Source organism: Panicum virgatum, chromosome 5N (genome assembly GCF_016808335.1).
Source record: "Panicum virgatum strain AP13 chromosome 5N, P.virgatum_v5, whole genome shotgun sequence".
Taxonomy (NCBI): Eukaryota; Viridiplantae; Streptophyta; class Magnoliopsida; order Poales; family Poaceae; genus Panicum; species Panicum virgatum.
Window position 1 is genome coordinate 36,858,291 of NC_053149.1, and position 60,948 is coordinate 36,919,238.

Genomic DNA, 60,948 nt, shown 5'->3' on the forward strand with positions numbered 1-60,948 from the left:
TTCCTAGTGGGCTGCCGTCGACCGTAATGCCTGTCAAAGCAAGGTAGTAATCCGAGCCATTGGTGAACATCGGGGTGAAGTCCAGACCACCCTCGTCGTAGGCACCCACTTGTATGTAACCGACGGAGGTCGCCGAAGGCAGGTAGTATGAAAAGGCCTTGTACTGACGAGTTCTTTCCAGGACCTGGGAGAAAAAAGATAGCTGCCCAGTTGCGAAGCCGAAGATACCCGAGTACCTTCCGAACACGCCGGCGTAGCGCTGGCTGCAGCCGAACACGAAGCCCGGCAGGTCCTGTCCACAGAAGGTGAGCATGTCCGTTCCGACGCGCCCGGTGGAGGCCGAGCTGTCCATGTACTCGATGTAGTACACGCAGGTGCTCTCCTGCACGGCGCAGAGGCCGGGGATGTTGCCGTTCCCGCTGGCAGACACGCAGGACGCCGACGAGCAAGGCAGCCGGCGGTATGTGCTCGACGTGCCGGGGTCGAAGAGTGGGCCGTCGTGGTCGAAGCAGCCCTCCTTCTCGGTGCAGGAAACGCACTGCACCCACGCGAACGCGGCGGCGCTGTCGACCAGCACCGTCTGCCTCGTGGGCGGGGTGCCGCGGGCAACCTGCGTCACGAAGCCGTAGAGCGGGCTGGCGCTGGTGGTGACAGGGCCCGAGATGTTCGTCGGCGGCGCGAGGCGGCGGCGGAATAAGAGGCGGGCGGCGAGCTGGTGCTCCCGCTCCAGCGTCGTGGAACGGTGCCGTGAAAATGGGAGGTCCGCCGGGTTCCGGACAGGCGAGCAAGCATGCTGGTGGTGCAACACCGTCAAGCGGATTGCACCGCTGGTGTTGCTGATCAGCTGGTGCTTGCTATCTGTGGGGCAGCAAGATTCATTTGCAGGAAACAAATCAAACCCGAGAAGACGTAATGATAACGTTGTAACAGACAAGAAAAACAGGGTACGGTGCTGATGTTGCAAAAATTCCGGTACAGACATTGCCACAAATTCGCAGCATCTAGCTGATGCATTCGTTCAAAAAGACTACATACTTGCATCGCTGGTTTATTGTTTACGTACCATTCCAGACGGAGGAGCAATCTAAGGCAGCTTCAATCGCGGGCCAGAGGAGAGCCACGGCAATGACTATCACCCCCATACTCTGTTCCATCAGATCAATTAATAGAACAGCTTCCGTCAAATAGTGAAATCTTTTCTTTCGTGAAGAACCAGCTGGAGAGAAGTAGTTGGGGAAGAACATTTGTGAGCTCTCATTCAACGGTTCAAATCATATGGCAGGTGCCGGAATCAGTATTTAGAACATAAGTTACGTATGATTGGATCAGCTTAACCTCCATACTAACCTAGTTCATCAGGTCATAGGATTGGCATGGGAGCCTATCTTCTGGAAATGCAATAACTCTTTATGCTTTTGCTCAGAAATATCTGTTCTTTAGAATTATACGGATAGGTCCAGTCCGTTAGTAACTTAGCATTGCAGTCAGGAACAAAACTTTCAGTATTTACAGCACATAGTCCAGATAAGCTATGTGTTGCCAGAACAGATTCATGACATGACACTGGTCACCGAAACAAACCAAAACAAGAAACAGGGCTCCACGGAGAAAGGTTCAACAGATACTTCCGCAGTTCTGAGAACTTAATTAAACTGGTCTACAAGATTTACAACACAACTCCACCACTGCTACAAGATACGTTGTTTCAGTTCACGCCACTGCACCAGGATTCATTGCATTTCCAAGTGTGAGTACCAGATCATCCATCAGGTACCAGTTACAAGTTAGAGAGATCAGCTCAGCCCTTTTGGATCACAGCAATTATTTTTATTTAGAGTTTTATTCTCAGATTCTATCTGACGGGTTTGCGATTGTTGTCTGGTTTTCAACCAAGGAGTTTAAATTTTTGATGTTCAGCTGACTGCAAATTGGACATAGCTTTTGGGAAAGGAGAAACCTAGGATATCCATATTTTAGCTCTAAAAGGCTAAATCCGCTAATAACCAGCTATATCTCGTTATAGCCGCTAAATTATGAGTTATTTAGCTAGCTAAGTCATATAATTAGTATTTATTTATTGTTAGTTTAGTATTGAACTTCTTCATTTACAAAATTTAGTATTTTATCAACGATGTGAGGGAATAAAACCCAAGACGTACATAGTACATGATTTTTTAAACATTCATGTTTCTGTACTATAAAAGTCGAAACAATTGAAATCCTTTCTCACAAAGATTAGGTCCATCGTACTCCTCATGGAGGTCCATTTGTCAGGCCAAAATGTTTCACAAAAGGGGTGGAGACCCATTTTTTTGATAGAAGGAAAATGTTTCTATCGAAATGCTAATAATTTTTACACCAACAATTATCTATACCCACCTTTTGTACCCACGTATTACTTTCCTTTGGCTCACGCTTTACTTTTTTGCACATGCATTCACCCAAAATTCACATCATTATTTGTTTTGGAAGGGTAATAATTGACAACATTGTTTTATGGAAGGAAAAGAAAGATGTGTATTATTTTTGGAAAAAAATAAATAACATCGTTGCCTTTTTTCGCGACCGTGCCTTAGCACGTTTTTCATTAAGAGAGAGGTTCCGTACAAAGAGTTAGTCCTATTACATGTTTATCATTTGGCGACCGTGAAAACTACAAACAGCAGCTACAAACACATTGAGGTGCCTAAAGCGAGCTAGAAGCCATGAGATCGCTTCCTCCTCCAGACTTGCCAAGAGCTCCGGGACAGTCTTGGACTTGGAATCAAACGTTCTTCTATTGCGCTCGTTCCAGAGCATCCAAGAGGTGAGGATAACCAAGGAGTCGAAACGCATCCGCTCAGCTTTAGCTATACTCTTGCGAGCCGTCGTCCACCAGTCGGCGAGATCAAGACATTGACCATTTGGAGCAAGTTCGTGCCAGTTCAGCATAAGTAGCGTCCTATACCAGATTTCTCTAGCGAAACAGCAATTAAGTAGCAAATGTGTGATTGTTTCCGACTCCTAGGCGCAAAGTGCACACGAGTGATCATCTTGTAGATTGTGCCTCTTCCGGCCGTCCAACAACGATCATGCAAAACGAGCCAAATGAAGAATTTGCATTTCCCTGGCGCACGTGTTTTCCTTAGACACCGGGCTCCATAGATTTCCGTTTGCCCAATGAAGAAAGCCCGGTATGCAGAAGCAGTAGAAAAACAGTGATCAGCCGTCCATTTCCAAATGAACTTGTCAGGCGTATCTGACTGTAGGTGCACATTTCTAGTTGCCTCCCATATCATGAGGAAATCCAAAATAACCTGCACAGTTAGGGCCCCGGAGATATCCTGTACCCAGGCGTCATTAGCGAGCCCTTGAGCGACCGTTCTCCCTTTCCTGATTCTAGGTCCAATCGAACTGAACAAACAAGGAGCTAGATCTTGAATACCTTTGCCCTGCAACCACTTGTCCAGCCAGAATAGCGCCTTCTGCCCATTGCCAATTTCCACAGACACTGAGGCACTGAACATGTCCATGACCACGCTCTATAGAAGAAAAATTAAATATGTGCCTGTGGCACATACATCTCCACTGTATATGCAAAATTACTCATAGATTTATACATGATGTTGAAGTAGAAATATTATGAGAAGTTTCTAGAACATTAAAGAGTATGCCCCTTTTTGACTTCCTTGCTTGAAGCAAGCAATGTGTTCCGCTACTGCAGGCTTAGTCTTTCTCCCTCTCCCCCTCCCCTCTCTTTTGTCTTGTGTGCTACTCTGGACATGCTAGTATTTCCGTTATGCTAATGGAAATGGGGTGATGGCCTCGTACCAAAAAATAGATTCATGGTGTGACATTCAACAATACAGAAGAAGATATCCGAACATTACAATAAAGATAAGTGGGAATGCAGAATGCCCAGCACAAGTTTGCACCGGCACACATGGGGCTCGGCCCAGCGGCCCATCATGGCAGACTATCTAGGTACTGCTCCACAGTCATACAGTTCATGTCTGGGTACAGTTCCGTCGCCTCCACCCCCTTAGAAGAGGATGCGCCGTTGGTGGTGGTCTTCGCAGTCAGCTTTGCTTCCCCGGCCACGAGCGTCGCGTGTACCACGGCCAGTTGAAAATTAAGAGGGAATTGGGACTCTGCACACACCAGAAATTCTTTGTGACTACATCGATTTTTGATTTGGAGGAGTATGGAGGATTCAGTTTTTCTTAAGGCAACACTACTTGTGATTCATTGAGGGCGGCCCTTATCGTGGTGCCGTCATCGAGTTCTAGTTCATAGTTACAATTTGCTTATTGCTATAATGGTATGAAAGAGAAATCCTCTTATTGAGACCTAAGAAACGTGATGAGTTTGAGTTGTGCGATAACCAAAGGTACTGTATCAAGGTGTCAGATTGAATCTTAACCTCGGCTCATACCTAATCATATATTCGTACATGTGGCATATTTTATCGTAAGGAGGATGTTTTTTTTGCTTTTGTGCCGGATGCAAACCCCCTTTGGTCCCAGTTTTGGAACCTGAACTACGAGTCCGGGATCAAAGATCCGGATCATTAGTCCCGGTTCTCACACCTGGGGCTAAAGGGCGAGGTGCAATGCAAAACATTTACTTCGCACCTAGCAGGACTCAATCCTCTTGCTTCACGTATAGCTTCTTTACCACCCCAACTGCATAGCACATGTAACACTACCTAGGCTGCTTTCCTTTTAAAACAACTCGTGGCACCTCCTTTATTCCATGTTTGTATAGTTCCGGTTGGAGCCTCCAATCAGAACTAAATGATGACTTTTTAGTCCTGGCTGGTATTACCAATCAGGAGTAAAAGTTTTGGACCTTTAATATTGGATTGTAACACCAACCAGGACTAAAGATGAACCTTTAGTTCCAGTTGGAGGCTCTAATCAGGGCTAAAGAGCCATGTCGTCCCTTAACCGTCGGAACCGGGACTAATGTTCGTATTTGTCGTCCCGGGCCAATACTGGCCGGGATAAATGTAATTATTTCGTTCTAATTAACCAACATTTCACGGGTAAAAAATTATATTTGTTCTACTGCAGCACTTAATTTTCTATACAATTTCTAGAGATGTGTCGAGTGGCACACTCTAGCCATAGTATAATAAAGATGTATACATTCTAGAGTTGAATTCTTCCTTTGTAGCATATACGATCGAGTAGATGTGTCTGTGTATACCTTGTACTTTCTTCACGAGCTCTTCTTCTCGAATATAGGTTTTCTTAAGGGTCTTGCCAATTTTATTCTCCCAAAGTGAGACAAGCTTGTCCAGAGAACATAGATTCTCCTGAGACCGCAAATGTAGTATCTTGTTAACAATGTTAAGTGTGCGTGGGTCTTCCACGGCTCTCATGGCCACCGCGGCCATATCCTTCTCGTTTACAAAGAACACTGGCGATTGGACACATATATATAAGGTGTGATGAAGTATAATGAAACAAACTAAATAATTCTGTAACATACCTCATAATGAATGGCCTACCTTGTAGTTTTCCGTCACCGAAGATCGTCACACTGTTGTCCGGAGGACCGTTTGCTTCCGGGTTTCCGGCCCTTGGCAGCAAGAACCCTTGACTCCAGTTGCTAGAGATGATGGTATGAGGGATCCCTGCAGCTCTGACAGCTTCACGAACTCGAAGTTTAGCCCCTAAAATGCTCCTTGCAGGCTCCAGCATCTGCTTCGCTAGCTCCACGTCACAGCCATATTCCGACGGTAGAAACCGCTGCATGTTTTTATCCATAATTATTTACTTCTGTCATACGGGACACATAGTAGTCTTGTAATATGAGGGGCGCCGTATAACTTCAATGCCGCCAGAGAGCATACAGTTGTGAAGGTTTTCCCAACAATTGTCAGCACTCAGCAGTGTCATCACAACGTTAAGCGAAAACTCTCATCACCTCACGAACGTCAGGCAGTACTGTCACAACGTACCTATACCTGAACTCCGCCAGCTTCTTGTATAGCAGCGACAATCTTGAGCTGGCTCTCCACCTCTTCCGGCGAGGAGTGACCGACGGCGGAGATCACCACATCTGCTTGCTTGATTGCGGCCACCAATCCTTCGTGCTCATTGATGTCCCCCTGCAAGCAGTGTACACATGCATATAGTAATAAAGTACGCGCGCGGCAACTGATGACAATATCAAGCTAGCTGACGTAAATCTGTTGGAGAGACTTACATAGACAAGGCTGGCGCCACAGCTTTCGAAAGCCTCCATGAGCTTTGCCTTGTCGGCGTCGGCGTCGGCGGTTGCCGGCCGGACGAGAATGGCCGTTGGGTGGCCGGCGTCAAGGCTCGCCGTCACGAGGTGCTGCCCGATCATCCCCGTCCCGCCAATCACCAGTATGCTACTCAACATCTTCGCTGAGTGTGTTCTGCTCCGATCCTTCCCTCTTGGACGACTAGTGTTCTCTCCTTCCCTTTTGGATGACTAGTGTTCCGGACATGAGGATGGGCAATGCACATGGTTGGTTAGGGGTAGCCCAACCATATAACATACATACAAGTTGGCCAGACAATCACATCTTTGCCTCCTTCGTAAAGCCAAATGCCTCGCGCTCCTGTCCTGGTCCCCGGCGCATACCTACCTAGTATTACTTTCTATACAGTATTACTAGCATAGTGCCCGTGCGTTGCTACAGTTAATAGATCTATATAATATTACCAACAGAATAATATTACCAACCTTGTGCTCGTTCTCCGTGTGCAGGTCATGTTGTGATCATGTGAGACTTTGATTGTCTGGGATTCCGATCAGGGTTCACAATATCGCTCGAAATTTCGCGGTATACCCGATATTTCGGTTTTATCGGCGGGGTCCAATATTTTTTTTACCGGCCGAAATTGATTTTTTGAATATTTGTTCCACTAAAAAATAAATTAAAAAAGTAAACATAAAAAATAAAAAATAAAAATAAAAATAAAAAATCCCGATATTCCCGATATTTCGGTTTTATCGGTGAGGACCGATTTTTTTTCCCTACCGGAATTAAAAACCCTGATTCCGATTGATTTATCCGGGTTCCGATTATGATTGATTTGTCCAGGTTTCAATTAGGATTCTGATTGACGAAAGGCTAGTCCGACTTGCATATGGATGGACTAAGGTCCACATGTCAATGACACAAGACAGACCAAACCAAAAATTTAGGTGAAAATCTTACTCGCTTTAGTAATACATATAGTATTATATAGTATGTAGATGTTTCAGAACCATGAACCCAACTTGTAGAATCAAAGATGAAAATTAAAAACGACGTATGCATCAATTAGAAAATTAAAAACTTGTAGAATATAGCTATTCTACTCTCTCCGTTCATTTTGGCTTTTCTATATACATAGCATTTGCTATACATCTAACATAGTGTATATGTAGATACATGCATCTAAAAAGGTTAAAATGTACGAGTCATTATTTAATTAAAACGAGGGAATGTGCTACTTTAGCGGGTTAGAATATATATGACGGTATAAATAAATTAGGTGCGGTGTCTGTGAAACTGTATTCTTTATTAAGATTTAGCAATTTTAGTATTTGATTTGAGAAAACCATCTCATCCTACTATCCTTGTACATTCTATATATTTTGACGGGATGACCTATTTCTCATGCTTATATACTAATTAACAAATTCCATTTCACAAACCAACTAAAAAAGTGAGGAGTGAAGGGCCACTCATTCCTCAAAGCAAACGCCCCATTAAAGAGAAAAAAGTTTTTAGGAAGAAATAAGCATTAGATGTTTGAGGATAAATTTAGCGGCAATTGATAACAGAAAAGAGGCCACGAGGACATGGTAAGTACGCATCCATGCCATTTCGTTTCTTTGCAAAACAAAGAGGATTCCATGTTCTTCCTCTTCACGGCCGGCGATGGAAGACGGCGCACTACTAGAAAACAAGCCTTAGGTCTACTCCAACATAGTTACCGGTTCATCTCCATACCAATACTTTTGGGGTGGATAGAATTTATAAATGAGCCTTAGGTACCGGTTGGTAATATCAACCGGTACCTAAGGCTCTCCATAGGTACCGGGTAGTAATTTTTACATTAGTACCGGGTGGTGCCACCAACCGGTACCTATAGACGAGCCTTAGGTACCGGTTGATGTTACCAACCGGTGTCTTAGGACCGGTACCTTAGGCTCATCCATGGGTTACTTAAAAAGGAAAATATCTCCTTCTCAATCAAAACTGCTGCGTAGATGAGATGGTAAAGGAGAAACGCACGAGGCTAGAGATCGCGGGTTCAATTCCCAGCCAAAGGATATTTTGCATGAATATTTTGGTATAAGGAGCCCTTAGGTACCGGTTATTTTACCCGGTACTTCCGGGGTACCGGTTACAATAACCAGTACCAAAGGCCAATTTGAACTGCTACCTTAGCTGTTTAATTTGAACTGCTACCTTAGCTGTTTTTCTAGTAGTGGCGTTTCCACGCTCATCATGGCTGTGGTAATCGCTTCCATGGATTTCATTTCTTCACTGCAACGACAACCGCCGGCAATGCCGGCCCTCAGGCTCGACACCCAGGCAGCCATGGACAAGCCTCCGTGCATCCAAGTTTCAACCTAGGAACCATGGCTGCACGGTGGGGAGCACCGCCGTTCCACAATGATAATGGCACAATAGCACCCTCGGCATCCGTACATCCGCCATCGGTGGCGGCAATGGCATGGCCGCCCTCGGTGCTACTCCCAGTGCAAATGTTTCTAAAATAATCTTATCACATATCATCATTTTATTAATATATTTCAATTTGGCAATTACAATTCTACATGAGTAGAATATTTATGCAAAATGAAATAAAGGTATGTAAAAATGAATTTTGAATAACACAAGGTGATGCGACCTAGGTGCTAGCTGTGATAAGTTCTTTTCTAAGAATTTATTTACCCTGAGCCGTGATTTTAGGCTGAAATTACTTGCTGGTCACTTAAAGGTCTGCATCTTATTATGACTATCTTCAAAAGTGTATATCCAAAATTCACATAAATGGACAATTTTGAATATGACTATCAAGTTAAGTCATCTATTCCTTCAGGAATAAATCTATATTTTAAAGTAGTTGCACTGCTCTTTGTCCCGGACCTTATCAAGATCACCTTGATTTCAAAATTTTGCATATTTATGAGACAATATATTAATTTATATCAGTAAGTTAATCCTACACATAATGCTTCATTTAGGAAATTAATTTTTAAGCAAAAGGTTTTATTAATGCAATTAATTAACCTGATCCAGGAGCTCCTATTTCAGAAGCAGCCAAGTTTACGAGGCACCATTTTCATTCTGATCTTAAGAATGAGGGGCTGTTTGGCAGGGCTCCGGCTCCTCTAAAAACGGCTCCAGCTCCGGCTTCTCTGGTGGAGCGGCTTCTCTGGTGGAGTTGGAGCCGTTTCAGAAAACGTTTGGTAAAACAGCTTCATTTGTTGCATTGAGATTGTAAAATGTCTATATTGCCCTTTCTTTTTTTTCTTTTTTCTCACCCTTTTCTTTATTTTTTTCCTCCACTCATCCTTATCTACTCGCCACCCACGCCTCCTGCAAGCCGCCGCCAGATCCTCCCGCCGGTCGACGCCGCGCGTTCCGGCCGGCCCTGCACCCGCGGCCCCGCCGGCCTCCACTGGCGCCTCCTCCTCCTGCCGTCCTCGCCTCCTCCGACCGGCCACCGCCGCGAGCTTCGGCCGGCCACCGGCCCTCCTCCCTTCCGGCGGCCCGCCCACCTCCCCTTCATCGACGCCTCCACCCGCGCCTCCAATTCCTGCCGTCTGCACCTCCTCCGACCGGCCCCTGTGGCGAGCTCCGACCGGCCCCTGTGGCGAGCTCCGGCCGGCCCCGTCGGCCGCTGGCCCTCCTCCCTTCCGACGACGGGCGGCCCGCCCACCTCCCCTTTGTCGACGACGAGCTCGCGACTCCTCCTCCTACGTCCACGCCTCCGCCGACCGGCCCCCGCGACAAGCTCGCGCCGGCCGCCCTCCTCGTCTGCGATCTCACCAAGGGCAGGCCTATAAGAAGGTGCTCTGGAGCTCCACGGAGCCGGGTGAAGCCACGATTCTGTGGCTCCTCCATCACCAAAGTGCTCAAGTGAACGCATTTTGCGGAGCTCCGGAGCCGGAGCCAACGATGTTGACCCTATTTGGCAAGGCTCCGGCCGGAGCCGGCCTTGGAGCCGCTCGCGGAGCCCTGCCAAACAGGGCCTGAATATAGGATGGAAGAATAAGATCGTAGAAATCTTTGGGTTTCACTCAAAGAGCGCTGTAATCAGAAGCAAACTATAATTAGTGGTCTATGCTCTGGCTTGTGGACTTCAAAATTGTTGCAAAATATAATTATGCAGTGCACAAGATTTGTTCCATTCTTCAATTCTGCAATAAACCTTTTGGATAATGCAAAGAAGATTGAAAAGACTTTGTCTACATTTCTCCCAGCAAACAGATTATTGCAATAGCAATATCGTCGCCACAAATACACCAAATATTCTTATTTAATATATGATTTACTCCAAGCTTAGAAATATGATGAACCCTTAATAAAAAAATCATCAGATGCATCTCGTGTGCGCATCACCTATGCTTGAAGTTCATTTCAATGTTTAGAATAATAATAAGCTTTGGTGGAAATAAATTCAAAAAGAATTTAAGGGGAAATAAATCAAGAGCAGATAAAATTACATGGCAAACAAAAGGTGACAACAAAGGGGAAATAACTCAAAAAGACAACTCTCAAATTTGTCAAAGGTGTGGTTGTCATGACCAAAACACCATGAGGTGACGCATTCCCAGACACTTGGTTGAACTATACCAGAAGCCTATTACTAAACAAGTTCAAGGGGACAAGGTTGAAACTCACTTCACTACTCAACATACTAATGCTAATTGCTTCAAAGATGTTCCTACATAACACAATGAAGATGTTCTCACAGTACATGATAATGAGAAGATCCCATCTCAGCTGGATAACTTACTCAGCAACCGGAATTTAAATCCAACATCATATTTGGAGAAATGAACTTGTCTCATTGGTCCCCAAAGATTTAATTTTATTAGCCATATTCCTGATTATTCTATTAAGTTGTAAATAATTGGTGTCAAATTTATTGTAATATATATGATGCTTGATCAATGAAGTAAGTATATATATAATCTATAAGTTAAATCTTTCATATTATTATGATTTACTCACTACAGATTATATTACGCGAATAATCCTAATGGAAGAAGAAATTTGTTCAGTGGATAGTTGCACGACCAATACAATACTCAAGGAAATTAAATATTTCCAAATTCTCACTAAGAGTAAAGAAAATTTCACAATCAGCGCTGGTCGCGATGCCGTGGTTATGGGTTCAAATCGAGCCACATTAATTCTCTCTATGGGTACTCAACTAGTAATCGAGGATGCACTCATGTATCCTGGTTCACCTCATACCCTAATGAGTAATGAAGATATCCATCGTAATGGTTTTCATATTGAAATATATAACGACAACAAGGATGAATATTTATTTATCACTAAAAATGACGGATATAACAAGCAAGTGCTTGAGAAAATTCCTTCATTTTCATCAAGCTTGTATTACATTACATCACATCAAACCCGTACAACATGTTGCATATAAGATAGTTTTTCAAAATCTTGATATCTTCAATACTTAACATGATCTCCTAGGTCATCCCGAAATGGGGGATGCAAAACATTATCGGCAAATTTATTAGACATCACATGGATACTTCAAAATTTCCCAAACCACTAACATTCCTTCAACGCATTCAAGGTGATATTTTGCTCCTATTCATCCATTAACTAGGCCATTTAGGTACTTCATGGTAGTTAATGATGCTTCAACTAGATGATCTCATATGTGTTTATTGTCCACAAGGAACCGTGCATTCGTAAGGTTCATTTCTCAAATTATCGAATTAAGAGCAAATTATCTGGAACATCTAATAAAATCCAACAAGATGGATAACGCCGGTGAGTTTTCCTGAAAGTGCATCTAGGCCCCTAGTGTGTTTTGGTGGATTGATTGACACCACGATTAAAGGACTAACCATTTTGTTGAGTATATGAGCAGGAATTGATTATCATATTTGTTATATATGTGATGTAATGTATCAATGTTCAAGACAAGGTTCATATGACAAGATGAATGCTATGACATGTTCTAGTATGAGAATATTAACAAGCAACGATTATCATGTAAATTGGGATATGAATCAACGATGAAGAATTTATTCGTATATCCAAATGAAGCTTGTTGATGTATGTGGTACTCAAAGTGACAAGTCAAGGTATTCACTACTACAGCCACCCCTATCACCGCCGGTTCTAAAAGTACATCACCAACGGTTTTGGGTACCATTGGATTTAAGTCGTTGGTGATAGCAGGGCCATCACCGCTGGTCCAGAACCGTTGGTGATGTGCACCCATCACCGCCGGTTCGTATCTGGAACCGTTGGTGATGGAGACATCAACACCGCCGGTTGAAGACACGAACCGGCGGTGAAGACATTTTTCCCATCAAAAAAAATATTTCCATATAATAATATTGCATCATTTGTACAACATATATAATATATAATTATAGCAGCAGAATTCAACCATATGAGCTCATACATCGAGATTAAACAAAAGAGTCCATACAATCACCTCTCAGCCTTCTCTCAGCCTAAGTAGAAATAATTATATTTCAGTGACACAGAAAGTTACTCCATTAATAGAGTTATTCATACATATGCATTGGGTCTTGTAGCATGAAGCAAAAGGATCGCTCACTGCAGCATGAGGCACATCATATCTAAGTATCTAACATATTATTTGTATGATGTTGATGTGCAATACAAAAGAAGCAAATGGCCGTTCAAAGCACAAATCTATTTTACAGGCTACAAAGCACAAATCTATTTTACAGGCTACAAATGGATGTTTTTAAATGACAATCAAATCTATGTGACTACTAAGTTCACTAGTAAGTATGCCCGTGCTAACGCCATGGGTAAATTTAAAATGTAAACAATTTCAAATGGGTAAATTTCAAACGTAAACAAGTTTATTTGTTTATCATAAAATGTTGATGATTTGATTTGATGTCATAGAAGTCTTCCCTGCTTGGTCTTCTTCTACCTCTAATGCTTGAATACCCACAATTGAAACTTCCATCCTCACTGCAAGCACAGATGTTCACAAGGAAAACAATTAAGAGAGCTACTGATGAACAAATAGACTCCCTCAATCCCACACGTGATAGCTCATTAGTGGAAGGGGAACCATACAACACACAATCACACACCCCCATCATTCAAATATTGCATTTGCAGCTGTCGTGCATTTGAGGTGATACAATTTATATGGTACGTGAGTGGATGAGCACAGCATCTCCATGCAATTAAGACGGCGCGCATATGGTACAAGCTACATGACCTTGATAAATCATAAGCTTCAAGCCCTATCAGTATAACACAAGAGAACTACTTCAATTAAGTTTCAGAAGAACCCAAGCGCCACATATGAAAAGGTCTCCATTCTCAATCATAGTGGCCATCTACCCCCTAAATTTAACTAAAACAAACATCTACCCCCTAAATTTAACTTAATCATGTGTGCTTTTGCGCTGATTAACAAAAAATGAGCAACTTCAGTCGGAGAAGCTTACATGAGAACTACAATTAGCTGGTTGAAATTAAACATTGGATTAGCCTTTTAGCCATCAGCAAGCACGCATGACATAGTGGCCATCTAAGAAACCGTAACGTATGAACTGATCATATTGCAATTGAACAGAAAATGTCGCTGAAAATGTTCAACAGAAATCACTATGCTCTCTATGGCATGGAGTAGAATATATCTATTAAGGATGTTCGGTTGAGTATAGATAATTTCAGCTCACCCTTTAGAATGGAGCTTCTCAAGAATTGATATGCTCTCTACGGCAATGCAGGCATCCATATTCGCAGACATCCTGTTCAAGATGTTGAGTCATTTAGTCTGCAAACCGAAACATGAGGGCAAAAGAGTAGCATGAAAAAAGAATGGAAGACACTTACGCCTACCCCATTGAATTCCACACGTCCCAAAGGCTGGGACCAAGCATTACAAAGCCTGTGCATTTCTTTGCACAAAACTGCCCTAATATCAGCACTAATATTTTTCAAGTTTCGCTCATCACCTCAAACTGACTTGATGACTGAGCTTCTGTAGAAGGTACTTTTCGATAGATGAAGTGGGTACATTTCCATCTCTGTGGTAGTACAATTACTCAATTAGCACATCAGACTTAATGAGAAATATAATAGTATCTCAAATCACAAAAAAAACAACACATGTAATATTTATGTGTAATAATAATATACACTAAATAAAACAAAATGGTACATTTGAGCAACAAGGTCAATGCAAGCTAACGATTCAACAAGGTAAATAAAACTAAATATTAATGAACGAACACAAAAGCTGAATATTCAAAACTCTTGAAGATTTAAGCTAATGCCGGTAACACCCTGAACGCAGCAAGAGCATTTCAGCTAGCAACTTCTAATGTTTTACCAGATAGGATAGTTGTCAACCATAGCGTACCTTCTCGTGTCAATATGCTACCAAACATGTGCCGACACACATTTCCCTCTCTTGATACCTTGATGCAGTATGTGTTATATGATAAGATGTCAACATTGTCAGATAGTATGTGTTATATGCCGTTAATTTGCAGGTTTCATCCCATGATCTATTTCTATACTCTTGCATCATGTCCTGTTAAAAAGTGAGCATTAAGCATAAAGAACGACAAGATTAGAGATCATGTCTTGCATCATTTCAATACTCTTGCACCAATTCTATAATCTTGCATCATGTCCTGCGCGTGAGAAAGACATGTATGCATACCTTCATAAGCCCTCTCCCATCTATGTCCTGTAACTTTCCAAACCACAAATTGCGCAGACCTTGCAGCTTGTGGCCGTCAATTAGCTTAAATAAATGAGCAGGAATTAAATGGCAAGTGCAAAGAGAGGATTCAAACCGAATTGGCCCAGCTGCTGCTGTCGACCTGCTCCTGCTCGCACTGCGGCACCGCCGGCCTGGCCGCAGCACCCCCAAGCTGCTGGCCGCCTTGGGCTGAGTGCCATTGCTGGCCCAGGCCTGCTGCGGCGCTGCGTGCTCAGCCGCGAGCACGCAGCGTGCACGCCTGTTCCCCGCGTTGGGCGCCGCGACTGGCCGCCCGCTCGCCTGGCCGCGCTCGAGCGCCGCGAGCGTTGGCCGTTGGGCGAGCGCGTGCGCTGGCCCCGCCGTCTCGGCACCAGAGGGAGCCGTGCGCTGACTCCGCACCAACACGCCACCGGCGGCCGACGGCTTCCCCCTCCGGCGGTGGCAGCATGGCCGGCCAAGAGGCCAGCAAGGCCGCCACTAAAATGGGGCGGAGGCAGCCGTGCACCAGAGGGGGAGGGGAGCAGCCAGGAAGCCGATGGAGCACTGCCGGTAAGGAAGGCCGACGGAGCACCAGAACATGACTGGCTGCCGGCGACCGCACACCGGTGAGGAAGGCCGGCTCCCCGGCGACGCCAGCCGAGAGAGGAGCGCCCCGACCAGATCCGACAAGGGGGGGGGGCGGATCCGGCAAAGGGGCGACCGGATTCGGCCGTTGTCCCGGCCCAGAGGGCAGCCGCCCACGGCGCACGGCGGCCGGGCAGGACGCCGGGTGCGGAGGCCTTTGGCTGGCCCTGAGGTCCGCTGCTCCCTGAGGGTTGAGGTCCCCGGTAGCGGCAGATCTGCCATGCCCTGCACGGATCCGGCCGCCATGGCCGCCGCGCAGGCCTCCGCCACCGCCGCCGCTACGGGAGGGGGCGGGAGGAGGGTGGCGGGAGGAGGAGGGGGCGGAGGCCGGGCGCTGCCGCCATGGGTGGGCGTGGGAGGAGGGAGGATTAGGCAGAGGTCCAGCCGCCGCTGCCATGGGAGGGCGCGGGACGAGGAAGGAGGACAGGGCGGAGGGCCGGCGCCGCCGCCATGGGAGGGCGCGGGAGGAGGAAGGGGAATGGGGAGGACGGCGGCGCCACGAGGGAGGGAGGGCTGTGGGCGGACGCCAGGGGGAGGAGGAAAAAAATACCGGAGAGAGAGGGGGAGGGGAGAATGAAAAAAAATAGGTGGAGAACAAATCACCGCCGGGTCATATTATAACCCGGCGGTGATGTTAATATATCACCTCCGGTTCGTAATACGACCCGGCGGTGATGCTCTAGAGAGCATCACCACCGGGTCGTATTATGAAGTAGAGCATCACCGCCGGGTCGTATTACGAACCGGCGGTGATATGTTAGCATCACCGCCGGGTCCATTTGGAACCGGCGGTGATAGACTATCACCGCCGGTTCGAAACAAACCGGCGGTGATGGGGCGTTTGCGATGATGTATTCTGTAGTAGTGATTGTGAATGAGACAAAGGTGTATGCTTAAGCATAGTCTCACATTTGGAGAAACTTGTCACAAGAAATACATGAGATAGTTGATGATCAAGCAAGCATGAAAGAAATGGTTTTCATTATAATGGCAAAATCAATGTGAGTTCAAGAGGGCTCTTGAGAATAAATGGATGGGATCGAAAGGCGAGTTTCTAGAGACTACGTAAGCAAAGGCTTGGCGTGAGCAAGGAAATCGATAATGATCAAGTCCAAGAATTCTAAGAGAGAAGGAGAATTTCACATTGAGAAGCATCATTCATTAGAGAAGAAAAATAGCTTGAGAATCAAAATGGATTTCATTGTTGAGGTTAATGTGATACAAGCGTATATGAAGCTATATATAATGCAAGGATGAAGAGTTGGAATTCGGAAATGGGTTTCTAGGTACTAACCTTGGAGAAGGGCAATTGTGGTTGTGCCGAGGAACCAATGCTAGGGTGACGAAATAGTCTTTGGATTTAACTTAAAGAATCTTGGTCATGTATGGTGTTCATGTTGGCAAGTATCAATCTTTCTAGAATCTTATTTTGAAGAAAGTGACTTGAACTAGAAGTGGATTTCATTCAAGGATAAGGGTTCAATGTCACTAGCTCAAGGAAGATGTGCTCAAAGTAAAGAAGCCAAGTTGGATGCAATCCCCAAATTGTGATTGATCAACGCACGGCATAAAATGAAAATGAGAAGCTCAAGAAGTTGGAATATAATTTATCTTTGATCTTGAGTTTAGGTATGCCGTACTATCAAGAGGGATGCATCACAATGGTCTTTGGTTTAGTCTCAGTGCTCAAGTAATCCAAGTGAGTTGAGAGAGACACAAAAAGCCTCAAGTGCACATTTGTGTATTCTGCCAGGGCAAATCCGGAAGTTTTGGATTTGGAATTCGGAAGTTCCGGATTTGGCACCTATAGCACTAACAGCTAGTAAGTTTGAAATCCCGGAAGTTCCGGGTTATAGGATCCGGAAGTTCCGGGTTCTAACTGTCACATAACGGCTAGTTTTGTTGGGACCGGCTATTTATACCCTTTAGCCCCCTCCTTGGTGGTCTGCTGTTCCAGGCACTATTCTATTCATTGCTGGCCATCCCAAGAAGCTTGGTAGCCATAGTTGAGCTCTACCCAACCTCTCTTTGTGAGATTGTGTGATTAGAGAATATCTTTGAGTTGGGTTGAGAGAGTGAATGCTTGAGAGCACAGCAAACCTTGAGCACTTGAGCTTAGCCGAGATTTGTGTGATTCGCATTTGTTACTCTTGGAGGTGAAGCCTCCTAGACGGCTAGGCGTCACTGGCTAGCTCCCAAGGATTATGGTGAGCAGCAGCAAGTTTGTTGCAGCACCAATCTTGTGCCACGAGGGCGCATGGTCATATAGTGGAAGGAGGAGATAGCTTGACCTTGGGGTCGATATAAGCTTCCTCAACGAAGACTAGGATTCACACGTGGATGCACGGGGTGAATCTGAACTTTGGTAAAAACAAATCCTTGTGTTCATTGCATTTACATTTGTTTTGTGGATTTGAGGAGCTCTCCATTAGACACTTGTGTCTTGGAGAGTTTGTTGTTTTATGCGTGCAGGATCTGTGTGAATCTGCATAAGGAACTTCACTGAGCAGACTCAACAATTAGGGTTTAAATTTATATTCATTTACTAGCACTAATTTTATTGTATTCACGTTGTTCTGAGTGAACTCAGAAGTTCCGGATTGACAAACCTGGAAGTTCCGAGTTCACCTACTATCTAGCCCAAATCTGAAAGTTCCGGATTTGAAACCCAGAAGTTCTGGGTTTGGCAGATGTTGACGGTCCTTAAGTCAGAAATAAAGACGTCAACTACTGCAGTTTTTCCTATCATTCGAACACCAGACTTAGTTATAGGGCTTATTGCTAACCATTTCCACGAGTTTTGGTGAATCTTGGATGGCAGGCACCCATACGCGGAATAAGGCAAAAACATACAAAAGACGCAACACGAATGCACAGAATATCCAATCTTGCATCACACTTACAAAGAAGGCCCACAAGATAGAGCAAACCGACGAACGAAGCCTCGGCACCGACATATACTGAAGAGGGCCCACCTACCAGTGACCCTGCAAAGGACGGTGGCCAAAGGTGGCAGTGGGGGGTCGGCTGAACCCCAGGTTCGGCCGAACCTTGACAGGCTCCCGGCCCCCTCAGCTTTGGAAGGAAAGTCTCCACCGCCATCCCAACATCGGTTACCAGCGTTCCCGCCCTTTTTTCACCCAGGAACCGACCTCTCCAAGCTATAAAAGGGCCTCCACTCACCCCTCTCAAGTCATTCCCATTCCATTCTCATACACTTCAAGGAGGCGAAGTAGTAGTAGTGTTGCACTTGTATCTTTAGAGTAGGGAGTGTGCGAGGAGGAAGATCGGAGAAGAGCCGGACTTGTCGGCCTCTCTTCGTCTTGTACCTCGACGGGTACGAATCACTTGAGTAAGTATCTGGAGTTCATCTTCTCTTAAGTTCGTGGTTCAGTATTCTTAAGTTATTTATTCATTTACGGGTTCATCGTACGTTCTTGTAACGTATGCTCTGGTAGAGGGCCCCTTATAAAGACGGGTAACCCTGTACGCCGCTAGAGTAGTAATCGAAGGATTAGACATGGTGTCTAGGCTCTAGATTGCCTTTGTTTGCCTCGTACTCTACAGTATTGCGGGGTAGACCGCAGGTGGTGACAGCCCCGTCGGTCCGCTACGAAGCTGCTTCGTGGTTAGTGCACTCCCCCCTGTCTGGGTACGGCGTAGAGCAACAAGCCGGAGGTCCCTAACAGTACCTGGGTCAGACCGGTGCCTGAAGTAAACAAGTGAAATCCTAAGTCTACCTTACCTTGATCCTTATCTTTAGATAAACCACACTACCCAAAAGCTCTCCTACTTCTTGTTCTCCTGGGTTAAGCTAGCCAGAAGGTCGTTACACATCCGTTCCCTGTGGAAATTACGATACCCTGAATACTTCCGGGTGAAGTGCTACAACGGTATCTTCCGTGCGCTTGTGGATTATTCTGTGAACGTTAAGAATTACCAACAAGCATTTCTGGCGCCGTTGGCGGGGAACAGTTGCTGTAGTTATCTTCGAACCTAGTTTGCCCGTGTATCTTTTCTTTTACCTTTTCTTTTATCCTTTTCCATGGATTCCCTTTCTATCAACCAATTCACTGCTCCCAAGGGCGAGTTCACAGAGCCACCACAATCTTCGAAGCCAATCACAGCTTCCAGCTTTGAACTCCGCCCTGGCTTCATAGCCATGGTTCGGGAACAATCCTTCTCGGGTTTTGATGATGAAAACCCCTACCACCACCTACGAGAGTTTGAGCAGTTGTGCTCATATTTGTCAATCGCAGGCATGGCACAAGAAACACTTCGATGGAAGTTGTTTCCTTTCTCCCTTGCTGAGAGTGCGAAACAATGGTACACCCATAACGTAGGGAAGGTAAATGGAGAATGGGAAGAGCTAATAGACAGGTTCTGTCTTGCGTTCTTCCCGATTGCTCGCATTGCTTCCCTACGAAAAGAGATCCTCGACTTTCGTTAGGATGAGAAGGAGTCCATAAGTGCAGCCTGGGCCAGGTTTTCCAAGCTAACTCATGCTGGCTCAAACTTGTCTATCCCTGACCACGTGTTGCTTCAACACTTCTAGTTAGGGCTTAGCAAGGAATCTGCCCTATAGCTTGATCTGACCGCAGGAGGGTCGTTCACACATAAAACCACTACTGAAGGAGAAGCTCTCTTAGATCGTATTCTAGAGAATACATTCTTCACCGAAACCCTTCCAGTAGCGGGATCCTCAAGCCATGAGGAAGTTCCGTTGGTTGATTCTACATCCCGATCTCACACTCACCTAGAGCCAACAACCGAACCTTCCCCCGAACCAGAAATGATGGAGGAAGAAGAAATTTAACCTCCAGAGTTTTCTTTTAACATCGAGGAGGACGTCTTTCAAAACTTTGGAAACACCTCGATGTATCTTCGTGAGAAGAGACCACCAGTTCCTAAAGAACCCATACCCCCTCCGGATAAAGCCTCCCTGAAAGAGGCAGTCAAAGGGGTAACGACTGTCATGAACAGTGATTGGGAACACGAAGGGGAAATGTCACCCAAAGCGATTCGGATCCAAAACCCCTCGTACTCCCTTCCCTGTTTCATCCAAGGAACTGCTGTCTTAGTTCTCTATAGTCCTACGGTTGGAGCAAACATCATGTCTGCATCTTTTGCGCTTAGCCATCTGAGCGACGATCCTTTGCTCCCAACCTTGAGATCCCTATGGGTTGGACCTCATTCCATGATTGAAGGGATCAGAATCTTGCACAATGTACCCGTTTGGTACAAAAAAGCAGAAATTGCCCTGGATTTCCACGTCTTTGAAGTCCAAGGCTTCGATGTTTTAATCGGGCAACCCATCGAGAAGTTGTTCCAAATCATCTCCTCATCAGGAACCCTTGACGTAACTCTTGGGGGTAGAGATTTTAGCTCGCCGATCTTTCGGTCAAAGGATTCCTTGGCTGAACCTATGCCCCAAGAAGAACAAGATGACGAAGTGCAAGCCTTTTTCCCTACTGAAACTCCTGAGTCTTCTTTAGAAAAAGATTCTAGACTTTTCATTCAAGAATAAGACGATCAGGAAGAAACCTTTGAGTTACCAACATTTCTCCGAAAATCTTCACAAAGGAGCCTCAACGATGAATTTAGGGAAAATGCTTTCGCCACTCCTATCCCTTGCTTAGAAACTCCAATGCAGGAGCTTCATGTTGACCACGATCTGCTCGAGGAAGTGAAGTTCATATCCCTATTTGTTTCATCTAACCCTATCTCTCATCTTTATGAAACTAAACAACTTTCATTGCCCTCGAGTAAGTTTAAGCCTTGTCCCTCTGGCCCAATGTTTCACTTTGAGTCTCTTGAAAAGGAGAACTTTTGTGCCATGGACCTTCTCAGACTCTGGAATCCAAGACAGAAATGTCCACAAATAAACATGAAACCTTTGAGTTTCCTCAAGATTCGTGCCCAAATAAGGACTCTCCAGAGTTCATCTCGCTTAGAGCCACATGCTCCCACCAGGATTCCAACCACCTCTTGAACTATCCTAGTAAAATGTATAGAAGGATGGTTATAGATGCTTTCGTTTATCATAAGCATAGCAGGTTTCGTGGAAGCACTATGGCACTAACCTTGCAGCTCGAATGCAATCAACGAATGGTGGTAAATGTGGGAACTGCATCACCATTGTTAGCTGCAGGATCAAGACCCAAGGTCGAGCTTATGACCCTAAACGAAGCACTACCGGGAGATAACCCAACTATAAAAAAAATCCTTGTCTAAAATAATAATAATAAGAGCATGTTTGTAGGGTAGTATGCACCTTCGGGTATACTTGGCCCTAACCATTTCAGGTTAAGATTAAGAAGAACGAAGGACATGTGAAGCCCAAGAACATGGGAACTGCTCCAACTGGATGCTGGGGATTACTCTGAAGGAAACACGAACACCACACACTTGACTCTTGGTGTCCCGACACACAAAAGTTAAGTGTGGGGGAAGTTGGTGGGCAAATCACTGCAAATTCTGTTTAAGGAGTATCCTAATTTATAGAAGGATTAGCTCTAGCTTACTTGAAAAGAAAAATAAAAGGAAGAAAAAAAGAGAAATGAGCGAGGAAGGGAGTAAGGGTGAGCCTGCAGGACCCACGCGAGTCAAAGGCTGCCATGTGCGCATGCCTTCAAAGCTCTGGCCTTACACATCAGCAGAAAACCATTATGCTGCCTAGCTCCACCCATCCTTGCCCTCGCGCGCGCTTGCAAAGCATAGACATAATCCTCATCCACTGCAAGCCTTGCGTAGCCTCAATCTAGCAGCTCCTGCATACAGAAAACAAGAGGAATACTCCTCTTTCTTTCCAAGCCTCTGTTGCTCCACCCTGTTCAGCATTTGCTCACATGCATACAAGGGAACGCACCTTGCGTCACCAATCCTGCATCATCGTGCCAATGGAGCATGCCACCAAGACCCAGGGTTCCTGCACACTAGCCGTGTGTGTGACCCAACATTGCTATCACCTGAGTCAGCATGGTCTATGTGCCCTCCTCTACTTTAGCTCGCATAAAAAACGGAGGAATCATCGACATCCAAATATGACCATGCCACCACTGCAACAATATCAAGACATCCATCCTACATGCAGATGGTAAGTGCACTCAGGTATGTAACCCCGAATTCATCAATCTCCTTTTTGAACATAACTTGATCTTCGAAAATCATGCTTCCTTTGTTTTTGCTCGTATGCTTTGGTTTGGGTGTATCAACGTTGTGCATCCATAGGCTCTTTAAATTAAGCATGGTGCTTAGGTTAAAATAGCCTTCTTTAATCAAAATTAGACATGGTGTCGAGTTTGGTTAATGAACCGTTGAGTTAGTACTATTACAGACTTTGGATGCATACCTTTCTGTGGACTAACCCCTGCAGGAAATTTTCAAAATTTGATGGGTAAGTCCTCAAGTTCATGATGGAGAAAAACAAAGGGGGCGGGAGGCATGTCATCAAAAATTGCACAACATGCAAGGGAAGCACAGATCACCTTTCCAAGGTGCACTGTGAGTATATTGTCAAAATGCTCCTTCCCATTTGTGCAAGTTTTATCCCAGCCTTGTTTAAGACACAAATTTGGTGAACAACAATAAAAAGAAATAAAAACCTTTTATAAACAAAAAAAGGGAAATATCTTTCTTAAAAAAATGAATGAAATGAAATAATGGCAAGCAACCTGGGATCCATGCAATTTGAGCTTTGGAATCTGATTCTAGTTAAGCATGGATGTGAACGACAAATAAAAAAAATGATGATGAAATTCTTTCAAAAAAAATCTTTAGGCATTTCTCGAATATTTATTGTCCAGTAACCTTTTGCAGGAAATGAAAAGAATGCAACCAAGGAGCAGCGAGAACACCCTAACACTCATACAACCCTCCTTGGACCAAGAAGGAGACAGACGCACAAGGAGCCAAACAGAACAAAATGCAAAGTTTGGCTCTATGAATATAGAGCTTAACTCTTGCATCTTTGTTCAGTGCTTGGTAAGTTCCGTCAGGTAAATATTCCACATATCTTGTGCATCCTCGTTCTTTTCTTCACCCTGCAAAGTTACCCATCATGCCCACTTTGCCATAATAAAAATAAAATAATAATTATATAATGAAAATAATTACAAAAATAAACTTAGGCGTTTAAGCATTTCATGCATCTTGCCCCAATAAAAATTTGACTCCTCGATGATTCAAAACCGGCAGAGTCCTTGTTTGTATTGTCTTCCTTTTGAATAAAAGCAGGTACAAGAATAAGTGTGGGGGAGATCTTTCAAAGACACCATTTGCAAACTCATGCAAGATCTCTCCCCCAACATGTTGCATAAATCGACGGTCCAGCACGCTGAAGAACAAGACATATGGGATCTAGAGATGGATGGACGAACCTCTGGTTCGACTAAACCAAATCTGATTTCCCACAGTCCCCTCTTCTTCCTCTTCAAATGATGGTTTGTGAAAACACGCTCCCCATACTCCCTAAGTCTTTGAAATCAATGCTAATCACTAAAATTGAACTCAACAAACCTTACTAATCTCATGCACTCCATACACTTCATGATAAATGTGCATACTCTTTATTCCTTGACTTTCACCTTGTTCTTGTGAACTAAAACATGATAGGGAACCCATGCTATCTAATAATTGACTTCTGAGATATGGTTAAAACGAATGGAACCTAGTTCTTCCTTGCAAAGTACTTGGGATTTCTTTTATAAAATTTAAAAATTTAATAGCATGGCTCCTCATTTGTTTATGAAATTCCTATCCAAGGCCTTATGTTGTTCGAAATTGAAAACCCTATACATATGCAACTTGTTATCTCATTGAGCTTTGTCAAATTGTTGTGATCCTTTGTGAGATACATTTCATACTCCCATGATCAAGATCACATACACTCCACATATATTCTGCCAACTTCTACACTGGAAGTTGCGCAAAGATATTTCACCTAACCATCCTTTTCATTCCCACAAATAAAACTCCATGTTATTCATGACTACTCTCTCCAAATTATCATTTGAAGAAAGAGGACATGGACTATTCAGAAAGAAATAAAAGACATGCTCAAGAAAGCATGATAAAAAAAGAGTTGGACACATGAAGGTCCAAGTATTCAAAAAAAGAGAGAGAGAAAGATAGCACATGTCCAAAGAAAGAAAATAGAGAGAGATGGTTCATGAAAGGAGTTTTTACACCATCCAAATAAAAATAAAACATTCACACACATGCACATCTTGATCAAGGTTTATGACTTGTTTCTCCTAAGGATCCGGTCTTTAACTTAGCAACATATGAGGAATAGGTATGCCTTCAACTTTTTCCTGACCATGAGCTCCACAAAAGCCTTCCTAGAGGTAAGAGAAAAAGAAGGCAACAATTTGCCTTGGTGAGGAATTCAAAAGGCAAAAAGAGAGATCTGAGAGAACAAACTGAGGAGCTAAGCTATGTTTGATTTTGAAAATTCATAAAACCCAAGTATCTGAGTAAGAGAGACTAAGGAACCTGAAGTTTAAACTATTCCAAAGTTTCAATTATCAAGGTAAGCATGGTAGACACTTAAAAGTTCACAAGTCTCGGAGAAACTTGGAATAACTTGTATGCAGGTTTCTTCAAAGGAGTTGCATCCACCTTAGTCTTCGTCTCTTTACTCGAGGACGAGCAAACGCTAAGTGTGGGGGTTTGTTGACGGTCCTTAAGTTAGAAATAAAGCTGTCAACTCCTGCAGTTTTTCCTATCATTCGAACACCAGACTTAGTTATAGGGCTTATTGCTAACCATTTCCACAAGTTTTGGTGAATCTTGGATGGCAGGCACCCATACACGGAATAAGGCAAAAACATACAAAAGACGCAACACGAATGCATAGAATATCCAATCCTGTGTCACACTTACAAAGAAGGCCCACAAGACAGAGCAAACCGACGAACGAAGCCCCGGCACCGACATATACTGAAGAGGGCCCACCTACCAGTGACCCTGCAAAGGACAGTGGCCAAAGACGGTAGTGGGGGGTTGGCCGAACCCCAGGTTCGGCCGAACCTGGACGGGCTCCCGGCCCCCTCAGCTTTGGAAGGAATGTCTCCACCGCCATCCCAACGTCGGTTACCAGCGTTCCCGCCCTTTTCTCACCCAGGAACCGACCTCTCCAAGCTATAAAAGGGCCTCCACTCACCCCTCTCAAGTCACTCCCATTCCATTCTCATACACTTCAAGGAGGCGAAGTAGTAGTAGTGTTCCACTTGTATCTTTAGAGTAGGGAGTGTGCGTGGAGGAAGATCGGAGAAGAGCCGGACTTGTCGGCCTCTCTTTGTCTTGTACCTCAACGGGTATGAATCACTTGAGTAAGTATCCGGAGTTCATTGAGTAAGTATCCGGAGTTCATCTTCTCTTAAGTTCTTGGTTCAGTATTCTTAAGTTATTTATTCGTTTACGGGTTCATCGTACGTTCTTGTAACGTATGCTCTGGTAGAGGGCCCCTGATAAAGATGGGTAACCCTATACACTGCTAGAGTAGTAATCGAAGGATTAGACGTGGTGTCTAGGCCCTAGATTGCCTTTGTTTGCCTCGTAATCTATAGTATTGCGGGGTAGACCGCAGGTGGTGACAACCCTGTCGGTCCGCTACGAAGCTGCTTCGTGGTTAGTGCACTCCCCCCTGTCCGGGTACGGCGTAGAGCAACAAGCCGGAGGTCCCTAACAGTACCTGGGTCAGACCGGTGCCCGAAGTAAACGAGTGAAAGCCTAAGTCTACCTTACCTTGATCCTTATCTTTAGATAAACCACACTACCCAAAAGCTCTCATACTTCTTGTTCTCCTGGGTTAAGCTAGCCAGAAGGTCGTTACACATCCGTTCCCTGTGGAAATTACGATACCCTGAATACTTCCGGGTGAAGTGCTACAACGGTATCTTCCGTGCGCTTGCGGATTATTCTGTGAACGTTAAGAAATACCAACAGCAGACAGTGAGTTTAATCCGCTACGTTTGAGTGAAAATTTGTAGGTGCGCCTATTCTACCCCCCTCTAGTCTACATCAAGGTCCTCTCATATCCTCAAAAGGCTTCAATGACTATTGTATAGCTCTGGGCATTAATGTGGAACATTTTGCACCATATGTACAAGCATAAAATGGATTAACCAAATCTCTTATCAAGAGAATCAAATTAATTGCTAGACCGTTACTACTAAATTGCAAACTACCAACATCATGTTGGGGTCATGTGGTACTTGGTATTACACACCGCTGAATTAGTTCAAATAAGAACTCCTGCACATCATATGGCTTCCCCATTGCAGTTAGTACATGGGAATCAACCAAGTATTTTCCCACACTATGTAAGAAATTCTTAAAGAAGACACCATCATAGGAGACACGGTTTCTTGATCTGCCTTCTATAACCCATTGGAGACACATGTTAACACCCGTGTCTCCTATTAGTCTTCCGAAAACTCCTATGAAATAACACGTGTATCCTATGTACCTATATAGGAGACGCATGTTGTGAATCCACGTCTCCAATGAATTCGTTAGTTACAGGAGAGGCGGATCCTTTACGTATGCCCGCACCCAAACTTTTTATGCAATTGAGTTGAACCCTTCATCCCTCAGATCTATGTGCAACTCCGCGGGCCCCCAGATCCACCTCCGAGATCCATGCTGTGGTCCACGGTGTGCCAGCTGACCGCTTGGGGATCCTCTCCACTGGCACCCGAGCCTCTGTGGCTGAGTTAGAGCAGGCGTTGTTCGCTGCTTGCCACGCCCCTGCCCACGCGCCACACAGGGGCTCCATGGCGGCACTACAGTAGGTGCATGGGTTCATCTACCACACCTTAGAGAAATATTGAGATTACTTACATGAATGCAATATTGCTAATATATTGTACCTGTTTACTCCATGTATAATGTGAAGAACTCATATGCGCTTGTTCATGACCTATAAGTGGAGAAGTGCCTTTGAGCCTATCATTCAGATAAGTTTCCAATTCAATCCAGTTCCTTATAATTATTAAACATTTATTCTGTTTATCAATCAGTTTGAGTATTTATTTATATTTTCCATCTCTGTTGGTAACAAGAAGTTAATAACATTAATTGATGCATTCTTTGGCTATTGGAAATCCAAATCATTTTTACTTAAGAGCAATGAAATGTAACATGATTATTATTGAATACATGATGCTATGCTGAATTCGATGTTCCTTTCTCACTGAGATACTATTAAGCAGTCTACTTTTACATTCTTCATTCGCTTGCAGGGCCAGCTATATTATAGCTTCCAACTTCCCGTTTCTATTTAGCCTGTTGTGTTTATCTTCCAACCATGTTGTACTGGTTCTAATAGATATGAATTTCTTTGCAATTATTAAAGCACTTCAGAATTTTCATGTTCTTATAGGTCAAAACAGATGGAGAGGAATGGGATTAGGATCTCTTGGACTTGGCTTTCAGCTGATCAAATGGGCATCGAGTGATATATTATACTATTTTTGTTTCTGCACAAGATAACAGTGGATTTGTATGAGTTGAATAGATTAGAACTGCATTTTAAATGTGACAGTGGATAAAACATGTGAATTTCTAATGAAAAAATGGATAAAACATGTATATATGGGATGTATATAAGGGTATACCCTGTCATATTTTTTATTTTTTTCTTTTTTTTAGTTTGTCATAGGAGACGTGGGTTGGCGACCCAGGTGTCCTATGTGAGAGTCATTGGATATTCGGGTTTGTGAAAACGTGTCTCCAATGAACCATCACAAAGGAGACACAGATAAACCGCATTTCCTATGACTTCATATCAGAGACGTAAATTTGAAGGAGAAAAAAAAACATGTCTCCTATGAGGTTTACATAGTGCCAAATGCGAAAATTCAGTTGCGTTGTGTACGCACCGATTCACCACCCCAACATATATCAATTGGCTCTCATAGAAAATTGGGGATGTATATGGTGTATAAATCACCGCCAATCATAAAATACATCAAACCTCTTATAGGGGACTTATTCACTGCCCCGCACACTAATTGCATCTTCGATGAGGACAAATTCTTATAGGGGGAGATAATGCGTACCATACAGAAGGCTAGGAAATAAATTGGAATGCCAACAGTATCCAATTGTATGATCAACGTACTAAAGAAACTGAACATGAAGTATAGAAAATCATACATTTGCAAAGCATTGCAAATAATCTGCCAGATATATTTATTGACTACAAAGGTGTCACAAATTGACCTAAGAAACAATAGTTGAGGAATTTAGGGTGCCTTTGGTTGGGTTTCCAACCTGATTTTGCTTTTGCAAAAGCCAAAAGCCCAACCAAAGGGCTCAAAAGCCAAAGCTGCTTTTACCCAAAGCCAACTTTTGCCAAGTATAAATCTAGAAGCACTTTCCTCCCCTGCTTTTACTGACTTTTGGGCACAAAAATTACCCACCTGCCACTGATAGTACCGTTTCGTTTTTCTCCTTCTATTCCTCTCTCTTGCAACTCTCTGCTTCCTCACCTCTTTCTAGCCTCCAGAGCCCCGCCACCTCCGGCGGCTCTGCGCCTCCCCTCCAGCAGCCCCTCCACCTCCAGTCGACCTGCACCTCCCCTCCGGCGGCCCTCCACCTCCTAGCGCCACCACCTCCAGCGGCCCCTCCACCTACGGTTGCCGTGCGCCTCCCCTCCGGCGGCCCTCCACCTCCTAGCGCCGCCACCTCCGGCGGCCCTCCACTTTATAGCACCGCGGCACTATCTCCCGATTCGCCATGCCCCTCTCCAGGCCAATGGCGGCGGCGCCGCTCCCCCCCTCTCCCGACCAGCAGCCCCGAATTGCAATCCTCGGCGCGGCCATTCCCGGCGTGCAATCCGGCTATCCCTGCGCGGGCGTCCATCGGTGTTAGGCGCGGTGCGGCCATCCCGGCATGGGCGGCGCGGCACAACCATCCCCGTCGGGCGCGGGCGGCGCTGCTCGGCCAGCCCTGTCGGGTGCGGCGCGGGCGGCGCGGCGCAGCCAGACCCAGGGGCGGCGCGCCTAGGCCCAGTGCAAGTGAGAGAGGGGGAGATTGGTGAGAGGGAGGTAGAAGAAGAGCTGACGCGCGGGGTCCACCTGTCAAAGAGAGGGGAGATTGTTGAGCGGTCAGAAATGTGTATGATATGTGGGGTCTGCAAAGCAGTTTTTCAAAAGCCACAGCCAATTCACCAAACAGCCTTCTGCTTTTTCCACAGCTGCTTTTCCACAGCCCACAGCTCACAGCAGCTTTTTCAAAAGCCACAGCTCAACCAAACACACCCTTAACTGGCCTTTTTGAAAAATAAGTGATGAAATTGAACTTTGAATAAAATTTGGAGGACCATTTTGACTATTTTGCTCGAAAGCTTAATCTTCTAGTGTAGAGCACCTAAACTTGAATTTTTTTTTGTTGCTAAGAATCCATTTATACATGAGAAGCCTGAAGTGAAGAACACAAGACATAGAAACGCATCTATTGTTTGAGGTAAAAGTGGCTCTAGCACAAACTAAAGCAAAATAGATGAAGAAGAACACTTATTTAAAGAGTAGGTCAAAATATTGCAAGTTTGATAGCTAGTCTCCTTTCAAGTTAAGGGACCCAATCCTAATTTATATTGACAGGACATCGAAAAGACAAAAAAAAAAAAGACAATCGCGAACCCTTCCTTCCCACTGCTAAAAATTAAAATCGCCATCTCCCTAACTAAACTCCCCCAAACGCGCCAAGAACCCTAACTACCAAAAAAAGTTAATTTGGGCAATAAAAAAAAGGAAAAGAACATGTAGCATAACCTTCACTGGAGATTAAAAAAAAGTACGATTGAGTTGTGAAACCACCTGTCAAAAATGCTTTGCACGATGGGGATTTAATTTGGGCGATACAGGTGGATATAATTTGCCCGACAGATTCGAGAAGCGAAGGTGAAAATGTAATCATTTTATTAATTTCAGAATGTAATAATTTGGGCGATACAGGACGAATTTGGATGTGCGTGCTAGTAGTGCTTATCCAAATTGGTCCTGTATATGCCCACTAGCCCAAAGAAACAGATCAAAGAAAACAGCCTGGGCACGAATCTCACAGGAATCATCTCCACTTAAAACAAATTTTTTAATTTCTTCAAAAATTAAAAGATTTTCAAAATCCATTTAAAACGATTTTTGAATTTTCAAACGAAATTCAATATAAATAATCTCAGACTGTGGACATGTGTTTATTTAGGTTTTTGTTTTTTTTCAAAAAGCTGGCTTATTTAGTGCACTGCTAGTTCAAAATTAAGAAACGGCTATCTTACCAGCTGATTCAATTTTGAAGCAATGATACATGTGATGTATACACCACAAAACTGCCTCCTAAAGAAGCTAAAAATTCCCCTTCGCTCCTGCTTTTGGCTTCTACCGTTAGCTTCTAGAAATCACTTCTAGGAGCACATTTGTCTGTTTCACCTTTTGGATTTTGACACGTAGAAGCCAACAGAAACTCAAATACACAGGACCTGTCACGGTGCTTCTTAAATGGTACTTTGGCAACTTATTATTATTTGTTTTCGAGGAAATGGCAACTTATTATTTGTGTGATGAGGCAGGCTAAACATATAGTAGAGAGAGTTGTTCGGGCCAGCCCATCCATTTTTTTAAGCCAGCCCATCCAATTGAGCATTTTTTTCATTTTTATATTTAAAAAAAAACAAAATTTCAAAAATATATGCCGAATAGGAAAATTTTCAAAAATGGGTGCCTGTCGCCCATCCAGTGGGCGATAGGACCTAAATGTAAAAAAATACATTTAGGTCCTGGCGCTCAGGACACATTAAACAGTGAACTTGTAAAATAGATATAAAATCGTAGAAAAATAAAAAAAAATACTAACTCAACTGTTCTGTATTATATGAAACAAGATCTACAACTTTTATTACATAAAGTTTTTCATTTGATCAATGTATCTTGCTCTATTTTAAATACTAGTTTAATGCACTTTTATTTAAATCTCAAGATCCATCCTTTGGATGCATGTCATCTTTGGCCAGAGTGTTGCATATGGTGAGCATAGACTTGTACAAAATTGGTAGGCCCAGAAAACATTTCTAGAATAAGTTTTTAAATTAGATCTTGCAATATGTCTAGTTTAAATGAGTTATTTATCCATGCTGCTATACTGAGTATTAGAAGCCATAACTTTTACAGTACCATTATTTTATTTCCTAAGAGCTATAAAAAAAGTTTGGTAAATTTTAGATAAGCACTAGACCAAATGAATTATTTCAAATTTTTCTAGGTACAAGAACTATTTTTCTTGATTTAGATACATTGATCAAATGAAAAACTTTATGTAATAAAAGTTGTAGATATTATTTCATAGAATCCAGAACAGCTGAGTTTGTATTTTTCCGATTTTTCTACGATTTTATATCGATTTTACAAGTTCACTGTTTAATGCGCCCTGGGCGCCAGGACCTAAATGTAATTTTTTTACATTTAGGTCCTGTCGCCCATTGGATGGGCGACAAGCACCCTGTCGCCCATTAGGGGGGCGACAGACACCCATTTTTGAAAATTTCCCTATTCGACATATATTTTTGAAATTTTTTTTAATATAAAAATGAAAAAAAGGCTCCAATTGACGTCGCGAATGTAACTTGTCGGAGGTTATGTGATACATTTTGGTGTTAAGAGCAACTTCAACCGACTCTATAAACAGCTCTCTATCTTAAATTTAGAGGGCTAACCTAAAAAATGTACTTTAGCAGACCCTCTATTTGACCCGCTATTTTGGAGATGCCTCCAAATTTACCCCTCCACTTTTTATTTCTAAAGGTCTCTGGTAAGTACTCTATTATGTGTTAGAATTGAGTGCTATTGCTGTAGTTGAACTAAATTGGAAGGTCTCTAAAAATAGAGGTAGCCTTTATTTAGCATTTAGAGAGTCTAATTTAAAAACTGCTGCTGGAGAGATGCTCTAACTCCTTGTATAAGACTAACCTCTGACCGTTTATCAAATGTCTTGATGAGAGACCGGAGCCCCCCTCGATGAGGGACCTGGTGCCTTGGACTTGACCAGGTATATTGAACAAACAACAGTATAGTTTTCCACAAGGCAACAGGTCCATGGGTCGGCCCACCGCACGGTTTTTCATCCTATCTCAGGCACGAGGTCTGTCGGGCCGTGCATCGTGCCGTGGTTGTGGTTCAAGACATCAGCATGGTCCGGGCACGGCATGATTAGCCTCAACCCGGCCAGGCATGGTAGGCCGGCTTGAGCACGGGATCACGTAAGGCCCGGCAGTCTCGAACTTAATATATGTTCCTTTTTCAAAATTTGTGAATGTGGGAATACCTAGTGAATGTGTTTTTTTTGGAGGACAGAGGCTGCGATACACTTGGCCGGTGGCGTGCTCACTTCCAGCGAGCCGTTTCACCCGGGGCTCGAACCCGGCACCCCATGGTCTGGGGTTTGGCACTTAAGCCAACCGAGCTACGAGTGAATGTGTTATTTTTAAGTACCAAATTTTGAGCTGATGGAGTAGTTTGAAGGAAGCCAAGCCCACGGCCGGCACGGCCCGTGAAACCCGAATATGGTGTCGGAGCGGTAACGGACATAGGTCCGTCCCAGCACCAAACTGTACTCGGGCCTAGTCGTGCTGGGGCAAATCGTGACCGTGCCAGGTCGGACCAGGCTGCCGAATTGTCAAGTGCAATTGTGCGCAACACCAACACCATGAATTCATGACCCTTTAGCCCGGCTACAGCCTTCCTTAACCCTTGCGGACATTCATGTATGCTATGCAGCACGCCAGCACCCAAGCCCAAAGTCCCAAATAAACCCAACGGAATCCCTAGCAGACACCTAACCTGAGATTCCAACGCCCTCAGGCCTCAGCCTTCCTCCCTCTCGCTTTCGCGGGCTGCTTTTTTCTTTGCCTCCCTCGCCTTTCCTTTCCGCGTGGTCGCTTTCTCCTCCAGACCACCACCACCGCACACCTTTCGCTTAGATTCCCCCCACCCCACTTAACCCCAAAGCAAGCCAAGCTCGCCAAGGCTCCTCCTCCCCCCTCTCCCCGCCGGCTATAAATTGGACTCCCCTTCCAAACCCCAATTCCCTTTTCCCCTTCTCTCGACTCGCCTCTCTAAGTTTCCTTGCAGCGGCACGCTGTTCCGCTGCAGCTGTTGACCCCTGCCGGCTGCCGCCCTCACCTACCCACTACCCTGCTGCATCTTTGCTTCCAGACACCTGCACCTTTAGTTCCCTGTGCCTTGGAGATTCCGCTGCGAGAACCTTCTCGTCTGAGAGGCTGTAGCAAAGTGTGTGCTGCCAAAACTCTGCCGGAGTTCTTGGCCAGAAACATTGCTGATCAGGGCAAGACTCTGCCGGAATTTTGTTTACTAGAAACCTCGTAGCTGTTCAGGCTGTCACTCTGCCGAAATTTTTCACCAGAAACCTTGCTGGTTAGGGCGTTACTCTGCTGAAATTTACAGCTGCAGAACCCCTCTTGTACAGGCTGAGACTCTGCCAAAATTTTCAGCAGGGGTTTCTTGATTGATCAGGGCGAGACTCTGTCCGAATTCCTACTCGAATACCTTGTTTTCTCAAGGGGAAACTCTGCTGGATTTTTCTTTCGCCACAAGCTCTTCCTTCAGCTGTTCTTCTGACTTGTGTCCATGCTTGTGCCACGAACCTTTTTGATGCTGCTGCTCTTCTGCCCCCATCCCCGGTGTTTATGATAACATCCACCGTCCTCGTCCAGTCCTTCTCCGTCGTCTTCCTCTACTGGTTCTATGTCTTCTCATAATTAACCGACCGCACGTAGTAATTCTTTCTTGGAGATTCACGTTCTGATTTCTGCCAAGAACTGCTAGTAAAATCGAGCAAGAAAGTGATTATTAACCAGGTAATTTAATCGGTGAGACTAAGAAAGGAGAAAATATGGCATCTCCCAGCATGGTGTCCGCAGTGACCACGTCGCCGTCGGCCGGGTCCGAGCCCGAGGCGCCCTGCTGCGACCCGCAGCTGGCCGCGGTGACCGCGGAGAGGAAGCGCAAGCGCAAGGAGTCCAACCGGCTCTCCGCGCAGCGGTCGCGCGCGCGCAAACAGCAGCAGCTGGACAACCTGACGAAGCAGGTGACCGCGCTGCGCGCCCGGAACGGCGCCATGGCCGCGGCCGCCTACGACGTCGAGCGCCGGTGCGCCGCCGTGCAGGCCGAGAACGCGCTGCTGCAGGCCATGAACCTGGAGCTCGGCGAGCGCCTCCAGTCCCTGGCCGGGCTCATCCGGAGCATGGAGGACGCCACCATGTACCACCAGCCGCAGCTGCTCGACGCCAACATGTACAACTACTACTACTAGTGCCATGCCATCCGGTGGCGTCGTCTTCAGGTCATCGCCAGGGAAGTCAGCTGTAACTAGCTAGCTCTCGAGTTGTGTCCATGATCTATGAAACTAGCTGTGTGTGTATGTGTTGCTTTGTCCAGCCCTGTCGTGTTGTTGTTATTGGGTGGGCACTGGGGCAAGGGCAAAGTAGGGTTTTGTGGTGGTGTGTCACTACTTTATAGTGTGACAAGGACGGCAAAGAGCTAAGTATGTGGTTAAGTGGATGCCCTTGTGGAACAAGCAACTGCCTTATATATATCGTATGTATCATTTTGTCAGGTCATTCACACTTGTGCCTATTTTTCTCATTGATGGCGAGAAAAGAACTAATTCCGTGAAAAAGATGGCTGGCCACAAATTGAATGATTGATCATCGAGTCCTAGAGCATTTGCACCAAGATCTTAATAATTATATTGTAGCCTGTCTGATAGCTAGGTGGCTTCTAGAATCTCACATCTGTGTGGTCTGCTGGTACGACGACGACCACCTTATACATACTGATGATTTGTAATACTATAAAATTTGCAAATGAATTATGTTGTATTTTACAGCGAAAGATTTGATGATCATACTTATCAAGATTTTTTCTTCTAGAATAAATAAATGAGACCCGAAGCACAAAAATCAAAGAGATTATAGCTGAAAAGTACTTGTACTGATGACTAACATTTCATCTTGTAAGATTTTTCTTCATAATAGTCTGTGGCCTGCTTTAGCCATGGCATTTGGCCACTGTATGATGAGTTCCACCAAAGGTGCTAAAGTATGGCCATTCCCTATGGCTTCTAGGTACCACAAAAGAATCCTGGCCCACATGTTATTTCTGATATTATTACTTCATGGACTGACTAATGCAACAAGAGAATCTAAGACCACAAGAAAGCTATTGCAGCAGCAAGGAAGTGGTCTGCACGCGCGACAGCACGAGCGAAGAACTAGCAGCAGCTAAAGCTGTGGCTGTCTGGGTGATTCCTTTCTAAGCTTGGTGGGGCAGCGATGATATCTTTGGAAAGCGGCGAATCATTTGCAAACGGGGAGAGAGGAATTAGCTAGGGATGGACGTGATCAATGACGCTTTAGTTAAAGTGACGAAACAAAGGGTCCCGAAAACAAAAGCTTCGCTGCCGTCCTTCCATCCTTAGCTTTTAAGAATTCCACAAAAGGTGAACGGAGTGGCTGTGGCTGGTGTCCGGTTTGTGAGCTACTGAACTTGTTCTATGAAAATCTTTTGACCTCGACCTCGAGCAATCATGCGTAGTATAGTAGATTCATCTTCTATATCTACATCACAGACAAACCTGATTATTGTGAATGAAAATGAGCTTGTTGTTGAATAGTTTTTACATTATATATATCGTGATCGTATTTGGCGATATGCGTGTGACTGGGGACAAGCACACAACTTACTTTTTTGGTTTCTTTAAAAAAAGTGAGCTTATTTTGGTTTTAGTGGTGGCTTCATCTTCTTTGTACTAATAAGAACCAAGATATTAAAGTGAATAGAAAAAATGATATTGATGAGTTAGTTTGCGACAAGTGTGCGACTATGGACAAGCAATCAAGCATGCAAGTTAATTTTCATTTTCATAAAAAATGAACCTATTTTGGTCTTAGTTTTGAGCTTGGCAGCTTAGTTGGCGACAAGTGTATGACTAGGGACAGGCACAGAGATTACAATACGATTTGATTGTCTGTTAGTGAAAATTACACATGTGCTGCTCGAACATTGATGGCTGCCAGCTCAACTGAATACTAAAAACTCTGTTGGCCATATATTTTACATGTGTAAGTCCCAAGATGGAGGGGCCTATCCTTTATTTGCATTTATTTGCCAGCTCAACTGAATACTAAAAACTGAATACTAATTCTATGAAGTGATTCTGTGGAATAACCTAAGGAGCTGGAAGCTGGAACGATGTGTTTTTTCATGAAGTTAATCTTAGATAATCACTTTCAGCTAATGGATTACTTCTGTTAAAGAATCAAATCAGCTCCCATAGAGAATCAAAATCAAGTGGAGCTCTACCAAACTGGCCCTTCGATTTAGGTTGAAAAACCGAAAGAACCCTGAAAGATTCCCAGCGTATCCTGAAAACAATACTAATCAATTGAACATAGTGCTGGCAACATGGACCTATCACACAGCACATGAAAACAACAGCCACCGTAGGAATCTGTTTTTTTTAATAACATTCATCTTGCTAGCAACCGGCTTGATCTAGATGTTTACATTGATGAAGGTTCCGCAGTTGCAGCTCAATCAATTGAGAGGCCGCCATTATAATTTTCTAAAGCGTACAAAATTTGACCTGACTTGGGAAACGAAACACAATTTTCAAGATGTGACAGAATGATTTGATTGTAAGTTACATGGAAACTTTTGTGTGGCAATGCACAGTACAAAGAGTAAATTCAGTGGTACTTTAATTTTAAATTGGAAAAAGTACAATTTACTCCCTTCAAGTATGGTCAAAGACTGAATAACCCTAAACTATAACTTGGTTCAATTTAACATCTAAACTATACCATTTAGTTCATTTCACCCCTCCCAGCTAGATTTCTGACCTAGCCAAGAAATTGCCAAGGCACAAAATTTGGCATATAGTAAATTTAACTATATAGAACACAAGTTAAAAATATACTGCTTAACACAATATGTTTCCGAATATATGTAGTATGTTGTTCTCTCCGCGTTAGCATATCCCCTCAGTGCCTGTCGCCAATGAAATAGTAACTAGCAAGTATAGTGCCGCAATTAGTTACCATAAAACAAAAATTCATACACGTCAAAAGACACATTTATCTCTTTATTTTGACCATCATAACTTACTTGGTTCTCCAATTACTCTAAAGCACCAAAAGCTCATCATGAAACCATCGTTTCACTTTATGCACTGTTCTAGTTATAGTTTCATGAAACGAGCGTCCACCAGAATCAAATCAGTGCTGCTACATCTCCCATCTGACGGTCCATGCAACATTCAAAAATAGTGTCTGAAATATAGAAACTCAACATATGCAACATCGAAAACATGTTAAATATTTAATTATCCATCCATCAATGATCAGGAAAAAATTTACGGCAACATCTATTTCATGTTGCATTGAATATTCTAAATCTCTCGATGAAAATGCAACATTCGGATGAAACACTTGCAACATGCATGTGAAACGCGTGCAACATCCCAACATCCGGATTTACTTTTGCAAAATCCGCATGGAACACATGCAATATTGTTCTAAAATATTTTGAACACATGAAACATATGCTTGCAACATGCAACAAACCCTAGCAAAAGAGAAGAGAATGACGAGCCGGGGGAGCACACCACCAGGGTGGTCGTGCCGCCGGAATAGCTCGCACGGCCTCGTGCGTCACCACCCCAGAGCTACGACGGCCGCCTTGTGTGCTGCCGCTGCTTGGTCGCTCGCCAAGCCGAGTAGGTGCTCTCCTCCCTTCCGATAAGGCTCGCGAGCGGGTGAGTGCGTCCAACGCCTCGGATGACCGATCTATAGCATTGCCGACATCAAATCCATGACTAGGAGAAAACATTGATATGATGGACTAAATATGGAATAAAATTGATGATTTACGGAGTGTTGATTTTCCACTATCCTTATTTAAAATGTTTAAAAGACAGTAGTGAGTAAAAAATTATGTAGCGCCATCTTCCATATTTAGGAGAGTGGTTGTTTTGAAACAAGGGGTAAGGTTAAATAATTACTCAATGATGAACCCTTGACACAAGCACCTCTGGTAATTAAGTTTCAAGATGTGGATCCTAAATAGGTAAAATGTGGCAAGCGGATAAAATGACTACACCTTTTGGTATGACGTCTGGTAGAAATTTGCTATGATTGGCGACTCAGCAGAGGCACACTTGTATTACGACTGTAAATAAATAAAAGTTTATAGTACCTAAAACCTGATGTCAAAGTCCATTACATTTGTTCAGCTACTATGTAGGTGTGCTTTTATTGTTGTTCACATTCTTTTTCTCAATAAAAAAAAGAACTAAAGCTTGTTGTTGGCTGTTACGTACCAACAAAAGTAAGAAGGGTAATTAACAATATAGCAACCCAATATGAACACAGGATGATAATATTTGCTGAAATCCAAGGTTCGTATTTCCCTTTTTACTCAAACCCATGGCAAGGCACAATCGCTTTATTTGTTGGGGCCAAGGTTCAAAACCCACAAACTAGGTGTGGTGGAATAATTTTTTTATAACAAAATTTATTTCATTTCGGCATCTCAAATCACATAAATTTAGTTTTAAAGCCAGAGGTTAATTGATATCAGTAGATAGTGTGGCATTATTTAATTGTACACTTCAACAGAATGTTCACCAAAAGCAGGAATGGCGTGGGAGAAACAGTAGTGCCTGATAAAGTTTAGCACATACAATGCCCTAAGAAAAGTCCAGCACATACGTACAATGGTGATCGACGAAGTTCCTACAGCATCAAGATAAAAGAATATCCCAAGCATAGGGAATATGCTGGGATTATGTGGTTACTGTCACATTTTTTTAGGGCTAGAGCTGATGATGTACCCAACGATCTTTACCATGATAGGACAGACAAGAGGTGCGCAGTTAGTTTTTACTAGTGGATTATGATCTGTGTTACACGGCAAAATGAAACCGATCTTACTCCAAGAAAATGATGAGATCAGAATCCATTACACCCACTAAGTGGTCATGCCTCCTATTATGTGCCACAAATTATTAACCTTATATATCTCAGAGCAAAAGTATAGTGAAGGTGTTCCCATATTAAAATAAGGAGGCCACCTTTTCTGTCCATCAGTTTTCCCAAATAAATTTCAGCACTCCTTGGGGTCGGACATCCTATCAGATTTTTTTGGTCGATCGGATAGTATGTTGCAACATTGGTAAATAACAGTTGCAATATCAAAAATAATGCTTGGAACGTCAAAAAAACAAGTATACAGATAACTCTAACATCTGATTCGAGGATGGAAAATTACCACTGCAACATTAACATCCTATTTCATGCAACATCCATTGCAGAACATAAAGAAAAAATAATTGCAACATCACTGCCTGCTCTTGCAACAAGTGTCGAGGCTTAGATGATGAATAGACATCGGATGTTTAAGCCATAGCATTACCCAATAACTTTCCTTGAACTACCTACAAAAGGCAATGGAAGCTTCTTCCTAACAACATTTTCGAGAGGGTACAACCGGAATGTGAATGTCCCACATACACATGATAAAGTAGATATTTACTAAAAACAAAAACGTAAGCACATTTGGATATCTATATGGTGTGCAATAATATGACAATCACACTTTGACTAACAACATCTATAAGATGTTTAAAATCTTAAATGAAGAAGAGATTTAGGAAATATTCTTTCATAATGAATCTGTGATTCTAATTACTCTTGCAATGGCAATCAATATATAAGTGCTTAGATATTGACAATCAAAGGTAAATTATCTTACGTTAGGACAAACCTAGATGACTGTATCTATAATTGAATAAAGTATTGGACACCTATTGGAGGAAGACCTTAAAACCGTTGGGGGCAACAAACACAAGTGATATGGGCATGACAAACATAGATACAACCATTCAAGAAGAACGTATCATGTCCATATCAACAATTCCCGAGCATATGTGTATTAGGTACCTATATCCTAGAAAGCCAAAAGCTATCTTGGGAATAACAAGCAACGAACAGCCATCAAACTTACATGTATAGAAACTGTTGGCTTGTAACGCGCAAGCTCAACCACTGAGAGAGCTAGGCCAATCCTAAGGTTACTTCCCTAGAGAGTTGACATGTAAAGGAGGATAAATGTACACTATTTATTTTCAAAATTATAGAATCCCTCTATCATCCATTATGTTATATCCATGAAAGGAATTTCATTTATGTGATTAAATGGTCAATCTTCACGTAACAATTAATAATATAAGGTGTATTTTTTCTATGTGGACAAGCTATGGACTAACAATTAGTATTGTTAGATTTGTATCCATAAGTTCTTACTTATGAATGATTAAAGGTTGTGTCACAAAATAACATATTGAAGGGGTAATTATTAGTCAAAGCCTTGTTAAACAAAAATATTGCCTTGAACTTTAGGATTGAGAAAGTTCTTTGCATATGTGGTTGTCTTAAAAGTTAAAACAGAAATTTGAATACCATTAGGGTACGCTAAGGCAATCCTCAGTGGCAGGTTTTATGGAATGGTTTTTAAAGATTGGTGCATCATCGAAACTGATTTTTGTTGATGAATGAAACTATACATCCAATATGCAATTTCACATCTTGGTTTTATATACAAGCTATAAACATTAATTGCGATATACTGGATTGGACGAAGTCATATGAAATGATACTTTATAGCCCACAATGGTAGCTTTAGTTTGTTTCATAGTCTAGGAATACCCGTACACCTTGTTTGATCCAGATAAAACAATATCTCTTCTTTTTCCTCATATATATTTTTTCATGTCATCATATTTGTTGATGTTGCACATCGGATCATTTCATTAGAATGAAACTCTCACTACTATTAGTGTTGCACATGTTGCATTTTCATTACATAGCTTGCCATTTATGCATCATGGATGAGATGGCAAATAAAGAGACAATGAAGATAGGATGAAGAGGCTTCAATTACGAACCAATCATGAACCACTTAGGCAGCACTAATACTATCTTGCCTATGTTACCTAATAACAAAAATGAAATAACCCATTGGAAGGACTTTCCAATTTTCATTTAAATGCTCTCTTTCATAGTTCCTCGAATACAAGACTAGCCAACTTTTAGAGTTGTGCTGAAGTAAATTATTTATGTTTGACCAAACTTATATAAAATAACACCAATATATATGACACCAAAATAGCAAGAATAGACCCATAAAAATTATAACTTTGTAGTGTACATATTTATGTGCCATATAGATCAGAGGTGTCACAGCCGGGTTTTAAAAGAAAATCCAAATGCATAAATATATGTATGTCAAGATCAACTTCCATAGATATAGCGACATCATTAGGGAATAATGAGTAACATAACGAAAAAGAGATGTATAACAACTAAAAGACTATCAGAGATACACAACTTAATTCTGGAAATGGCGGCTCCACACTTCATAGGCAATCGACCACATTGCGTACGCCTAATTCAGCACCTTCTCCAGAACACTTCACAATATCCTCTGAGTCTGAGTAGCAACTCGAGTGTTGTAGATGCAATATATAAAAAGACAAGTGTGAGTACATGCCGTACTCAGCAAGGTGGAGAAATAAATGACATGAAAGGCTTTATTTAGTGGAAGGCTAACAAGGTTAAGTGCAATTAGGACTTTTAGTTGGTCAAATTTTATTAAGCAATTAATTACTAGCAAATATAAGTTTATATCAACCCACAATTAATAAGTGTATAAAATGAACAGCCATCATAAGCATATGACACCATCAATAACTACAATTTCGTTCATCATCAAGTTCAATTAACCATGTGAGGGTCCAGGCCGCTCGTAACTTGTGCAAGGCTGATATATCAATTTTACACTATGTAGAAGTTGCGAATCTTTACCAACAACTTGTGATACCCGTCACATAGTGTTGATCAGGCACTATCATCACACTTCCAAGGCTTGACTGCATGGGTACACTACAAGACCTTTACAAAGACTCCCTAACAATTAGTAGTCCGCTAAGATTTCAGCCACTAGGTGAGTGCATCTTCCGCCAAAGCGAGTGTACCCCATAGGTGTACCAAACCCTTTGGCAGGCTGAGTTTTAGGTAAGCTACTATCAAGCTAGAGAAATCTTATTAATTAGCCAAGACTAGAGCCATATAGTACTTATGGTTGCCCTATTTTCCTAGGTGGTTCTCCATATTCCAATTAATAGATATATAATCTTGTAATTAACGAAACATCCAGAAACATAGAGTAAACAAATAAATGTATAACCATGTTGTTCATTTATTAACACATTTGAGCAAACTAAGCATTACCATCATCAATATTAATTTAAATAATCCGACTACGAGGAATGACCAAAAGCATTACCAATCATCAATATTAATTTTAATAATCCAGCTACAAGGAATGATCAAAAGAAACTAGGCAGCGTCCATAATAGGAACCCATCATATTAATGCAAGCGACAAATAAAAACTGTGAATAAATTGCATGTCATTTAGGTATAAATGAGAATGACCAAGGAGACACTTAACTTTACTCCACATATAGATGCTTAGAAAATCTTCATCTCTTGTTCTTGAAACTCATAATCTTCATAGCTCTCGAACTACGTTGCTTCGCTCGTAGCAAGCATTGGGACAAACATACAATATAATAAACAAGCAGATAAACACAACTAAGAACAATACACTAATCAAAAGAAAAGGTTTTGAAAACACACACTAAAGGATAGAGCTCGTTGCTACAGTTACGAGAGCGCAAGAAACTCTTAAAATGGTGAAAAGAAACTATCATAAGACTTGCATTTATGAGAGCACAAAAGGCTATATGCTTTGGTTAATTTTAGTTTAGCGAAAACAATATAAAGAATATTTTAGGAAAAATATCCTAACTTAGAATTAGCACAGCTTATACTTTATTTTGCAAAAGCCGAAGTAAGACATAGAAAATTTCATTTATAAATGTTGATTAGTAATTATACCAAATCAGACTTTTAACTTCAAAAATAAAGAGTGTGAGAGCATCTAATCGGATCATAAGATATCCTGCGTTGGACTAAGATAACATTATTTAGAAAATGCATTAATCTTGACATTCACTACAAGTAACCATTTAATCTGTGACGAATTCTGACAAAATTTTCGTAACGTTTTCAGAGATCGTCATGGATCTACAATATGGATATAAGGCCCATAACATAATGACATTTTATAGATTTCGTCATGAAGCAGCCCAAAATCTGTGAAGTTTTAGGTAATCCGTCGCAAATATTAAATTTAGAATTATTGTGATATATAGCACAAGGGGAGAAATCAAAAATAAAAAAAGTAGACAAAAAAACTAGAGATGCTTTTCACGTGTGTTGAACAACAAACCTTACCACCACAGCACATTCTAAGACATACCACCACAACACATAATAATTTGTGCTCAAAACTGCTTTTAGTTCGTTTTATATATTTTTTTGCTGGACTCCTCAGGCCGCCCTAGCCAGGTCATGCGGGTTTTTTTTTCTCCGTCCGCCTGAAATCGTTGGACAAAAAAAATGCGGGTTTTTTTTTCTCCATCTGCCTGAAATTGTTGGACAAAAAAAAAATGAAGGCGGATGTTGGATTCGAACCACGGCCTCCAGGACAGGAGTCTTGCGCCTCACCACTGCACCACTCGACTGGTTGTGATTTGGGTACGAAGATTATGATTTATATATAATTATTGAACCGTGGCTTGTTACCTTGAAAACTGGATCTGCATCGAGTGCAGATAGCCCCTTCCCGACCACGCCTTTTGCTGCGCCGCCGTCGACGGCGCCTCCTCCTGCGTCGCGGCGCCTCCACCCCACCGTCAAATCCTCTACCTCTATCACCCACCACTACCTCTGTAGCCCACCACTACCACCTCACCGGCCTCGGCCCGGCATGGCCTCATTCCGGACAGCCGGCGGCAGCCATTGGCGGTATCCCGCAGAGCCGGCTCCCACCGTTGCCGACTCATCCCGCACGGCCGCGGGAGCACGACACCGACGGCATGACAAGATTGCGACCATAACTCCGGCTGTAAGGCAAACCTTATCCCCCACCTCGAGAACGGCCATCAGTCAGCAAGGTATTTATATGTAATATTTCTTTACTGTGTGGTTTTTTGAATTGGTGCAAACTTGTTCATTTTTTTATTCTGCTATGCTTGAATTGATGGATTGAACTTGGGTGCATAGCAAATTGTTTTCCCCCGAGCACATTGATGGTGTGAAAGAATTTATGAGCTTCATTCCAGAAAAATTCAGTGGTAAGGTTGAAATTCTATGCCCATGTAGTAGATGCCTTAATCAGAAGTATCAATGTCAGGTTGTAGTGAAGAAGCACATATTGATGAATGGAATGAACAGTAGTTATACTCGATGGTTTCATCATGGAGAGAACTTGGATGAAGATGTTATTGATGATCCTGTTGGTGTGCATGACATAGATATGATAGATGATGACAACTATGGTGTTGATCCCTTAGAAGCTATTTTAGGAGACCTAAACACTGCAGAAGAATAAACAAGACATGATGGAGAAAATTTGGAACCTGATGCAGAACCTGGTGAACAAGATTCATTTTTCAAAATAGCCATGAGAGAGGCAAAGCGTCAACTTTATCCTGGTTGTACAAAGTTCTCAAGGTTCTCCTTTGTGGTAAAGCTACTTCATATGAAGTCTTAATATAGGATAAGCAATTCTACTTTTTCTGCGGTAATGAAGCTATTGGCTGAAGCATTCCCAGAATGGAATACACTTCCAAAATCATATAATGAAGCAAAGAGTCTTCTAAAGAAATTAGGTCTTGGATATGAATCAATACAATGTGCTACAATAATTGTGCGCTATTCAGAAAGAAATATGCCAAGCTTGACAATTGCCCTGTTTGTGGTCTGTCAAGATGGAAAGACCCAGGAAGGAAGAATATACCACAGAAAGTGTTGCGGCATTTTCCATTGGCACCTAGGCTAAAAAGAATGTTTGCAACCAAAGAAGCATCAGAGGAAGCACAATGACACAAGTTAAACATGCAGCCTAGTGAGAAGGAAATGAGCCATCCAGCTGACGGCGAGGCATGGAAACATTTCGACCAAGTATATCCAGATTTTGCCAATGATGCAAGAAATCTTAGACTTGGACTTGCTACTGATGGGTTCAATCCTTTTTTAGAACAGAACTCAAGATACAGCATGTGGCCTATATTTATTGTGCCATACAACCTTCCACCTTGGGCATGCATGCAGGAGTCAAACTTTATGATGGCTTTGCTTATTCCAGGACCTAAATCACCTGGAAAGGACTTTGATATATTTTTAGAGCCTCTTATAGAAGATTTACTTGAGCTTTGGAAGGGTGTGCGAACTTTTGATGCTATTACTCACAAGACATTTAGTCTTCGTGCTGCAGTTTTGTGGTGCATCCATGACTACCCAGCTTTGAGTACTCTTTCAGGGCGTACAACAAGAGGCTATTTTGCATGTACTCATTGTGACAAGCACACTCTTTCATACAGCCTAAGGAGCAAAATTGGCTATATTGGGCATTTTCGATTCCTCCCAAAAGGACATCGATTGTGGAGAAACAATGAGTATGTTGGACTTCATGAAAGCAATGAGCAACCAAGTCAATTTACTATAGAAGAGCTGCTGGCTGAACTAGAGAAAGTAAAAGATGTTAGACCTGGGAAGCAACAAGAATGTGGGAAGAGGAAGCGTTGTGATATGGAAGGGCATCATGTGGGGCGAATTTGGAGTCGGATGGTTAGTTTATGGCAGTTACCATATTGGAAAATTTTGACCCTGAAACATAATCTTGTTGTCATGCATATTGAGAAAAACATATGTGAGGCCCTCATTGGGACAATTTTGAACATAGTGGGGAAGACAAAGGATACAGCTAAAGCTAGGCTTGATCTGAAAGATTTGGGAATTAAAGAGGAGCTGCAATTTAGAGAGGATGGTGAGATGCCTCGTGCTCGTTATACCTTGTCCACAAAACAAAAGGAGGCCTTTTGTAAATTTTTACAGGAGTTGAAGTTTCCTGATGGCTTTGCTTTCAACATCTCAAGATGTGTCAATGCTGATGGAACCAAGGTACAAGGGCTAAAAACACATGATTGTCACATTCTTTTGCAAAGAATCTTACCAGCTGCCATGAGAGGATTTTTGGACAAGGACATTTATGGAGCAATAGCGGAGTTAGGGAAGTTTTTCAAGGAATTGTGCAGCAGAACACTTGACAAGGATGTATTGGCTGAAATGAAGAAAGAGATCCCTATTATTTTGGTGAAGCTTGAGAAAAATTTTCCCCCTGCTTTCTTTGATGTCATGGTGCACCTTGCTGTCCATTTACCTGATGAAGCATTACTTCGAGGTCCTGTGCAATATGGTTGGATGTACCCAATTGAAAGGCGGTTGTACACTTTGAAACGCTATGTGAGGAATAGGGCACGGCCAGAAGGCTCAATTGCCGAGGCATATATTGCTGATGAATGCTTGACATTTTGCTCTAAATACATGGATGGTGTTGAAACAAGATTTAATCGGGAACCGAGGAATAATGGTTTTTCTAATGAAGAGGCATATGATGTTGACGTTTTTGGGCATGGAGTTCATTTTACTTCCGCATCTGAACTCCAATATGATGAAAATGGTTTTGATCAAATGGTGTGGTATGTGCTTAACAATTGTAGTCAAGTTGAGAAATATGTGAAGTAAGTTGTAATTATTGTTTTTGTTTTTTTTCCACCTTTGTGTTCCACATATGCTAACTTCAACTTTTATTTGCAGAATGTTCAGAGATGAATTAGAGAGAGAAGGGGTGCCTAACATTGAAAGAAAGATTCGGATAGGATTTCAAACTTGGTTCCGGAAACATGTTAGTTCACATTCACATGTTTCTTTCATTTTTTTGGTACAGATTCTGATATGTGTGTGTTGCATGTGGTAGATCATGAGTTTGCAGGATACTCATCAAGAAGAGGTGTCTGATGATATCTTTTCCTTGGCATGTGGTCCTGATTTCAGAGTCAAGAAATACACCTCATGCATAGTGAATGGTGTGAGGTTCAACACTGTTGATCATGACAAGAATAAGAAAACACAGAATAGTGGAGTCATGACACAAGGTACACACAATGGTCAGTTCATTGATTTTTATGGAACCCTGAAAGAGATAATTGAGTTAGAATATAATTCTGAAGAGAGGACAATTGTTTTGTTTAAATGTGATTGGTTTAAACTTGATGGGAAGAATACTGAACTTCAATATGATGGCTTCTTTAAAAGCATCAATGTTGGAAGTGTGTGGTATAAGGATGATTCTTTGATTTTGGCCACTCAGGCTAGAAAGGTCTTCTATTTGCCAGACACAAAGTTGGGTAAAAAATGGCAAATTGTCTAGACATATGACCATAGGCATCTTTACAATGTAAGGGAAACCGAGTCTGCACAATATGTTGCTCCCGCATATCAAGAGGATGAATGTTGTGATGGGGACGAAAGGCGAGAAGCAGTGATAGACATAACATATGATATTCCTCTGAATAGAAATGATGACCGAGGCCCTATTTTTGATGCTGCTGAAATTGCTCGATTGGTTAAAGAATGTCACAGAGGGCCTCAGACTCATGGTGAAGAAGGGCATCAGAGTATTGAGGAAGAGGAAGAAGATGACACACTTCTGGAGTATTGTAGTAATGATGAAGGAGGTGCTACACTTGATGTTGACAGTGATGATGAATAAATACTACCAATTAGCCATTATTGTTTTCTATGTAGAATTTGTAATATTGTGATGATGAGACCCATGTAATGGAATTCACATGACCATTTGAGACCATATTTTGTTTGTGGATAATGATATTGTATCTTTTTTTATTGTACACAGATTGCACATAACAGTAGTTCAATTCACAACTTGTAAATTTCACAAAGATTGTACCAGTTAGCAAGGTACACAGATTTCACATAATTGGATGTTGGTTCCTGCATAATAGTAGTTTATTTCAAAACTTGCAAATTTCACATAGATAGGGGCACAAGTTATCCCACAAACCAAAAGGATCATTTCACAAGACATTGCATCAGGTTGCACACTACAGGTTGTACAATTACAATTCATCTGGCAGATCAAAATGAACAAGCCATCTAAGTCTACTAACTCTTAAGCATCCAGTCATCTAAATCTTTTTAGCTAACTCCAATTGCACATCTAATAGTGCGTTTCTAAGTACTGCTTTTTTTTCTTTCGCTTCTTCGAGTTCAACTTCAAGTCTTGCCTTCTCTTCTTCTGCGAGATCAAGTTCAGCAATAAGCAATTGCTTCTCTCCTTTTAGCCTGGCTACTGTTGCTTCTTCTTGTTTGAGACAGGCTTCCAACTGAGATGCCTTCGATTCTGCACAAGATAGCTTAATGGCCAATTCCTTGTTCGCTTCCTGGGCTTCATTGAGTTGCGACAAAGCCATTTTGTACTTCTTGGTGGCCTCCTGAGCATCCATCTGTATAGCAGGAGAACCATTCAGTGAAGATACTACCAACTAAGCATGATAGCAATAGTTGGAAAATGTATTGATGTTTGCAACTAAATGTACTGGACACCAACAAAATGCACTGATGTTTAGCAAAAAATTAGACCACTAAATTTGCAGCTAAATTAAGTGCAGTGGTCTAATTTGCAACTAAATTTGCATCTACATCGATAAATCAGTACATCAGTAATGCAATTTGAGAGGGCTAATTGTACCTGGTCGAAGACGGACATGTCCTCGGCGCGCCGCCCGCCAACAAGCCGCCGCTCGATCCCGCAGCGCACCACCGGCCAAGGAGCAGCCGCCGGAACCCACGCCGCACTGCTGGCCAATGAGCCGCCGCAAGCCGCGCCGCTGGCCAAGGAGCCGCCGCTCGATGCCGCACCGCGCCACTGGCCAAGAAGCCGCTGCCGGATCCCACCCCGAGGCACCGGCCAAGGAGCCGCTGCTCGCCATGCCGCTGGCTGGTGGATCCCACCCAGCGCTGCTGGAAGCCGGTAGCGGGCGCCGCCGCTCGCCGCGCCTGTACTTCGCGTCGGGAGGAGTTCGATTTGAGGAGGACAAGCATTGGGGCACAACCCCGTCCCAATTGTCCGCACCTCAGATATCCTAAAAACCCTAGGTCAGCCAGCCGCACCCGCCATCTTCTCATCTCCTCTCCATAGCTGCCACGCCTCCATCCCCTCCACAGCCGCCACGCCCCCATCTCCGCCCACCGCTGCCGCGACCACATCTCCGCCACCGCCGGCGGCCTTCGCGCACCCATCTCCTCCTCAGTATGGGGCGGCCGGCGCGCCCCATCTTCTCCGCCTCGGCTGGCTGACGCGCAGCCTTCTCCTCCAGTTGGGGTGGCCGCCGCGCCCCATCTCATCCGCCTCCACCGGTCGACGCGCCACCTTCTCCGGCACCTCCGATGGCCGGCGCGCCCCATCTCCTGCACCTCCGACGGCCGGCGCGCCACATCTCCTTCTCCAGATCCGGCGTGGCCCATCTCCTTCTCCAGTTCCGGCTGCCGGCGCGCCCCATGTTGTCAACCTTCAACGGCTAGCACGACCCATCTCCTCCACCTCCGACGGCCGGCGCGCGCCATCTCCGCCACCACGCCGTCGCAGTCGGATACGGTAAACTGGATACGGTACGTTGCATGGTCGATCCCGTAGCGTTTTGTCATTCTGCAGTGCAGGCTGTATGCGCTGAACTTGATTTTATCTTACATGTGATTCGTTACATGTTTAGTTTACTTGAAAAAAAACATCTGAATACTGGAAGTGCATGAAAAAAATGCTTGGGTATCTTTCATGCCTGTGCTTAATACAAGTATTACAGTACTCCAATAGCTCTGGACTTTAGAGCTTTGCTTTTTCTCAGAACGAGCTGCCATGCCTCTGATTGTTCATTTTGTCACCATGCATTCAGGTTGAGAGTCAATCTCTGAAGGCAAGCAACCAGTACAACGCCCCATCTCCTCCACCTCCGACGCAGCTGCTTCAAGGACCCGGTGCGCCACCACCTCGCATGATGGCGACCAAGGATGGACAAAAGATAGCAAAAGGACCAGGTATATGGCCATATTTTAGAAACTCTGTTGTTCCTTGGAGCTTAGTCAGGATGTCTTTAAGTGTTTTAGTTATTTGCCAAAAGGGAGTTTCTTTGATTCCAGTAAACAAGTCTTGGTTAGAGTGACCTAGTTCTGTTTTTTTATGTTGTTTTTTGTTGCTGGTCCTATGGGTAGTAGAGTACAGTTTTAATATCCTGTTACATTACACCTTCATACTAGGTCCCTAATCTGTTCAAGTTTTTTCTCACCCAGCATCGCTGCTTTCGTATGAAGAGTTGCGCCTCCAACAATGCATGGCGAACAATGCAAGGCTCCGGCAATTAGGTCTTCCTCCTTACAACCCCAATGGTCAAAGAACACCTGCCAATTCTAAAGACAAGAACAAGACAAATCAGAGAAACAAAGTAGATGCTGATTATGATCCTTTGCATGATGATACCAGTGAACCAGATTTGTTTGATGAAGAAATTGCGAAGGTGATAATTCTTCCATCTTGTAAGGGCTTGTATTTGTGTCTTTTTGGTAATGCAATATAATGATATGGACCATTGATGCACCAGGGCTCTAAGGGGAAGACCAGCAAGCAAACTAAAAAACAAACCTTAGATGCACCTATTGGAGTCAAGTTTCGCTCACGCTCTCGTAAAAGGGTGTATGCTACTGCCACACCTACTACAGGTCCATCATCCAACAAAAGCATTTCCCAGCCTGATTCAAGTCTTGCACCAAATGACATCCATGTGCCACCTACATCAAACCCTGCTGTCAGTGAACCTGTCAAACCTGCTGATCAATGCTAGTTGTACTATCATGTTTCTCCTTATATGACCATTGATTTCCCAAAGAATGCACTCTTACTTTCTGCTATTTTGTAGATGATGGACCAAATGCCATTTTCCAAACTGATGGGCACAACAACTTGGCCACCCAAGGTGATCCGTTCTTACTATCATTCAAATATCTTTGGTTTCATGATGAATGTTTTCTTACTGCCTTCCAATTTTAGATGGTTTTGACTTGCATGATGACAACATCAACATTGCTGCTGGAGCTGATGTCATTGCCCCACCTGATGGTGACAACCAAATAACCAATGAAGGTGTTTGTTTGTTCATTTTTTGGCCATATGGTATATTGCATTACTACTTTGTTTGATGCATGCTAATTGCATTTTCAATGACTATTTACAACCAGGAGGACAGGAGCTATGGAACCGAGGAGTAAATATGGGACATGGTCTCAACAGGATAAACAGATCTCATCGGGGCAAGCTGCCAATTGTCATAGAGGAAGGGCAAATCAGGCCTTTTGTTCCTTTTATTGCTGCAAAGTATGCAACTGAAATCAACATTACAGTTAGGAACCATGTGCCTGTGCTCACGCACTGGAAGCTGTACAAGGAACGACGTGCGGAAATTGAGACTTTTTTTAGAATACTTCGTGTACATACATTCTCCAAGGCCTTACCCTTATTTAGATGCAATAACAACTTTTGCTTTGTGTAGTGTACTATGTGTAACTCTGGTAGTATTTTCTATAGTTTTATAATCTAGAAGCAACCCTTTGATTAAAAATCTAAGTTTTAACTCTTTTGAACCATGCCCGCATACTTTGTATATGAAAATATGCATTATTCTTATCATTAACAGATTCTGTACATCATTTTTTTGCCATTCTACTATTACAAATTTGATTTGCTCCTTCCAAATTTTTTTTCTATAGGATCTGGTCATATATGCCTTGAAAGCTATTCATTTATTACATATTAAATTTCTTATATATGTTCTTCCATCTAAATAGGCAAAGTTCAACATTGACACAAATGATGCTGTGGTTAAAAATGGTTGCCTTGAAATGATGAAGAATGCAGTTCGCCAACAGCGACACAACTTGAAGAAAGAATTTTTGATCCTTTTCCGCTGCATTTGGTTCCAAAGACTTCTCCTGTGAAATCAACAAGTAATGCTGAATGGATTGCCCTTGTGGAAATGTGGAAGAATCCTTAAAAAATTGTATTTCTCCCTATAACTCTACTCTTCCCTTGAACATGATACATTGCTACATATGTAACAACATATATTCTGTGTATGATGTAGAAGGCATGTCAAAAGAACAAAGAAAACCGAGGCAATGTTTTGTTACATCAAGCAACCGGCTCTCGTAGCTACCCGGTTTTTGTAGAAAATCTGGTAAGTTAGCCATTTCGATGTGCCTTTCATTTGGTATCCATGTCTTCTATATAGGTTTCCATTTGCTAGTAGTAACTAGATATTTGCTGCTATCACATTTTAGCAAATGATGTTCTTGTTCCATAAGTTACCAAGATCAGTTTGTATAACTGTATATTATTACTTCTTGCTGCAACAATAGAAATGTCCAATGTTTATGGTGTTTCTAATTTTTTTTCCTACTATCAAGTGTTGTGACCAATTAAGTATCTTGCTCTATATAAACATTTTTTTAGGAAAATGAGCATGAGGATGAGGATAAAGAACATGATGCGCTTGATTTGTTCCAAATGTGCCACTTAAGCAAGAAAAAGGGCTACACACCTGCTGTACAATCAATTATTGTAAGTCTGCTCTCTAATGGTGCTGCTTTGACTTGGATATTATAGCCTGCCCTATGATCCTAAACCATGTATGATGCTTCCTTGCTAGACTGAAATTAAAACCCAACTGGCTGCACAACCAACAGAAGGTGAACAACCCAACGTTGTGGTTCAGGTTATAGCTAATGTTCTTGAGCGCAACAACAAGAAGAGTTCGTTCCTTCATAATGTGGGGATGCAGACTAAGCGACCAAGGATTAGTGAACAACTGGAAGCGGAGAAGAGAGAAAATGCTGAGCTTCGATTGATTGTCAATAACCAGCGTGAACAAATGGAGGGCTTGAAAAAGAAACAAGCTGAGTTGGAGGCTAAACTTGACCTTGCTCTGGGTCAAATTCGACCATGCTGATAGATGATGGTATGTTAGGTTTTGCTGGAACCAATCTTTTGATGTTGCAATCTAATTGTTTTTTTGGGTGTTGGAGGGCCTCACTGATAGTGCCTCTTTTTTTTTTGTGTTGCAGGTCCTATTGGTGTTCTGGAAACTTTTGCCGCCTTTGCTTCTAGAATCAAACTGCTAGTATGTGGTGCTTGGGTTTTTGGTGCTGCAGATCCTGCTGGGGTGGAACCTGAGCGTACAAGCTGGTTGGTGCTTGGAACTTTTGTTGTTTTTGGGTTTGTGTCTATAGATCGTGGACAACTAGCAACCAATCCTTTTGATGTTTCTCTTTATTGAACCTCGACAAGAAAACTACTATATTTCTGTTGTTTGATTCTGGAAGCAGAGATGAAAGATGAATGTGATTGATGGTATATCTCTCTTGAATGTAAACTTAAGATTGTATCTGTTATTTTGGCCTGCTATGTATTTTGACCTGTAATGACCATTCTGGTGTATGGATGATACATTGGATTCAATCTGATGGGCTCAATTTAGTGGGCTTGAATTGTGGTGTATGGTGTGACAAATTGGATTCAATTTGATGGCTCACCTGTTAATGGGTTTGTTTAGTGGGCTTTGATTTCATAGTGGGTCAAAAAATGGCCCAACTAGCCCAGTTCTAAAATGGGCTGCCATCATCCATATCATCAGTGATGACAAGCCACGTCATCAATGACGTCATCAGCCACGTCATCGTACACGTGTCACAGGCCATGTCATCAGCATTATCCACCTCACTAGTCTTGTTGGATGCCACGTGGCAAACATCTATGACATTTAATTTCGTCACGAGCATTGGGTTTGGGCTAGGTCTGGATTTGGTTGCATGGGCTTAAGGTGTTTTACGACGATTAAAAAACATCATAGCCTGTGCTGATCTGTGACAATTTTAAAGAAAACGTCGGTCGATTTAATCTGTGACGCTCAATACATGACGCTGCTTGAAATCGTCACAGACAAATTTTAATGACGAATTTTTAGCGATCTATGACGAAAATGTTCCGTCACAGATTAAATGGTTTCTTGTAGTGATTATTCACCTTATCAATAGTTATGAAAATCTGAGCTATAACTAAATCATATTTTAATTATAAATACTGAAGTATAAATTATGCCATTTGAACATTTAACCTTGGAAAAGCTAAACTACGTGAGAACATCTACACGCATGCTTTATGATTCATGTGGAACAAATTATTATATGAAAATATATTCATGTTGGTATTAATCATATTGTCATTATTTATAAAAACTGGTGTAAAAGCCTAATTTTTTTTATTTCGAGCATTAAACATATTAATATTAAATTTATTTTAAAAACAAGCATTATGGAAAACAACACTAGCTACTGACGTGCAGCTTTTGTTATTACGAAACTAACGTGATTTGAAAGGTTGGATTTAGAGCCAAAACATGGATTCTATGGTTGAAACAAGGTTTAAGGACCTAGTCGTGAAAAACTAGCTGGAGAAATTCTCATGGCACAACCAACAGTGCTCGTTAAAAGTTAAAAGTCTAGGGTTAATATGTCAAATGCGCAGGGCTATAGCTGGTTGCAGGTATCTAAACATTGCAGGGGGTTATATCAAAGCTAACCAAGACACAAGAAATAAGTGATTAAATACCTTATTATCCAGGGTCCTAATAACAAAAAGGGCAGGACCTCCAGCCATGGCCGGTGGTTTGTGGCCTGCCTCCTCGCCGGCGCTCTGGTGAACAGGGACCAACATTGAGAGGGGGAAAAGATGGCGGAGATCGAGGGGTTTCCATTTGAGCGGCTCACCGGCGTCAGGGTTCCTTGGGATGGCTGGAATTGGGGCCGGTAATGGCGGCGGAGGTCTGCTCCGTGGCATGGGTGCTCCGGCGACCAACTGGCGACAAGGCGAGGCGGGGCAGGTGGTGCGGCTCGGCGGGAGGAAGGCGGTGTTGGCGTCAGTTTTTCCAGCGGCGCATGATCGAGGCACGGCTGTTGGGGCGACGGCGTTCTTCTCCGTCGAGCTCTTGTGGCCACGTGCTGCACCACGCAAGGCGAGCAGGGGACACACGGCCTTGGTTGCACGCGCAGGCAGCAGGGGCGCACGGGAGCCAAGGGCGCGCGGGATCGGCGCCCGCACTTGGCCAAGGAGAACGGCGACGCACACAAAGGCGAGCGATGGCACTGAATGTAAACCACCGTACCGGTCCGAGCCAGCAACTTACTGACCGTGTGATGCAGCTTTTCAAGATCCCTGTTCACAATTGTTTAATACTCTCGTCTTAAGGCGTGTTTGGCAGAGCTCCACTCCGGGAACTCCAACAACTCCTTCAATTTTTCGTGTCAAACGTGTCCAGCTCTAAAAACTCCAACTCCGGAAAAACCGTGGAGTTGGAGGCCAACTCCATGTTTTTCTTGGAGCTCCTCAAGGGGTGCTCAAAAAACACTTATTATGTATATTCTCATGGAATTAGGGTAAAATTACTCACTTTTGACACTGATTACACACCTCCGTACCAGTTCGCGAGCGAAAAAGAAAAAGAAAACATGGATCGCCGGCCGTCGCACGGTATCCCGCGGCCGTCGCACGGTATCCCGCGGCCGCCGTCCCATTCCACTGGCCTCCGGCACTAGGGCTGGAAACGAGCCGAGCCGAGCCTGGCTCGGCTCGGCTCGGTGTGGCTCGGTGGGTTAGCGAGCTGAGCTTGGAAAGTCGGCTCGGCTCGGCTCGTTAAAGGCTCGCGAGCCGGCTCGAGCCAGCTCGCGAGCTGACGCACTGCTGTAGCATATTCATGCAGACATAGTCTTTGCATATGGTTTATACTTCCGTACACAGGCAAGACCGCAAGATAAAAAACAACTAATGAACTAAACATTTATCTACTCATCTACAGATAAAAACTTCAGAGGCAACACATTTCGAGACAGCAGCCACAATCCACAAAAGCATTCTACTGGAAAAGCATTCCACAAAAGCAGGTAGCCAGGTACCATCCAGCAAGCAACAACCAAGTCCAGCTCCAAGCATTCCACAAAAGCAGGCAGCCAGGCGCCCAGGCACCATCCAGCAAGCAACGGCAAAGTCCAGCTGACCAGCTCCATCTCCATGTCCTGATGTCTCCACTCTCTAGCCTAGAAAACATGCAATAGAGAATAGACATAAAAATTAGTATTTCGTAACACTATTGTAATAACAGATGAAAATCACATCTTACTAGTTACTCTCTACAAAGCTTTTTGGAAATGAAATATTCTCGATGTCATCCTCCTCATCTTCTTCCTGAAAATAGAAAGAGTAATTAAAGTCAAACAAAAATAAGAAACCAACTTAGAACAAATAGTTAAAGAATAACATACCACATATCTACGGGTTCCATCATGTGCACCTCGAATCCAGCTAGATGCGCATATAAATGCCTCCACCGTAGAAGGGCTTAGAGAACTACGATAGTCATCTAGAGTTCTACCCCCAGTGCTAAAAGTAGACTCTGAAGACACAGAGGTTGCCGGAATAGTTAAGAACTTCTTTGCCATTTTCGACACCACCGGAAATCTATGTGAATTAACCTTCCATCAGTTCAGCAAATCAAACTCTTTGTCTTCTAAACTCACATTCAGCTCATCCAAATAGATGAACAGCTCACTCTTTGATGGGTTCGCTTCAGTAGATGATAAATATGACTGAAATTCACATGAAGCAGAAGGCAAACCGCACAATCTATCAATCGTCAAGGATGAGGATGCATTGGACTTGCTTTGAGCAGCTTTTTTCTCTCTATGCTGCAACTCACACTCTTCATACAACTTTTCTAACTCAGCTCGAACTTCCTGTATCTCAAATCCACTTTGGTCTACATCAAAAATCCTACCAAAGCACCACTCAATATATCTCATCTTATACCTCGGATCTAGGATAGTAGCAACCACCATAACATTATTCTTTTCTTCCCAGTACTTGTTGAATTTTTCCATCATTGCAGTACCCATTTTCTTCAAATCTAAATTATTGGAAAATATTGCTGCCCTCAATGCAATCTTGACATCCACAATGTGAGGATAGAATAGATTTGCAGTGGGATATGAAGAAGCTGACAATGCAGTGGTTACCTTAGCTAAAGATGCAAGAATTGGTTCAATTGCAACAAACAAATCCCATTCCTCAGTCGTAGGTTCCCACTTATAGTTTAAATCTACATCAGCATATGCTTGAATAGCTTCCTTGTAAGCTATAGCAGTATGCAACATCTTGTATGTTGAGCTCCACCTCGTTGACACATCAAGCCTCATCCCTTCTTCCAATTTGCAATGCAAGAGATCTACATATCTCTACAAACTTTTGCATGCGAGATGGAGACTTCTTAAGGTACTTCACAGTGCACCTTAAGTTCTCTATCAAGGAAGCTAATGCGGTAGTTCCATCATTGACAACTAAATTAATAATGTGTGCACAACACCGGACATGGAAGTATTTTGCACTGAAGGCATAACCCTGTCTAGCTGCAAACCTAGCCCTCAAACCACGGATAGCACCATCATTGTTTGCAGCATTATCTAGAGTCAAGGATATAATCTTATCCTCTATTTTCCATGCAGCAACACAATCATATGCAGCTTGTCCTATCACAGGTCCTTTGTGTGGAGGATCTAACTCAAAAAAATTCAGCACACGATATTGCATTTTCCAATCGCTATCTATGTAGTGTGCAACCAAACACATATACGATAATGTTTGATTAGATGTCCACAAATCAGTGGTTAAGGAAATGAAATCCACACCTTTAATGATCTTTGCTAGTGCTTCTTTTTCAGATTCAAACACTTTCAAGCATTCAGCTTTTATGGTCTTCCTACCAATAAACTGGTATAGATGATTCAAATAAGTCATGACAATGTTAAACCATGTGTGCTCAACCATCCTAAATGGGTACTCATGAACTATAATCATCTTGGCAATTAATTTCTTAACTTGATCATGATTATAATCTTTTGGAGACGTGATAGTAGGGAGACTAGAACCAGATTCACCTGCCTTTGAAGGAGCAAAGCTCAAAAGTTTTTGATCTAGCTTCTCTGCTATATGTTTCTTGTACATGTCACAATTCTTCATGTGCCTTGATAATGTCGACATTGTTGACCCTTGTATGTAAGCATACATCTTCTTACAGTATTTGCACTTTGCCTTTGATAACATTTTTCCCTTCTCATTCGGATCTAGGCATAGTCACCTTATCAAAGACATCCCAAACTTTGGATTTGTTCCTGCTGCCCCCTTCCCCTTGCACCTTAACCTTCTTCTTCACCCCCCTGCGCCTTTTCTTGCCTCCTTTTCCACTTCCACCATCAGATTCAGCAGCACCTTTCCCACCTAGCACTATCAACTCATCCTCAGACATCTCATCGTTCTTGTCAAATGAATTACTCTCTGAATTAGTCCCCTCACTTTCATTACTCTTCCCTTGCACAACAGATTCCATACCCAAGAGCTAAACAGATTGCTACGGGCAAAATAAGAAAGCATCTCAAATTACCTTATACTGGTCAGTGCAGAAGAATGAATCAAGATATTCTTGCAGACTCTAAATGATTTTGTTTTCTTATTAAAGTACCTGGGGTGGTGGGTTCGTTCAGGTGCAGCTTGGGGTTGAGCCGTCGAGGATGAAGCGGGAGTTGGGCGGCGGTCAGCGCCTCGGGCCTCGGCGGCTTCAGGTCGAGGAAGTCCGGCGTCTGGCGGAGGCCGGCGGCGCTGTGCGGTCTGGATCTGGGGTCGTCGCCCGCGGCCGCGCGGAGGCCCTCAGCGGCGAGGAGGAAGTCGCGGAGGCCACCGGTGCCCGCGAGGTTGGATGCGACGCGGGCGTAGTACTTGATGGCGGTGGGGTCGCGGCCGACGCCGACGTCGGAGAGGAAGGCCGGCGTCGGGCACCTCCGCGCCTGGGGGACGGCCGGGACTGGGGAACCGGGGAGCGGACAGTGGGTGCGCCTGCGCCTGGTCTGGTGCCCTGGTCCGTGGATGGGGTTGAGAAGGGGGGAGTTAGGGTTTAGCTATTGGGCTTTGGTGGGCTACTGGGCTGGCTTGGGCTGGCTTGGCCTCAGCTCGCGAGCCGGCTCGCAAGCCAGAGCGATCCGGCTCGGCTCGGCATTTTAGCGAGCCGAGAAAAGAGGCTTGACTCGGCTCGTTCTTAGCTCGCGAGCCGCTCCGAGACCGAGGAGAGCTTTGAGCCGCGAGCTTTTTTTCCAGACTTATCCGGCACCAATCCACCCACGCCTTGGCACCCAGCACCTTGCAAGCGCCGGCTCCCCCATCTCCCTCCGCCACGGCAGATTCCGCGCCCTCCCCCTTCGCGGTTCTCGCTCACCTTGCTGTGTAGGAGGTCCGGGCAGTGGCCACCGCCGCGCTGCCCCTCGCCCCGGGCTCCGGCGTGACCTTCGCGGGCGCCAACGCGGCCGACCCTCCTCCGCGCGTTCTCCGTCGAGCCGCCCCCCGGCGCGCCGCTCCGGCGCTAGCTCTCCGCGCAGGCCCCTCCAGTGGCGGCGGCGGCCCTTGCTCCGCCGTCCACAGCGCACCGGAGCCTGGACTCCATCACCGGCAGGAACTCGCGCTGGATTGAGTCAGCATCGACGCCACGGTAGCCGGGGACCGCTTCCTGGAGATCCCCACGTGCGGCGCCAGAACCTGGAGGCACTCACGACCAGAGGATGAAGACGAGGGGAAAAGAGGAGACAGGAGAGACTGACATGCGGCCCCACTCACAGGGTACAACGGACTATTTACAATAAAACATCTAATTTCTGGAGCTAGAGCTATATATTAGTCAAACATGTTTATCAAATCTAGAGTTTGTAGAGTGGAGCTGAAAAAACATGGAGATGCTATTCCGGAGTTATTTTTCTGGAGTTGGAGTGCTCCCAAACACGCTCTTAGATTTGCCCTATCCGCTGTTGTGCCTGGCTGCGATGGACTGTTATGCCTCACGCGGCAGCGCCTTGCCTCATAGAGTCCGACACATTGCGTGTTCGTGAACCCATGTCTTTGAGAACACTGCGTGTTCATGAATCGACAGTGGATCCGTATATGTGATATTTTTTAACAGGCTACTTTCCAGAAGGTGTTTGTAGTGGCATCTCGGTTTTTAGAGCGGATGGTCAAGAATTTTTTTACCTGGGCACATAGATAGCGGCCGTCTAGTCTTAGGATTGACTGTTATAAGTACGTCCTTTTGTGTTTCGAATTATTTTGGGTTGTGTGCCGTTTGGCATA

At 43.5% G+C, this 60,948-nt stretch overlaps 3 protein-coding genes and 3 long non-coding RNA genes across 6 annotated transcripts; 3 read left to right on the forward strand and 3 right to left on the reverse strand.

The window, feature by feature from the left end:
* Nucleotides 1-3,807: 3,807 nt before the first annotated feature.
* On the reverse strand, nucleotides 3,808-6,469 carry LOC120671997 (phenylcoumaran benzylic ether reductase PT1-like). The gene is made up of 5 exons (XM_039952278.1): nucleotides 6,196-6,469; nucleotides 5,954-6,097; nucleotides 5,495-5,735; nucleotides 5,191-5,403; nucleotides 3,808-4,130 (listed from the first exon to the last, which is right to left on the reverse strand). The coding sequence occupies exons 1-5, from the start codon at nucleotides 6,373-6,375 to the stop codon at nucleotides 3,946-3,948; spliced, it is 963 nt and encodes a 320-aa protein (XP_039808212.1). The 5' UTR covers nucleotides 6,376-6,469; the 3' UTR covers nucleotides 3,808-3,945.
* A 6,344-nt stretch (nucleotides 6,470-12,813) lies between these two features.
* LOC120671910 lies at nucleotides 12,814-14,279 on the reverse strand. Its single transcript, XR_005673903.1, has 3 exons — nucleotides 14,063-14,279; nucleotides 13,906-13,977; nucleotides 12,814-13,183 (listed from the first exon to the last, which is right to left on the reverse strand). It is a non-coding gene; the product is annotated as an uncharacterized LOC120671910 (long non-coding RNA).
* A 19,336-nt stretch (nucleotides 14,280-33,615) lies between these two features.
* On the forward strand, nucleotides 33,616-35,208 carry LOC120675909 (bZIP transcription factor 44-like). The gene has a single exon (XM_039957117.1). The coding sequence runs from the start codon at nucleotides 34,476-34,478 to the stop codon at nucleotides 34,893-34,895; it is 420 nt and encodes a 139-aa protein (XP_039813051.1). The 5' UTR covers nucleotides 33,616-34,475; the 3' UTR covers nucleotides 34,896-35,208.
* Nucleotides 35,209-44,816: 9,608 nt separating this feature from the next.
* Nucleotides 44,817-48,478, forward strand: LOC120672285. The gene is made up of 4 exons (XM_039952608.1): nucleotides 44,817-46,239; nucleotides 46,274-47,311; nucleotides 47,430-47,517; nucleotides 47,590-48,478. Coding segments are annotated over exons 2-3 (951 nt in total). The 5' UTR covers nucleotides 44,817-46,239; nucleotides 46,274-46,361; the 3' UTR covers nucleotides 47,431-47,517; nucleotides 47,590-48,478.
* Nucleotides 48,479-51,290: 2,812 nt separating this feature from the next.
* On the forward strand, nucleotides 51,291-53,689 carry LOC120676444. Its single transcript, XR_005675838.1, has 5 exons — nucleotides 51,291-51,658; nucleotides 51,733-51,825; nucleotides 51,921-52,915; nucleotides 53,191-53,298; nucleotides 53,387-53,689. It is a non-coding gene; the product is annotated as an uncharacterized LOC120676444 (long non-coding RNA).
* A 3,146-nt stretch (nucleotides 53,690-56,835) lies between these two features.
* LOC120676436 lies at nucleotides 56,836-58,906 on the reverse strand. Its single transcript, XR_005675830.1, has 3 exons — nucleotides 58,829-58,906; nucleotides 57,051-57,079; nucleotides 56,836-56,973 (listed from the first exon to the last, which is right to left on the reverse strand). It is a non-coding gene; the product is annotated as an uncharacterized LOC120676436 (long non-coding RNA).
* Between the last annotated feature and the right edge of the window lie 2,042 nt (nucleotides 58,907-60,948).

Bases quoted from the DNA above. Each gene is read 5' to 3' on its own strand.
- LOC120671997 (XM_039952278.1), bottom strand. From the start codon at position 6,375: ATGTTGAGTAGCATACTGGTGATTGGCGGGACGGGGATGATCGGGCAG. The intron at 6,098-6,195 runs GTAAGTCTCTCC...CACTGCTTGCAG, and splicing joins GTGGCGCCAGCCTTGTCTAT to GGGGACATCAATGAGCACGA. The intron at 4,131-5,190 runs GTATACACAGAC...TGGTGTGTGCAG, and splicing joins GCTCGTGAAGAAAGTACAAG to AGTCCCAATTCCCTCTTAAT.
- LOC120675909 (XM_039957117.1), top strand. From the start codon at position 34,476: ATGGCATCTCCCAGCATGGTGTCCGCAGTGACCACGTCGCCGTCGGCC.
- LOC120672285 (XM_039952608.1), top strand. From the start codon at position 46,362: ATGGAAGGGCATCATGTGGGGCGAATTTGGAGTCGGATGGTTAGTTTA.